Source organism: Xiphias gladius, chromosome 1 (genome assembly GCF_016859285.1).
Source record: "Xiphias gladius isolate SHS-SW01 ecotype Sanya breed wild chromosome 1, ASM1685928v1, whole genome shotgun sequence".
Taxonomy (NCBI): domain Eukaryota; kingdom Metazoa; phylum Chordata; class Actinopteri; order Istiophoriformes; family Xiphiidae; genus Xiphias; species Xiphias gladius.
In genome coordinates, this window is record NC_053400.1 from 29700106 (window position 1) to 29771161 (window position 71056).

General features: G+C 40.8%; 4 protein-coding genes and 1 long non-coding RNA gene across 9 annotated transcripts; 2 read left to right on the plus strand and 3 right to left on the minus strand.

The window, feature by feature from the left end:
• Positions 1-925: 925 nt before the first annotated feature.
• On the plus strand, positions 926-6612 carry LOC120790133 (uncharacterized protein DDB_G0271670-like). The gene is made up of 8 exons (XM_040127457.1): positions 926-962; positions 3824-4450; positions 4641-4742; positions 4941-5042; positions 5542-5637; positions 5811-5861; positions 5957-6035; positions 6128-6612. Exons 1-8 carry the CDS (start codon positions 926-928, stop codon positions 6294-6296), a joined length of 1263 nt encoding a protein of 420 aa, XP_039983391.1. The 3' UTR covers positions 6297-6612.
• Positions 6613-9637: 3025 nt separating this feature from the next.
• On the minus strand, positions 9638-20421 carry LOC120790621 (excitatory amino acid transporter 2-like). Of its 2 annotated transcripts, XM_040128364.1 has the most exons (10): positions 20193-20421; positions 17898-18037; positions 16841-16993; positions 15196-15446; positions 14991-15099; positions 14252-14378; positions 13808-14041; positions 12835-13029; positions 12493-12627; positions 10367-10616 (listed from the first exon to the last, which is right to left on the minus strand). In XM_040128364.1, the coding sequence occupies exons 2-10, from the start codon at positions 18025-18027 to the stop codon at positions 10367-10369; spliced, it is 1584 nt and encodes a 527-aa protein (XP_039984298.1). In that variant the 5' UTR covers positions 18028-18037; positions 20193-20421. The 2 variants fall into 2 exon arrangements, with proteins under 2 accessions (XP_039984289.1, XP_039984298.1); XM_040128355.1 differs by having other exon boundaries at positions 9638-10616; positions 14991-15446.
• Positions 20422-20546: 125 nt separating this feature from the next.
• On the plus strand, positions 20547-28762 carry LOC120794464. The gene is made up of 3 exons (XR_005708123.1): positions 20547-20612; positions 21374-21449; positions 28325-28762. It is a non-coding gene; the product is annotated as an uncharacterized LOC120794464 (long non-coding RNA).
• Positions 28763-30190: 1428 nt separating this feature from the next.
• si:ch211-102l7.3 lies at positions 30191-44500 on the minus strand. Of its 3 annotated transcripts, XM_040132613.1 has the most exons (13): positions 44391-44500; positions 43389-43496; positions 42669-42808; positions 38840-39010; positions 38465-38590; positions 37145-37259; positions 36247-36464; positions 34917-35114; positions 34602-34796; positions 34079-34145; positions 33148-33416; positions 32058-32398; positions 30191-31366 (listed from the first exon to the last, which is right to left on the minus strand). In XM_040132613.1, the coding sequence occupies exons 3-13, from the start codon at positions 42670-42672 to the stop codon at positions 30794-30796; spliced, it is 2277 nt and encodes a 758-aa protein (XP_039988547.1). In that variant the 5' UTR covers positions 42673-42808; positions 43389-43496; positions 44391-44500; the 3' UTR covers positions 30191-30793. The 3 variants fall into 3 exon arrangements, with proteins under 3 accessions (XP_039988547.1, XP_039988556.1, XP_039988539.1); XM_040132622.1 differs by lacking the exon at positions 42669-42808; XM_040132605.1 differs by lacking the exons at positions 42669-42808; positions 43389-43496; positions 44391-44500 and adding an exon at positions 40034-40388.
• slc35c1 (solute carrier family 35 member C1) lies at positions 43593-47928 on the minus strand. 2 transcript variants are annotated; one of them, XM_040132644.1, is made up of 3 exons: positions 47694-47928; positions 46549-47060; positions 43593-45184 (listed from the first exon to the last, which is right to left on the minus strand). In XM_040132644.1, exons 2-3 carry the CDS (start codon positions 47027-47029, stop codon positions 44604-44606), a joined length of 1062 nt encoding a protein of 353 aa, XP_039988578.1. In that variant the 5' UTR covers positions 47030-47060; positions 47694-47928; the 3' UTR covers positions 43593-44603. The 2 variants fall into 2 exon arrangements, with proteins under 2 accessions (XP_039988578.1, XP_039988568.1); XM_040132634.1 differs by lacking the exon at positions 47694-47928 and having other exon boundaries at positions 46549-47208.
• Between the last annotated feature and the right edge of the window lie 23128 nt (positions 47929-71056).

The following is a 71056-nucleotide window of genomic DNA, read 5'->3' on the forward strand; positions in this document are numbered from 1 at the left end:
ATCCATTCATACATTGAATATACACGAATACAGAGAAAATACCATGTCATGTTTTAGATTTTGAAAATCTGGTGATACTAATTATTATCCTCTTAAAATTTTCCTCACGTGTAAGGCATTTGGCCAGCAGTGCTTGTTTTCAGACCATGTTTTGGGAATTCAGGCCATTTCACTTTTCAGGATTTAAATGCATTTGAATTTTCGAAGAAAAAAAACCTCACAACAGCCGGGCCCAAATGGTTTATATCAAGGCTAGCTTTTGAAAAATGCGCCACCAAAGCGAAATACTGCTCTGATGCCAAATATCTCAAAATATAAAGCAACAGCTCAGTCATTACTGAATCCCCCTCATGTTAGTTAAAAGCCACTGAAGTTTGCAGGATGATGAAACTCGTAGCCAGTTAGCCCTCAGAGTTACCTCTCAGCCTTTTCCCCAGACTACTGATGTTATTCCACTGCACCAAAATCCTGACGACAATTTCCAGGAAAAAAAATCAACCCGTTTTGTTATAACCCAGCTGATCAAAGGGCAATGTACTCTAAGGGATAATGATAATTTTAATATTTGGCCGTTAAATCGTTTTACTGAAAAATATCTATCTTTTCATCAAAAATGACATTGACGTCACATTTGGCCTCATAGAATTTAACTTCTCCCACGGTATGATGTATAGACCCTCGTCTGTTACCCAGACATTCACAAGACAACCACACTGAGGATAATTTGATTTCTGAGTCACTAGCAGTGTCTAGCCGGTGCAAGCTGGCTGTTGCACGCTTTGTGGAGGCAAGATTCGTGTTTGAGCCTTCAGGTTAACCCTGTTACACATGTTAGCTAATATACTGCAAAATTTGAACCTTCACTAGGTGTGGAGTGCAAGTCTGGACAAGCGCTCACCCACACGCGCTGAGTAATCCATGACGAATGTCGCAAAGTCATGAACGTGCCAGGAAGCCTGAGGGTGAGCGCTGCAGTGACGCATCAATTTCCGTCAGATGCCAGTGTATCACAACAGTCACTATAAACAGCACACATCGCCTGCGGGAAGATGATACTGAGCCGTGTTTCTCTCCGGTTGAGTCTAAAATTGCGCACTGTAATTTTGAAACGAGACAAAAAAGGAAGATTTTTGTTTTGTTCAAATCCCTGGCTGTTGGGAGAATAATAAAGAAGGACTAATGAGAAAGGGTGTGTTGTTTTATGTGTCTCCAAAGCGAGACATTGTTTCTGTTGTCTCTGACTGAGATCTTGAAATGTTTCCAAGGCATTTTCCGGATCGTTATCAAACAGATTTCCCATTTCCGTGAATGCCGTTTCACACAGTGTGAAGAGTTCTTTCACTTTTTTTTGTCCATAATTAAACTGCTGGTTGAACATCATTACCTAACATTGTGGTGATCATTGATGGTCTGTTGCATTTGTTTATCTGTTTTGTATGTTTCTGACCTGCCTTTCCTGATCTGCATACCTGTGATCTAAACGTTCTTTCCCACAAAGACAGGAGTGGTTAACTTTATTGATTATTTTCATCTCAGCACTTTTTAATTGTATGTCGGGACCAGGCAATGGCATTCTTGCGTTTAACTTTCTTTCAAATAAATCCACCCATCTGGGGTAAAATGCCAAAAATCGCCCATAAATCTCTCTTTGTGTGCATGGTATCAGCTCATGAGTACATTGGCAGGAAAGGAAAAAGTTTCCTGACCATGTCAGTCGCTCTTCAGGTCCTTTACACCTTTTTCTTTTGATTTGACATTCTTCGATAAGAAAATTGAAAAGAATATTCTTTTATATAAACATTCTTGTACATTATTCCACTCCTTATATAATCTTATTATTACTAGTTTTCTGCTTGGTTTGTTTCTTGTTACTGCTCCTTTTTCCTCTTAGTCTGTTCTTATGTCCTTATGTATTTTCACCCTAGTACTGATTGTTGTGTCAGGTCAGATACATCTGTATATGTATTTATAAATATTCCCTCTAATATACACTTGCCAATAAAATCCAAAGATGCTTACAACATGTAGATTTTTTCTTGCCATGAACCAGTTACAGATTGGCCTATTAGACATCAAATGTTTTAATATAGTTACTTTAAGTTCAAACCCAACCGTACACCTTCCACTGTTTTTATTGGTTTAAGTTTGGTCCCTTACAAACATAAAGGGTCTAAATCTAAGAGAAAATGTTGAAGTAACACATACAAGAAATTTTTACTTTTTTCGGTGCTTCTTGTGATTCTTCTTGGTGCTTCTTCTTGTGTTTGTACTGGTTGTTTTTTGTTAATATGGCGCAGCCAAGCAAACATACGAGAGCGGTGAACAAAAGATTTACAGACTCCTCTGCTGTATTTGTTGTGTTCTATGTAACTGAAGAAAATTCCCAAGGAAATAGATTTTTTTATATGTACATCTTTTTTGCCTGAAGAAGGGGGTGGGGGGGTGAGAAAGTGTGTAAGGAACAGGGTGTGTTCACAGGTGTGCCAGCCCTCTTTTGTATGTTTGTGTTTAGCCAGCAATTGTTGTAATGATGCAACACCCACCTGCTGCTGCGTATAAAAGGCAAAGGCATGATTCATCTGCTTCAAATCATCGGTTCAGTTTGCCAAATACTTCCGACTCACTAAAGATCAACTTCAGTCCCTGGCTACATCACCGCTTTCTGGTATGAAGATGAAGAATCATCTTGTGGGGGTTATTCTTGGACTTCTTGCTGTTGTCCACCCAACACCTGTTAATAGTAAGTTAAAGTCATTTTTATTATTTTATCTGTTTTTACAGTGTAGCTCTTTTAAACACTTAAACCAACACTTTCTTTTTTCTGTGTATCTGGTTGATTTTATTAGCCATGTGATTTTGTCTTTGAGAATTGAACTGTAAAATGAAGGTCAAATCCAGGTGGATATTGATGGTCAATGAAATTCTTTAGCAAAATGACATTCTTCTATATAAATTCTTCTATACAGACCTATGAAATTTCAATAATTCCCATGGGGTCCTTTTTCTTACCCCGTTAGTTAGCACTTTCCAATCCCTTTTTTGACTACTGAGATTTCCCAAAGCAACAGATTATAGCTTATTATGGTCAGTGGTGGAAGAAGTACTCAAATCATTTACCAAAGTAAATGTATCCATACCGTAATGTATTTTCATTTTACAAATAAAAGTCAAAAATTTAATATAAAACTTCAGTAAAAGTACAGAAATATTATCAGCAAAATGTAGTCATTCTCCAGAAGAGTTCTGAATATGAATTTCTATTCATTTTTTGATTATCCAAAAATCTTTGTTTTTTTTAAATACACAACATGCTTTGAAATATAAAAACCTAATCACTATTAAATTATGATCACACAGGCAGTTAAAAATAAATTTAAATGAGCAAAACACAATGAATATTCCCATTCATAATATGATAATGTTAATTGCGTAGTTTGTCCTCTTGCTTCCTCCTCTTTTATGGCACAAAACCCTGTCAATGGCTTCCTTCCAACTAACTAAGAGAAAGAACAGTCATGGTTTAAACTCACTTTTGACGTAGTTCAAAAAGTTGCTCATAATAAAACTGTTGCTTTGATGAGGCTGCCTCTCTTTTGTTAATCAGTCATAGACAATTAGTCATCCAGGTTAACCATTACTGAATCTCACCACACCTCATCAAAGAATACCAAAACACAAGTTTATACAAGAATTTTGGGCGAAGCATGTAGTCTCTTTGTAATGAATCAGACAAAACTTGGTAACTTTCCTTTCCGCTCATGTCAGGGCTGGTAGGTAAACACTTGAGGTGATCTGTGGGTTTTTCCATTTCTCTTTGTCTTAGCCGTGACCCAGATCCCTACCAAAGCTGAGGATGAAGTTCTCAGAGAGGCCGTGACGGACGGGTTCCTCGTCAATGACTTTCTTCTCCCTTCACTCTTATCTGAATCACCCAAAATAAAAACAACCGTTCAGCAGCTGTCCCCTGACTCCGAACCGGAGTCAGCTACAGGGGAGGCCCCGACGTCCGTGTTCTTCCAGAACACAGGTGACCCCTATGCAACCACAACTCAGAATGTTTCCCATGCTCAGAGCTCTTCCACAGTGTCGTCAAAGGACAGCGATGACACCAGTTCAGATTCATCTACCACCCAAAACCCTCAGTCTGGCTTTACCTCTTCATCAGAGCCAAAAGAAGCCCAGTCAAGCGTCACCCCAGATCACGTCTCGGTCTCTCAAACCTCTGACCCTGCCGTGTCCAGCTTTGACCTCCTGAGCACTCTGAGTTCCGATTTAGAGTCTGAAAATGTAGAGGTGCTAGGTCAGTACCCTGCTACGAGCTTTAGTGTGACCTCCAGCTCCAACACAGAAAGCAGCACTTCATCATTAACCTTCACGCCTTCTCGTATCAGCCACAAGGCTCCACGACTGTTTGAAGAAAGTGATGCATCACAATTGACATCAACCGAAGGTAAGACAGAGGAGCTTTCAGTTTCAACTACTACTGAAAAGGCAAAACAAGTTGTTCAAGTATCCATCAATCCCATGCCTTAATGGCAAATATCCTATACTCCCAATAGTTATTCCTGCAATCACTATTATATTGTCTGTATGGTTTACCTATGAAGATTTTAAGCCTGTGTTGTTGTGTTCCTCCACAGAGACTAGCACTTCATCATCAACCTCCACGCCTGCTCTTATCAGCCACAAGGCTCCACGACTGTTTGAGGAAACCGAGGGGTCAGGATCAACATCAACAGAAGGTCAGTCAGAGGAGCTTTCAGTGTCAACCACTACTGAAGGTGCAAAACAGGAAACAAGTTGTTCAAGTATCCATTCACCGCAATCATTAATGGCACATATCAAATACCCCCAATAGTTATTCCTGCAATCACTATTATATTGTCTGTATGGTTTGCCTATGGAGATTTTAAGCCTGTGTTTGTTATGTCCCTCCACAGAAACTAGCACTTCATCATCAACCTCCACGCCTGCTCTTGTCAGATACAAGGCTCCACGACTGTTTGAGGAAACCGAGGGGTCAGGATCAACATCAACAGAAGGTAAGTCAGAGGAGCTTTCACTGTCAACCACTACTGAAAGTGCAAAACAGCAAAACATGTTGTTCAAATATCCATTGACCCCATTAGTTAATGACAAATATACTCTACCCCCAATAGTTATTCCTGCAATCACTATTATATTTTCTTTATTTTTTTCCTATGAAGATTTTAAGCCTTTGTTGTTATGTCCCTCCACAGAAACTAGCACCTCATCATCAACATCCACGCCTGCTCTTATCAGCCACAAGGCTCCACGACTGTTTGAGGAAACCGAGGGGTCAAGATCAACATCAACAGAAGGTAAGTCAGAGGAGCTTTCACTGTCAACCACTACTGAAAGTGCAAAACAGCAAAACATGTTGTTCAAGTATCCATTCACCGCAATCTTTAATGGCAAATATCCAATACCACCAATAGTTATTCCTGCAATCACTATTATATTGTCTGTATGGTTTGCCTATGACGATTTTAAGCCTGTGTTTGTTATGTCCCTCCACAGAAACCAGCACTTCATCATCAACCTCCATGCCTGCTCTTATCAGACACATAGCTCCACGAATATTCGTAGAAAATGCTGGAAAAGCTTTACGAGAAGGTAAGTCAGAGGAGCTTTCAGTGTCAACCACTACTGATAAGGCAAAACAGGAAAACAAGTTGTACAAGTATCCATTCCCCGCAATCATTAATGGCAAATATCCAATACTAGTTCCGCCTGCAATCACTATCATATTTTCTTTCCTTTCATTTTCCTTCAACCACAAAATGTAGAAGAAACTTTCAATCCTGAATCGCAGCCGAACAAAGGACACAGTACACCAGGTCAGTTCATAAAATTTTTTTAAAAATTAGCCAGCATGATTAAATTTTGACTAAGACAGTCCATCTTATTAACTCTTACTCTCCAATATCTCCAGGTTGGATCATCATCCTTGCTTTTGTTGTTGGTGTCGCGGCACTGGTAATGGTCTGCGTTGCCGTCGCTACCAGAAAAAAGTGAGACTTAAAAACTGGGAAAAAAGAACAATAATTCTGACTATAACTTTTCTGAGCACAGAATTAATTTCTTACTGTTACTTATTGTGCAGGTGGAATGGACCACAACAGGTATCCCAGGTAGAGACCAAAACTGTCTCCCCAGACCAGCAGAGGGAGCAAGAGATGGAAACATTCCTACACAATGACAAGCCCAAGGAGAACGGAAAGGCAGCAGAGTACACAGTCATCCCTCTGGATGAGTTTCCAGAGAACTATTGATCACACTGAGGTTCAGAGACAGACCCTCTGGAGGCTTGATACTCATCACAGAAACACAAGACTGTGTTTGGAGCAGATGAGTTTGATCAGAGGAACGTAACTGCCAGGGCTGTTGAGCAAAACGTTTCTGTGGACTGTCACAGCTCTGAGCCCATTCTGAACAAGACTCATGGTCCGTTTTTTTACCTGCTGACTTTCAAAAACTCTTACCACACCTTCACTTTGCAGGTACTGCAATACTTTGGTTTATGTATTTATTTCCGTATCAGCTCTGTCATTAACTGGAAAATACAAACTGGTTGGGTGAGATGCACAAATGCCATTTATGTGTTTTATTTCCTGGTTTGTCATTGTAAATAATGAATAAGTTTTTTTTTGTTTTTTTTTAACTCGGACCCAAGAAAAGTTCAGTCCAGTCTTTTTTTCAGTGTCTTTGTTTTAATATAATTTAGATCTGGTTGTAATGATGTTATTGACGACTGTGCTGTGGATTGTAACTTATATTAAGCCACTCTATTCCCAACATTCAAGATGGAAGCTCTGAGTATTGAACAGTGCTCAGCCCACTAACTCATTAGCTTCTCTTGACAACCTACACAGCACTTCAGCTGTTGTAAAATGCATTTATTGAATGTTCATATGCTGTATCACATCCGCACTTCTGTGATAAATAAACACAGCGGCAGCTCATCAATAAACATTTATTTGTTTCCATTAATTTTTACAGACAAGTATTAAAACATTTACACATTTTCAGTCCAGTTGTCTGACAAATATTTTTGTGATCTTTTATAGTTTATGTAGTATAAGCGCATTCAATCCTGCATGCAATTAGTCAGTCATAGTCAAAAGAAGTTCTGCAATACAATGAAGGTCAGACACAAGAAAAATGTTGAATACATTCTTGGACCAAAATGTGCATAGAATCAAAAAGGAAGATAGAAAATATACCCTAAGTGTTATTATCTAAAGATTGTACCAATTCACATGTTCATAGGAAACACTTACCACACTAGGCCAGATGACTCAGAACATATTCTTATTCAGCTCAAAGACCAATAACAAATGAAATTGATGGAAAAATGATGTAACGAAATAATACATAATGGGTTTCGACATAAATCATGGTAGGCTAATAATTCCTGAGGAAGACTCTCTTCCATTTTAGAGGAAGGTGGTGCTTGAGCCAAACACTGGATGCCTTGCTGAGGTCCTACAACATGCAGACATACTGTAGCTGCCGACACCAATATTCTCACACACACAAAAACCTGTCTCAGTGTGCTCATAACCCTTCAATAACCAAATCTGCAATGAATCAATAACAACATAAACTCATTAAAACAAGTGAAAAATATTGGACTCTCTTCCCTGACAACCATTTGGCGCTCAGTAGTGTCTCTTAAAAACAGATAAATTGAATGTATTGTTTGTAAATAAATCACCCTAAGTTCACAACCTACTGAGACACCTAGTGGCCCATTAAATGAAAATGATCAATGTACTAACATTGTTACATACATATATAGCTATAGTCTTTATAGAAACTTTTAGCATAGCAAAAAACAATTCTGATAGATGACAAAAATGTCAAATTCTATACATTTGATTTATACACTTTATCTAAAGAGAGTATATACACAAAGTGCAAGGAGGCACTTTAAATATGAACACATAAGCTGTCGCTTATATGAAAAGAGAAATAACTAAATTAGTTTTCACCTAGTTTTGAACAGAGTTGTTACACGGACTTAAACTCAAAACATGTACATATTCAGCTAACATCCAATGACCTTGTTGTTACGGCTTCAGATTTACGTGAGTACTGGAGGCAGAATTTAGTGTGCACTTGCTAAACAGACGTGACCTTAGCTAATTAACTGTACGTGTAATCACAAGCTTGTTATTCCCATCTAAATCTGCTTTGTAAAAACTAAAATCTGCATACTCTAAGGAAAGTCTTGTGTGGAAGGCCCAGCCGTCCTCACTCAGAGTTAAAGTAAAGCTGGAAGGTGGAGCTGTTTCATTTCCTCTGCTAAAATGTGAGTCCGGATATTCTATTGAAATGAATAGTAGTAACTTTTGTCCAGAAAATCATACTGACTGCACTCTGCAGTTGACATCTTCAAGGCAAGGTTGTCATATAGCAAAGAAATAAACAGTTTGAAATAAAACACAGAGCAATGCACTGGCCCGCTGAGAGTTTGAGAGACATCACCCCCTTTTCTTTCCTTGTTAATCTTCCTCTCTTTCTCTCAGAAAACACGCATGAACATACAGGCATACTTTTTGACTAGAAACAGAAAACGCAGTGCTTCACTCATGAAGAACATATATACAAAAAAATAATAAATAAATAAATAACTGGGAGGGCACCCTTCGCGTCATCTACTGTCTGCTTTGCGGCTCTCTGCAACATATCCTGTGCTGTTTGTTACTGCATTTAGAGGCCACAACCTCTCCTCTTATGGTCTAAGTCCTAAGCTCTTGCTTCTAAGGCTTGACCATGTGTGCGACACCCGGGTGTAATCCCATAAATCAAACAGTCAAAGGTAACGCAGTATTTAACCATCTTGCACTTACATCATAACGCCACATGGAGCACTGTTTCATTCCATTCGTGCTCTGTTTTCTTAAAGCTTGTAGCATCACCAAGTAAGGCCCTGAGTGTGGTCAACTGAGTGTTTTATTCTTCTGAGCAAAGTGCATGATATGCACCAGTTCATCGCAGTTTGTGTCCAGTTAGTGCAAATGCGAGACCGAATATAAGTTGATGAGTCGTCTGTAGTTTGCTCCAGTAGACGAAAAAAAAAAAAAAAAAAAGACTGGCCGACTGTTTGTTCTTGCAGTAGGCTACAGTTGACTCTGCTAATGTTCACTTTTTTTTCTTCATTTTGTATGTGATTTTTTTTTGGTTTGATGTTTTTTATGGTTGTGTCGGCAGAAAGTAAGAGTTGGTGGAACTCAGGGTAAGGCGCAGCAGCATCTGAATCTGCTTTACTCGCATTTCCATGGTTCCTCCTCAACAAGAGAGAACTCTGCAGTCTTGCCATTTTTGCCCATGGTGACCTGTAAGCAATTATCGAGAACATCTAACTACTGGGGCCAAGGCACCATCATTTAAAAAACCGTCAATGGTTGGAGGCAGAGAAGCCATTGTTTCATTACATTCAGGCCACTGACCTTGGGGCTGAGTTAAGTTTGAGTCCCCAACATAGAAAAACATGTCCTCTCTTGCAGTGATACAATGGTATAGTAATGCTGTTTACATGTCATTGTGCATTGTTATTGACAGAATTATATGAGAACATGGATGAGTCGTTTACCAGAGTTGGCCATGTATTTTATGAATTCTCTGCCAAACCGAATTACAATACTGATCAGTTATCAAAATGATCACAATGCAACTATAGCATAAGACAAATCAGACAAAAAGTTGCATTATACAGGCAATGGAATATCAACAAAAATTTTACGTGTGGAATTCTTTGAAATTCTGTTTGATCAGAAAACTAGCTACAATATAGATAGGAAAGGATCTGAGCTTGGCATTTCATGAATTTATGCATCACTTTGGATGAAACACGGTGAAACAGCAGTCTTTATGCATACCACTAGCTACAAAAACTCTTTGAAAAGATGGCCAATGATTGAAAACTGTAACTTGGTCAGGGCTGCCACAAATACATGTCCAATTAAGTAGACAAAAGAAAAAGAAAAAAAAAAAAAACAGTCTCTTAATGAAATCAAGACATACCACAACAAAATACAAATCAAATATAATCGTGTACAAGACAAAGCTTTCTGTATGATTGATGCTTAGAAATAAACACTTTCATTTGGATTTTATAAGGGAAAAACAGAGTTTTTGAAGAGGATAAAAAAAACAAATGTATAACATTAAAAAAAGAACAAACTTTGCTTTTCATGAACCTGGTATCACAAAAACTGCTTTTTCATATGACATTTACTATACACACAGTCACAAATACACCAATATAGGAAGTCACATAGAGAAAAAACACAAACACAAAAAAGACAAACACATAGACAGAGCTGGGGAGGATTCTCTACATACAAGTCTCTATGTCCGTTAACGTGAAATGTACCTTGCAGTCGTCTATCAAGATTGAGTTGTGGTGAGTGTATACATTCTGGTTGCTGTTATTTTCAAAGAAGGATTGTGTCTTTGCCATCTCAAAGTCATCCATCCGGGTCTGTTGGGCGTCGAATGAGTCAAGCTCATCTTTAGAAAGGTGGTAAACAATACCTGCTCCATAGGAGTCCCCAACCACGTTGACTGAGGTGCGGAAACGATCCCTGTATGTTGAAGAAGAGAGTCATGGGAAAGATACGGGAAAATAATCAGCAAAAGCAGCAAAAGAACAAGGAAAAACATCTTTTTTTTTCTTTTAATTTCTTTAAAATTTTGAGTCGAGGGATGGCATTGTTGGTGGTCGGTCCACCACTTTGGCCCAGACTGAAATCAATCAAGAACTATTGGATGGATCGCCATGAGATTCTGTACAGACATTCATGATCTGCAGACGATGAATCCTAATGATTTTGGCGTTTTGTGTGCAATGTCTCGACAACTATTGCATGGATTGCCAAGAATTCAAATGCCGGCGGTGATCCCTCAACTTTTCATCTACTACCGCCATCAGGTCAAAATTGCAATTTGTCCAATACTTTGGCTTACGACCAAATGCATGCCAAGCTAATGACACTCCCATCAGCCTGAGCTGTGCTTTGTGTTTAGTGCTAAGAATAAAATGTTAGCATGCAGACATCCTCAAGTATTATGGTGAACATGGTAAACATTATACCTGATAAACATCACCATCTTAGCAATGTCACTGTGAACATTGTAGCGTGCATTTAGCTGAAAGCACTAATGTGCCTAAGTACAGCCTCACAGAGCTACTAGCAAGGCTTTATATCATTAGTCTTGTCTTTCATTTTAAGTTACTGTTAGATACTTTAGGCACAAAAAGCAAAAACACAAAAAGAAATCTCACAAAAAGACAAGGATTGCTATGGCCGGCATGTGTAGGTTATTGAAGGTTTATTAATTTGTAAAAATTAATAAAAGGGTTTCCACTTGTTTGTATAAATTACCCACAGTCCCACTCAGCCTGAGGGTCACCATGATATCTGTAATTACGCGTGTGCGTAGGTGGGACGGCTTATTCCCAGCTGAGTAACGTTAACATCATATTAAGCAGTACCAATAGAGAGGAAAGTACCAGAGCCCCTTTTCCTTTTACAAAAGGATCATGAAGTTATATGTTTTCTGAGTCCACGCAAAGATGTCACTGAGTGGGCATAATGAGAACAGCAATTGATTGTCTTCAGAAAACGTATCAAAGCCTGACAGCCAAAGTTGTAGGGGTTTTGTAAACCCCCACAATATATGGTAGACACAAGAAGAACATGCTCACTGCTCGCTCTGTAACGAGAAACGCAGCGAAAACCTGTTTGTTCAAATTTAAGTCAAGCATCTGTTTCGAAGCTACTTTGGCCACTGGTAGGTTTAGCTCTACACTGAACAAATTCTGTGTGTGTGTGTGTGTGTGTGTGTGTGTGTGTGTGTGTGTGTGTGTGTGTGTGTGTGTGTGCGTGTGTGTGTGTGTGTGTGCGCGCGTGTACGTGTGCTGCTCCGGAAAGAAGTGCAAAAAAATATCTACCGAGAGGTGTCAGGACATGGACGGAGAAAGAAAGATAGAAGGAAACTTAAGTACATATACTGGATGTGTATATATGTAAATATGTTGAAGAAGGTGTTGGGTCGATTTTTAATTCCATTTACAGTGAAGGAAAAGTGAGATTTTTTGGTCAGACTTGACTGGATTGCTGGAAAAATTTGACAAAATACGGTGGGCAGAGTTATGCTCTGAAGCTTCCATGGATAACGGTAATTCAGTTTTAAACCCACTGTGCATAAAATGTTTCTCATTTTCTCAGCTTTCTCAGATTTGTTGAGATGACGACACATTCTAAAAGAAAAAAAGCAACTTGTGATTTTGTTAGATTGTGATCAACAACTTCTGTGGAATTTGGGAGGGGGAGTCCTTATTATGCGACGCTGATATATTAAGATATAATCTTGCATTGGTTACTTTAACAAATCTGCCGTTGAGAAACCAAAATCAGTTGCCCTTGTGTTGATGTTTCGTGCTGATGTTGAACTCACAGCAGCCAGTCGACCGCGACCAGGAGGCTGATGTCCTGCGTGGGCAGCCCCACCGCCGTGAGTATCAGAAGCATGGTCACAAGTCCAGCACTGGGGATGCTGGCTGCTCCAACGCTGGCCAGGGTGGCTGTCATGCTAAACAGGAGACAACAGGTTCAACTCTCAGCAGGACAAACCAGTTTTATTCACCATTATTCATAAGGAAAATAGAATTTGAGATAAGGTTATTCATTATTTTGCTGAGGCACATTTATAATGCCGTTGAGCAGAATGTCGCTGATTTCCCGCCAAACTATTATCTCGCAAATGTGTTGTGATGTCTCTCTGTAGACGCATGCTCACCTGACGGTAACAATTTGGCCCCAGTCAAGCTCAATCCCATTCATCTGAGCGATGAAGATGGCAGCCACAGCCTCATAAAGCGCCGTGCCGTCCATGTTGATGGTGGCTCCCACCGGGAGGACAAATCGCGTTACTCTCTTGTCGATGCCCAGGTTGTCCTCTAAGCATCTGAACGTGACAGGCAGGGTACCGGCACTGTGGCAAATGAAAAGAGGAAGACATGCTTTACTATGATAGTCACAGACAGCACGCACTGATGCTCAGTCGGCAAACTCTGCATTCAATTTGCCACTAAAAAACTTGCTGCAATAAAGAACTCTACCACAAATTCTCAACTGTCTATTCAGAATTAATTTGACTGGAGCACTATGTCAATGTTGAAATAGTTTTTAAACCCAATTACACTATTCTTCCATTCATACTGGAAAAAATCCACCCTGAACTATGGTATTTTATTCATTATTAATTTGTGTCATAAAATACACTTACACAGGCCCTGGCTTTCATGGGTTTAAGTTCACCAAGGAGACAAAAACATATCGCTGTTGTAATTTACTTTAAGTGTGAATCTCATCGGGACAACATCGGTTGTGACTCAGCGGGTGTTTTGTTTGTTTTTTCTGATAATTAGTAAGTGTTTTACTCGTAGATGGCAGAGCACTGAGCAGGCGGGAACTTGGAAGACCTGAGCTCACCTCAGGAGGGGAAAGAGTGTATCTCATGTCAATAATAAAACATTGAGTAAGGGAAAGATATCTCACGTGGAGGCAAAGGGAGACGGCGTTGCTGGCAAGACTACTTCACAGTTACCACTTGAAATAAGAGTTATAGTTGTTATTTAAAATATGGCCATAGAGTATTCATAAAAACATGCAGTGCATTGGAGAGGAAACCTGCATTAGAGGCGCCATCAGTGTAGGAGAGTCTGAGTCCTAGAATATAAAGCAGGAGCGAAGGCAGAAATATGTCATACCTGGACGCCGTTCCAAGTGCTGTCACCCAAGCCTGGAATATACCCATGAAGAACTTGAAGGGGTTTTCTTTTACGACCACAAAATATATCAGCGGAAGGAAGATGCCTCCATGGATGATGAGGCCCACTATCACAGTGATCATGTACATCCCCAGCTGCCTCGCAACCACCTCCAAATCAGCAATGGAGATGATCTTTCCACAGATGAGGCAGGCAATACCAACAGGGGAGTACCTGCAGATAGAGGTCAGAAACAGGATATGCTTGTGATTAGGATCTAATAGAAACACATGCACACATACATATTATGTATATATCTATCTATGTATCTATGTTTATATATATATATATATATATATATATATATATATATATATACATATATATACTGGGTTTGGCAGTTTTACTGAGTGTGGATAAATGGCTGTGGTAGATGGCACTTACCACATGATTGCGCTAACAAGCTTCATAACAATCTCATTCAGGACGTTGAAAAACTCCAACATCAGCTTGGCCTTTTCTCCCATTTTCCCCATAATAACTCCAAAAGCGACAAAGAATCCGATCAAACCTGCAGGGCACAGAGCGCAGTAATGGTAATTAGTGTAAACCCATCTTATAGAAAATCAATATCCTCTACTAATCATTCATTGAAAGCGATATGTACATTTCTTCACGTCAGGTGTTTGCAATACTACGAAAAAGATAATAATCTGAAAATGTATTACTCACTATCATTCAATGTTGCATCTGCCACAGCTGTTTTGTTTTTGGCTGTTTTTTTTTGTTTTGTTTGGGGTTATTTTTGTCTATTAGCAGTAGATCTTAAAAATGAGACAGCAGAATCAGCTTTGGTGGGAAGTAGAACCATTAGTCAGCTGATTCGTTTTTGGCATGGATACGGTAAATTTCATAATCTATAGCAATATGTGGTATCTGGAAAATCATCCTATGAATTACTGAGCTTGCTTGACTTCACAACATCTGGCACATGTGTATCCCATGACTGTCTATAACTACATATATTTTGACACAGATCTGGGTCCAGATTGCAAAAGATTTTCTGTTATTCAATCTGAATGTGCAACACTGGTGGAGGTATGTGTTACTTCAGTGTTTTTCTTCAACAACTGCTATTTCTTTTCAGCTGTGCAGTGGGTGTGTTTTCAAACTCTTCACTTACCCAGGACATTCATCCCACTCTTGAACTGAAGTGACCTTTTCACTGTGAATTGTGGGGGTGCCTTGGTCCTGTTAGTGGGCACTGGTACTTTGGTGGTCACTGTTTGGATCTGGACAAGAGGCAAAGAAAACAACAAACAGCTGGAGCGACTGACATATGAATTAGACTTTATTTGGTGGGTGAAAACTCTCTGTGAGACTCCTACCTGCTGGAAGCAGGCCTGCACCAAGTTTTCCGGGAAAAGATTTCGGATGAGGTCAAAGAAAGCGTCTACGCTGGAAACCTCGTCGTTCTTCTTTCCCTGCCCGAGATTAGCCCTCAGCTTGGGGTTCCCGGGATGGATGAGCAGCACCAGGATCACTCCCAGGACGGCTGCAATCACCGTTGTCGACATGTAGTACACCATGGCCCTGGTCCCTAAGCGGCCGCTGGATTTGGCATCCAAACCGGCTAGTCCTGTTGGCATAGTATGTTTTACAGGAAAATTTAAAAAGTGTCCAACATCAAAAAGATAAAACCCAGAATTACTAAAATATACAGCTTGCCGTTGGATGGATCATACTGTAAGGTTTCATATGTTTTCTGTCTTTAATAGACAGCGATAAGGTTACTCTGATTAGAACATCACAATTAAGCCGATCAGCTTCCCTCACCAAACAGATCCCACTTTCCCTCCAGACCAGCTTCCAGTATTTGAAACAGCGCACCTCGTTTAGATAAGCAGTGCCGGTGTTGTGATTTCCACCGCTCACTGAGGACATATTGTGCAAATATATTGGGAAAACAAATTCTCTGCCCGACGATTTCATATCCGTAGCTTCCAAAGCGAGATGACTCGGGGAGAAAACTGCTGCTAGAGTACATGTAAACATAACATGTCTACACCCGCACTTTAACAGCACGATTCTACCTAGCTGGACAATGAGTCTTTTGAATTCAGGCTTTATTTATTCAGTGTGACAGCGAGTGAATGTAACACTGTTTCTCTCCAGACTTGTGGAGGGGACTAGATGTCTTCACCTCCCGAGCAGCGCGTGCTGCATAACAGCAGCCTTCAACAAATACACTGTGTACGGAGGGTAACTGAGTCTGTCAAGGAAGTCTTGTTGGAAGTTGTGTGCGCTCTGAGACGCAGTATTGTAAATGTGCCTGCACTACTCTACTATATACAAAATGACCAATGCTACATGTGCAGGTGATCATCATCGCCATCGTCATATCAGCTGAATAGCTGAACTCCGCCAGTAAATGATTTGGTATTTTCCCAGGTTATAATGTTATTGTATGCATAAATAAGGTTTAGGCGTGGCAGCTAAAACTGGCATTAAATCAAGTGTGTTAAAACAGGTCTAAAGTGATCTATATACACATGAATGCAAGGAACGCAGCTGAACAGTGCAATAAAAAGAAAAGGAAAAAAAAACGTGTTTTTCCTATTTACCAGTGAAGGATTAACATATACTTGCATAGATGTATATTTCAGAGGAAATGTGGCCAACACAACCAGCATACAGGTAAACTAACACACCTATGTCTATATAGCGTATATCATTAGAGTTTGTTGTCCTGTAGTTTTGTTTTTAACTAGTGTGAGGTGTGTGTTTTCACTAAAAATAATGAAAGTGTGGAAAAGTCAGTAAGATACACCTGACAAAAAAAAACGGTTTGTGTGCCTCCTCTCCTTCACACAGTGTTTTGTTTTTAAACATATATACATTAACCCCCCCGCCTACTCTCTGGTCTCTCCTTTTTCAACTCAACTCAGCTAGCACCACGTGAACTCGTTTCAGGACACTTGCCAGCGCACTCAGCGGAAACGTTTGCCGCAGCTTCTCTACCTCCTCACCCACCTGTGACCAGACTGGAAACAATGAGAGGCAAAATAAGCATCTTCAGCATCCTCATTAGGATCTCCCCTGGGAAGGCGATGATCATAATAACATCGGGAGGGAGGGGAGATATGTGCCGCAGCAGCATTCCAGCGATGGAACCCAGAAACACACCTGAGCCGGGGAGAAAACACAAGTCAAACACAAAGCCAGGTGACCCCGAGCGCTGAGATACAAACTGTGAACACTTAATGTGTCTGAATGAAAATACATCAACACCTGTGCGATTAATAAAATCGAATCTCCTTCTCATTAGAATCTTAGTTAACATCACGACCTGTCGTCCGAGAGAAACGGTGCCATGTTACCTGTAGATACCGTGATAATTATGTACGTGTGTGATGAATAAAACTTTTAAACCTATGTTTTACCGCACAGCAGCTAATAAAACAATGACACCAACAAAATATAACTTCGATTAAACTTTAACTTTTATACGTCAACATATGGAGGACAGAGAAATAGTTGAAAACGATGAAAGAATAATACTGAAGACAACACCTTTTCTTTGTTAGGTTTGCCCTTGGTACATACACTTCAGTGTATTACAGTGTATTTTAAATCCAATATAGAAAGAACATCAGGAAACACCTTGTCTTTTGAATGCTTGATATTCTAACATCTAGAAAGAAGCTGTGAGCCGTTTTCATATTTAAATGGTATGTAGTAAAATGTTTTTACTTCACGTGAGGGAACGCAGTGGCTCAGTGGTTGGCGCTGTTGGCTCTCAGCAAGAAAGTGCTGGATCGGAAAGACCGGGGCCTTTCTGAGTGGGGTTTGTGCGTTTTCCTCTTGTGTGGGTGGATTTTCTCCATGCAGACATGCAGGTAAGGTAAATTGCCCATAAATGTAAATGTGTTTGTCGGCCCTAAGCGTGTTGGTGCAGTGATGGACCAACAACCTAGCCAGAGTGTACCCTGCCTTTTGTGTAATGCATGCTGGGAAAGGCTCTGACCCCCCCCCGAGGCCCTGCACAGGATAAGTAGGGAGTAGAAAAGCACTGGGACTATCAACTTACCGAGGATTGTGAGAGTGAGAACCATGTTCCTCATGATCTTGTCACAGAAACCGCCACATGCACTCTCAGGAGTGTCCACTACGGGCTCCAGATGGCTCTCGTCCATCCTGACCTCCACTTGCTTCTGCATGTTGTTGGCACTGAAAGTAGTGAAGAAGAGAGACAAAAAGGGCCGTTAATTACTGATGGGGTTTTAATGAATTTTGTTACGACATCTTTTTTTGGGTTTTACATCACTGAGCAGCATGTTTGCTTTAGCTATTAAAAAAACATCCTTACTTGCAACTAAGAGAACACACAAACATGGCTGAAGGAGGTTCGAAAACGGAGGTGGGGGGTACACTATGATTGAGAGTGCAGCTGGAGCTATACTTTCCATTGGAAGGATTCCATTATTACTGAGTATGAAACAAATGGTAAGCTTTATGCAAAGCTGCCTGGTGCTTAAACAACCTTCATAATTCACAGATGTAAATCGGTAGGCCGTAGGTGGATGGAGGCCACAAAGACAGCATTCTGCCCACCAGTGACCTGGGTTTATTTCCCAGCGGTGGCACTTCCAGCTCGGCTGTGCTTTCCGGCATACATAATTGCCGATGTTTACTGTTAGGAGGCCAGTGAGGGATCATGTTTTTGTCACTGTGACATTAACTTCTAGTGGTTGGTCAGGGCGCCGGCACAGGTAATGGTGGGATCTATTTGAATAGACAGATCGCCAGCTGTTACTCATATCCTCCCCTCCGCTACTGCTGCTACTGCTTCTGCCGAATGTCCACGCGCGTTAATTTATGATAATTTGAGATATTCTGGTTTATGTGCAGAAACAAAGATGTGAGCATGGAAACCTCGATGCAAAGTTGAATAAGGAGATGCATGATGGGGACATTTTGAAAAGTTATATACCGAACATGCACGTATGTGTGTTATGTGGTCAGTGATTTGGCCTTCAGTTTTGAACACATAATGTGTTATAAAGGTGTCTCCAGAACTTGGGAATTTTTGTCACGTGTAGATACTGGATGTTAATGGCAGATCGCCATCTCATCCATTCCAGTAGGCACCTCTTCATCTTTCTAGCGTCATTTCACTGTAGCAACAAGTGTCTCAGGTTTGTTGTGGTCTGGCGTAAAGCCTCTTTGACTTAAAGATCAGCTCTCCCCTGTGCAGCCTTTAAATCCTCTGTAGAGCACAGACGTGCACAGTTATGTAACAGTGATTGTCCGTGTCATTTGGACACTCTTGACCTTCATGACTTGAACACCTGGAATATTAATGCTGGTAGCGAACACAACAGAAAGGTTGTGGATTCAGAGAAAAGTTTCCTCCGGAAAAGAATACTTTGCTTCAGAGAACAATTCCCAGCCGAAAGTGGGGACGACGCTTTAATTTTGAGTGGTATGGAGATATAACTAATCTCTTCTCTCCGCATTCGGTAACATGTTTGATAATTCAATGTTTGAATTACCATCTGAACAAGACATGCACGGGGGACAGGGTAAATATATGGTGAGGGCAGAACAACTGCCAAGTCAATCACGCCTGTCTGATACACTGTGCCCCGGCATTAATGACACTTAAGCCTTTTAAAGAGGATATAATTAGTACCTCCAGCACACAAGTGATTGAGTTATGTAACACAAAAGGGGCTTCCCAGGAAAAGTCAAGGTGTCACCTCCACCTGCATGCCGACTGTTATGCAGGGGATTACTCATTTAAATACCAAACTTCGGTGTTCAGACCAAATTTCTCTTCGTTTTTCCACGGCTGGGTACAACAGAGGCACTGAAACAAATCAGTTTGAGACCAAAAAATCCCCAGGAGAAAGCAATATTAGTTATGTAGGCAGTTTAGTTTCAAACCAAAAGGAGATGTCTGAAAAAGGTAATGGTTGTCTTTCCCAGTGCAAGCTGGTAATTTCATACCAAATCCATTAAAAGCTGCAAAAGATATATATATATATGTCTATATACAAGATGTCTGGTCGTGGGGCTGATGCAAAAGGGTCAAAGGCCAGAACAGGATGGAGTGTGTGCACCGTGTTTAAGGAGCAACGACAAAAAAAAATAAAAATACTTTATCTACGAACGCAGGATTTGGTCTACCCTTACATCAGTTATGGTCTGGCCATAATGTACAACAGCTATTATTGCATCACTGTTGCATCATCCAGGTTTCAAGGTAAAGCTGCACAGGAGCAGCTGAACATTGTTCGGATGGGACCTCTTCAAGGTCACGTTTTTAAGAGTGTGCCATAAATTGCGACCGCACCACTATTGCGCTACTCGCAGGGCTTACCTGTTGTTTTGTAAATTGCTTGGGATTGAAATTAGACTTGTGGAGAGCTACTACGCAGCCAGCGGAACAGGTGAAAAAATGAACAGAGTCATGACTCGTGCATTGGTAAATCCAGTCAGAACTTCCAAAAAGTCTTCTGCTCCTCCAGTCCTTTAGAAATCTGCAGATCACTTCTTTCTGAGTGTTCAGGGTATATCCACGATCACAGATGCCTGCTCATTCAGCTGCAGGGAAGCGTGCAAGGGTAAACTGATCAACCTGGAGGTGTGACAGGAGTCTCCCAGACGGGAAGGGCGGAGCCAACCCGCTAAGATTAGAGGGGGAGTGAAAATCCTTTTCGCTTTCTTATTTATCTTTTTCTTTTGGTCTTTTCTTATTTATTCATTCATTTTGCTAAGTTTGGTCTTGTTTACTTCTCTGGTAAGGGCCAAAACGCGCAGGGTTTGCAGAGCTTTTATTTCGTACAGCCCTTTTTTTAAAAAGTTGCCAGGAGTATTGAAACACCTCGACTTTACACCGAGAAGCACAGGTGATAATGATCAGTGGTGGCGGCCCATTATTCATTTCTAACACACAGCGGTGTCATTATGAGATTTCTGGTGCCACCAAGGGTGGGTGCCGCACACTGCCATTGCTGAGAAATTTTATGAATTCAGTGACACGTACGGGGAGAAAATGTAGCCTTAAGAGCAAGATCATCCTGAAGAGAAAGAGAACCGGTTTTCCCAGTCATTAATTTGTGGCCTGTTTCTTATATCCACCTCGTGGGGAATAGAAAATAGCTGACAGCTAATATTTGCGCAATCCGTAAATGAACGACATCTTCGAAACCTGACCTGGGTTTGTGCCCACTAAGTGATTTATTTTTAACCTTAAATGGGTTGCAGTTAGATTTATCTGCATGCTTCATTATTATGTGAACCAGTTACGAGACAGGTGCAAATTCAGGGGTTGATGTGAGGCTTTCAGTGAATGTTAAGCCCGAAGTTCACTTTAGGCAATAACTTCCAAATTAAGTAGCCAGAAGCCTAGAGGAGAACAAATTTAGCGGAATAAAAGTTGATTATGAGCGTGAAATGGGAAAACTGATTGCAGATGTTTCCTCGACATTAATTATGGCTTATATTATAAGAAATTGAGTATCTGATTTTATTTGCTTCTTATTTCTTACTGGTTTTAAGCCACAGCTTAAACCAACATTGGATTACTTGAGAGGACTTGAGGATTTGGATCAAGGCAAACAAAAAGCAAATCAAGGTAAATATAAACTTTTCATGGTTTTTATAAATTGTACATGGTTTTTTTTTGGTTTTCCCTAATAATATATGAATGTTTGTTGTTCTCCTCTCCCTGCACAACTTCTTGTTACTCTTTCCCAGTCATGCGGCAGAAACTTAGCAGAGCCAAGTTCAGGAACGATTTTTAGGCCTTGATTTGAGGTACTTGCAGGGCCGCAGCTTTTTAGTGCTCTCTAGTCACTGATTCGCCTCAGTGCAAACATATATTCTCTTCCTGGAAGTGACCGTTGCTTCTTTTGGTCTCTCAGACATGGCCATTGCACACGCAGTCGTTTTCGATGGGGTTGCCATGGAGGCATTTATTCTTCAATGTTATGTCGGGGTGACCGACTTTATGTGGGCAAGATGATTACCACGCTGTCTAGGATGCCGCCGGAGCCATTGGAACATTCTGACAGTCGTCATGCACCTATTTGATCTTTTATTACAGGTCAGACATGATGCTTTGCAGACTCTTTACGGTGGCATGTGACTGCTTTATCTGTTGACTTGGGAATCAAGTAATTGGTTGGCCAGAATAAAAGGTGAACTGAATGCCTGCTGTCCGACTGCACATTGAGCGACTATTAAAAGACCATGTATCTGCTGTGGGGAAATAGGACCATTATCCCCGCAGTTTGAAGAGTTACTGGGTATCGGTTTGTTGAATAGGTGACACTTTATATCCGTAAAGTGTGTGTGAAGATTCCCATTACTGAGCTGCTCTCAGAGCTTCAACTGGCAGAGGAGAGACAATCTAACCGCACATGGCAAAGCATTTGTCCACGCAATTCCACACCCTGCTCCGCCTTTTCTCCCCTCAGCACCAAGCCAGCCTCATGCTCCAACACCTGACAACACACACCACGCTTAGACAGCAGGTGTCTATAATTAACTAATCTGTCCTGAGCCATGCCTAATCCAGCACACATACACATTGAGATGGATCAGACACACTCACAAAACAAGTCTACAGCTGTGATATCTTGGAACACACTTCCACAAATCATAAAACGAAGGTCTCGTCCTTTGGGTGCCGTGATTACACGATGATATTGAAAGTTGATTACTTTGCGGTAATAAAATAATTTAGAAGTTTAGTTGGTAAACCGAAAAAATTTCAGCAATGTTGATCTGTGATTCGAGGTGTGAGATTTTCTGTGCGAACCTTTCCCTCATGCTTGAGGCGGCAATGTCTGACTACAAAGTCCCAAACACTACAAATCCTGCCCGTGAGTTTGACTATGGAGCCCAAAAACTGACAAAATACAGTAAAAGGTTATCAGACAAGTAAAAAAATCCAACCAAAGCCAAAACGAAAAACAACAGCAACAAAAAAAACAAAACTATCATTGTTGGTTTTAATTTAAGTGATTAAATGGAAGTGTAAAAAAATACATAGTTTTATACTTTTCCTTTAATATCCAATAACTTGGTACAAAAAGCTTTTCTTTTCCTTACCGCTAAGGTAAAGGAAATGATACATACAGTATATATATATATACATATATATATATATATATATTGTATGTAAATATCATTCATGAATTCATGAATTCAGCCGACCTTTGTTCCTGGCTGGTAGCACCACTACTCAAACCTTTCTCCTTGACCTGATATCAACCTACAGCCATGCATTTAAAGATGGGCATGAACAGACCAACGCCCAAGACCAACGTGCAACATGCATGTCTAATTGGTTTTGTGTTTTTACTCTAGTTTGTCCTGTTGGACAGGACAAAACAGGACATGCATAATATGTATAAAGATGGAGATCAACAAAATGTAACACCAGGATCGGCTGTTGTTGTCACTGTCATTGTTAGTAAATTGCAAAATTGTGGGCTAGAAAATTTAATTTCTAGCCCACAAAATTTGTGAGTCGGCACTTAAGAAAAAAAAGACAAAATACATATGGAGTAAGACGTCGAGTGACAAAATAAAACACTTTAAAAAACAATACAACCTTAAAATTCAATGGCCCTACAGAAAGTTGACCACACTCCTTTTGTTGAGTCTCTTAGAGGTTTTAGTGAAACACGTTGGTTGTTTTCGGGGACATAGTTTGCAGATTATTAGTGGTAGCAAAAATCGCAGTTCTATTAAAGGATCGGTTCACATTCAAGTGAATCTTAACAACGATACACGCATGCCCATATGTACAATGACAGGATTTTTGGTTGCTGTAAATGTTCTCGCTCCCCATACTAGAGATTCCCTCTCGTGATTTTGATGGGGGATAAAATCCACAGTCCTTGTTCTGTCTACAAATGCTTTATAAAGTTTAGTCAAACTTAATAGGAGGCTTCAGCAGTCTGGGTTAGACAAAACAAGTGGGTATATTCCGGGCTAATGGTCTTTTTAGTGTGAAATTCCCTCTTTGTGCTTACAACGGCAGTGTTTCCTTGCCGAATTGCAGCGGGGGGATAGTAACATAACTGGAGGGGATTGTGTACTACCCAGATTTGGAGGATATCCACTTGCTGACTGCGGAAGCCTCATTTAGAACACCTTTTTATACCAAACAAGGACTGAGGGATTTGTCCTCCATCACTTCCTGTACATTGACATTGCTAGAATGGATCTTTTTGTCTATTTTCGATTAAGGTTTCTCTCTGCAAGTGCAGCCTTTTTGGTGTTTTGCCATTGTGTTGGCAGAGTTTTTAAAACTTTCCGCTTCTCTCATTTTGTAATTTTGCTTTGCCATCGATGCATCAGCAAGTCAGGTGGCGACTATCTGACTTCCGAGCTCAGCGTAGAGATCTGACAATCTCAGATTTTATACTGAGAAGTTAAGTTTTCAGGGAGACATAGGGCAGCTCCCAGAAGTACACAGAGGATTGATAGTTTGCGTGTTGTGCGCTGGCCTCTGTCCCCTTGGTCTTGTCCCACACGTTAACTGCTGATAACGTGTCAGCCAAGCTTTGAAATTTATAGAGAATTTATGTGAGGCGGGAACCACGTGGCAAGTTGATGCAACAGGGCCCAAAACGACGTGGTACCGTCTTGGCTGTGCCAAATTGGAGCCAACTATAATTTCACCAAAGGCTCGAAGTTCTGTGAATGAGGATTCCCGGCAGGACGATAATCTTGAACTACAGTACACTGAGTCTGTGTGCGGCCTATATAAGGATCGAGGAGGAGCAAGGAGTGTTTGCACGGCTTTTCCTGCCGCACTCCCCGGACCTCAACCTCACTGAATGCTCTTGGAAAGGAAAAAGGAAAGACGTGCTTTTAATGATCAGCCAGTCAAACAGTGTGGGTTCTCACTTTCCCGCAAAGACTTTTACCGATCGATGACAGGCAGAGGGCAGGTCAGGGATAGAGGCGCATTCCACTGTGGTAAAGAGAGAATTTCCACTAAATACCAACATTTTTTGTCCTATATCAGAGAAAATAATTTCATCTGAAATGTGTATTAGCTTTTGGGAAAGAATATGCATAAAGGTATTTTGGTAGGTGGCTCATACTTTTAGATCAGACTGTAAATGAAAATGTCAGTAAGAATAAAAATAGCAAAAGGGTTCATTAGTCTTTTTTTTTAAATTTGAATTTTTTTACAAAGATGTAAAACGCACATGCAAAAATGCAACACAGTGGAAGCACATGTCAGGGTAGACTATACACAGTGAGTGCTGTGCTGTCACTAGCTAATGGCAGCCCCGTATCGCATCGCAGAGGCAGGGGTCGCAGTCATGATGCACTGCTGATGATCCTGTCTCAGTGACGACTTTACTGACGGCTGTCTCGTAGGAGCAGCGTTTCACCCGAGCCGGAGCTCAGCACCAGCTCCTGATTGTGAGAGCTAAATGCTCGTACATACGCAGAAGATGCACAATCAAAACATTTCAGGTCAGACGAGCAGCCCTTGATTGCTCCGCCATCGCGCCCTCCACTCGAGAGGGAAGCTGAGAAGTTGAGAAGGAAACGCCGTCTCTACTCAGAGGAGGGCAAATTGAAGCTAAATTTTGCAGTCAGGGTGATATGCTCATCTGCTGTCTCATCAGGAGTCAGGGGGGAAGATCATCATCAGCTTCAATCTCTGCGCATTCAAAAGCGCTGTCCAGAAAGCGTTTCGCCTAGCTCAGCCGCAAGTGGTGAGAAACAGCTACCACTGGCCCAGAAAAGAAAAACACTCAATTACACGTAGCCGCCAATGATGTGTTGGTTTTACCCCAGGTTTTGTATTCTTTTGTTTGCTGTTCAGAGTGTATAAATGTTCGTAAAGCTGGCAACTTCACACTGAGGGCAGGACTTCTGAGATGCTGCACGCTATCACCAGGCCCAGCTCTTGAGGGCCCTGCCTTTAAACCGTGGCGTCTCATTGTCTATGTCTATACTTGTTCCACAAGTTCCACAAGCACAAAATACAAGTATGAATAAGTCGACTTTGGCTTTGTGACAAGGCAACTTCGACGGAGCGAGGCTAGCTGTTTCCTCCTGTTTCTGGTCTTTGTGTTAATCTAAACTAAACGCGCTTAAAAGAGTACTCATGGTGGAGCGCACCTTTAAATGTTTTTCAAGTGCACGGAGAAAATACGTCGTTAAATGGCATGCGTATAATTACAGAGAGACAGTGTTCTGTATTCATCAACGTATGATTTAATTTCTGATTGTTCCCGTATCATAAAAAGGCCTCAGATCCACAGAGAATCCGAAAAAGCAGGTGGATCAGAGAGACGCAGGATCTCATTTAATGGGTACCTGCTTTATGAGCCAAATTTTGATGAGACATAATTAAATCTCTTTATAGTCCCAATACGACCCGTTTCTAACTCTGCATAGTTTACGTAATCTTTACATAAGCGACCGTCACTTACTTCACAGTTGAAGTCCATTAAAAAGAAACTTGGAGTTAGTGATGGCATTCGGAAATCTTGTAGCATGACACATGTCAAGGTCCCTCCCGGCGCCTTTCAGCCTCTCACTGCTTCCTTTGCCTACTGAGAGTAATTGTTCGTTTAGAAGTTAATGATTTGCCTCATGCCTGAGGCCGTGAATAGGCAAATGGAAGAGGTGGAATTTTAAATAAGTGAAAAAGCATTTCAAATCTGCAAAAACAGGAGAGGAGTCCCTGATTTAACTGTACCGTCTAATTAACCCTTCTGTGAATAAAATCACAGGGAAAATGTTTCTCGATCAAAGTCATGTCTTTCTGTGACTTTTTCTTTTTTTTTTTTTTTCAATCTCAAGTCTGTAGACTTCTCTCACTTGCCTGTGTCCCCCCAAGTGAAAAAATATCATACATATTATGATCTACAAACATATTTTGAGGCTGTGAAGACGCACGGTTTTGCTTCTATGGGACGTAATTAGTCATCAGAGTGTGATGACACCGCTAACGACGGCAGAGCTTGACCTACAGAGGGAAATGTGTCGAGGTGTTGAAAGGAGGTGTTAACACGTGCAGAAAAACTGAAGTGAAGGGAAATTATGATAATTGTTCATGATGGAGTTCATTTAATTACACGGGAGAACATTTCATCATTATTTGATGAAATGTTTTCCTATGAAAACATGGATTTCATTGCTGAATAGAAACACAAGTCCAATAAACAAAACAAAACCTTTGAATCCTAACGGCGTACAGTCGTATTTTCAGTCAAACGAAATCACGTCAAAATATTAATGAAACTGTTCTTGACATCTCATGTAGCTGAAACAGATTTTTTTTTTTCCTGAACTTCCTCCGTGTTTTTCATTTAAAGGATTTGTTGGATTTTTCTGGGGCGCTGGGTGCTTCTCCAGCTGCCTCTGCAATTTGAAATTTGTTGATGTATTTTTGATGTATTTATGATCCGAGCAATAAGACATAATGATCATGTACAAATGCTGTGTAGGAGAGACTCAAAAGGAATTACTACAGCATGTCATTTCAGTGATTGAACCTGGAAATTTTTCCCCAGGGCCTCCAGTTTGCCTGCTGATTAGACACTTGAAAATTTCTTTGATGCACAAGTGGATAAGAGGGGCCCTTATCCTTGAAAGATATTTATATATTTATCGATACAAAAGCATAGAACACATTGTGCTTACTGAAAAATAAGATTTAATTTGGTAATCAACCACTTTGGCATATAATCTCTATCTAGTGTGTCTGTGAATTACCTTGACTTTAAACATATACGAGAGTGTTATTCCCTTGATGGACAAGTCTGGAACTGTGAGGGTGCAAAATATGCAAAATAAAAAAAAAAAGGAAGGCAGGAAGGAAGAAGGAGGGAAACATTTTTACACGCACACTATTATGTGATTGTTTTTTGTAAGTTGTACATTATTGTTAATGGATGCCCTCCTTCTCTGGCTGAGACTATTTTTTCTATTTGGACTATTTCAGGGGAGTAGGTGCGTGATCGGAAAAGAAAATTATATATACATACGAGGAGAAGAGTGATGACAGGAAACACACTGTTCACTATGTTCTCTGCAGACTCTTTAAGTTTTTTAACCCTTCTGTAAGAGTGCAGTGTATGAGATGTGCAAAGTGCATTGTTTAATTTATTCTATTTCGAAAGAAGATGTGATTAGGTCTGTAGTCACGCTCCCTAACAAGAGGCACGGGGGGAAAAAAAGGAACTGTCTGATGTGCAACCCATCTAGTTAACTTTACTTGGGATTCACACTCTAATCCTTCTGGCTATTCTTTTGAACTCCATCCTCTCGCAGCCTTGTCGCGAGTCGGGGAGTGCAGTGGGAGCGAAATCTCAGAGAGCGCCGTATCTCTAATGATGCACATGCGGCCCAAGGCCGGCAGTTTTGCATTGCTTTAAGAAAACTGTCACTTCCATTAAATGCATGAGTTGACTCGTCCCTGTCCCGAGATGCAAAGTCATTAATCCTCTAATTCACTAACAGGTGTGTTTTGTGGCATTTTGGGGCGATGTGAGGGACCAGCCCAGCTTATTTCAAGACTCTGCGCACTGATGGATTCTTGCGCATTTTGCCAGTGTCCTGAGTTGACCTACAATGAGCCATTAACTCAGGAGTCGGAGGGGGACTACAACCAAGCGCAGCACCCACCCTTACATCCGGCTGTGCTTCGAAGTGGGTCACAGCACTAGTACCATTCCAACGGTTCCTCCCTAGTAGCTACAGTATATGTCTGACCTAGCAACCGGCAAGAGGATGATCAACATCCCGAGTGACACTGGAGAAGATGAAGACGGGGGTCACACTGAGGGAAATCACTTGTGTAGCCGGCAAAATTGTTTTCCTTCACATTGTAAATGACTTATGTTTACCTGTTTGCCAGTTATATGCTTGCTACATGTTCTCATAAGGAAAGGATAGTCTAATTATCCACCTCTAGCATCCTTAAATTAAGAAAAAAAAAAAAAAAAAAAATGCTCACCTGTGGAAGTCTATTCTTCAAATTTGCTGTCCTGACTGTAAGAAAATGGTAATTTCCTTCAAGTGTGCACAAAATTAAAGCAGTGGAGGTGAAGATTTGAGGAGTTTTTGGAGCCAACTCATACAGGTATCGCAGCCGGGTTCTCCTCCTGTCCGACTCTAAGGTATAGAAATCCTCGCACCTCCCCCCCTCTGCAGCCTAAACCAATGCCCTGCACACGCACCGTGTGCCCACTAATGCACAGACAGAGGGTTGGGGATTTGAGATGAGAGGTCAGTACCTCCTCTCAGGCGTGGGCGGGGTGTTCTCTCAGTTAAAGAGTAATAGATTAGCGGAGTTTCGCCCCGTTTTTAGCAGCGTGACATCATGCGGTAAGAAGGAGACCTCTGCTAGTACAAATCATTAAGGCCCAAGCCCATTAAGTCACCTCAAGTGCATAAAATTTACAACAGTTTTAAACACCTGTGTAGTTGAAGCGCGTGTTTACTGATTGGTTGTTTCTTTCGTTGGTGTTTGGGATGTGCAGCAGAGTCACCGATGTGTTTACAGGTACAGTCTATTGCATTTTTCAAGTCTCGGCTCCTGCATTCGATGGGTCATTTTGTTTATACATGAAGGAATCGGTAAATCTTGGGTTGCCGGTGATCATTCGCTTTATTCTGTCTATTCACTGTCACTGCAAGTTGCGGAGAACGACAACCGAACTACTCACTGTTTAATTGGCCGGGCTTAGAAGGTGTCCTGCACAAAGCTGCGGCGAACGCAGCGGGTGTCTGCGTCTCAGGAGTAAGAGCTAAGTTTAGCAAATCCTCTCAGTGTGTTTCTCAATGACAGCACATGTTGGACAGTCTGCAGTGACTCTCACGAACCCGTAACCTCACATGCGAGCAGGCTGCGGACACACAGGTACCGTACATATTTACTGTGACAAATGAACATGCCGTCCGCACATGGTGTACTGCCGCGCACGTGCACAAGCGCATAGCGTGGAAATCCATGCAAATGAGGCAAGTGATCTCTCATTGCATTCTAAATGACGGGCAACTAAAGTAGGTATACTTTTAATTTGGATTTTGAAAATGTGCAAGCAGACTGAATAATAAAAGTTCTAATATCAACTTTGCAGAAAATAAACATATGCATATTTACGCACAATATGCTCCTCACTATGTGCAGATAACGACTTATCCTTTTGGAAATTTTTTATCTCCAGGATAGTCAGAGGTCAGAGGCCCGGAGCCGAAAGAGATTCAGTGCCCAAGGACACGTCAGCAGGATGGAGAGTTGGAACTACAGGACGGAGACAGAAACTCAGCTCTTTATAGTTTTGAAACCAGCTTTTGAATATATCTTAGTTATTAGTTAGTTAGTACAGTGACAAGGACCAAAAACTTGGCAAAGAAATCAGCAAAAACAGGACCTAACAGAATAAAGCAAAAGTAATAATAATAAAAAAAACCTAGAGATTTTAGTCTTTCCGGTCAAAATAGCATCAACTTGAGATTCTAATGTTCTATCTGGGTGGAGAGCTGTAATGAGATACTAATAATCAAAGAGTCAAAATGGCATCTGGAAGATTTCTTTATTTTATTATTTTTTTTAAATCTTCATCTACGAAATGTTATTGTGAACAATATACCACAGAAACATAAGGTAAGATATCATGAGAAAGTGGGTGTGATTCTTAATCGGCTCACACTGGCTTGTTTCAAGCGGAGGTGATAACATGCGCACATGAGAGAGACGAGCGGAGTGACTGGAAGGAAGAGTGGTAACGCAGGCTCACCTCACATGATGCTGACACAGACAGGAGGTTAAAAACCGTGTTCTCCTCTCCCGTCTGCTCCATCGCCACCGTTTCCACCAACTCTGAGACTTACAAAACTGGAAAAATAAATGACTTCTACTTTATTTCAGATTTAACTTGCTCAAAATTAGCTTTACATAAAATATTGAGAAAAAAAAAAAAAAATCTAATTCATGTTTTCCTCTATCCAATCTCGAAAGCTGCCTATTCGTGTCTGGACTGTGTAAGTCTGTTGGTGGCAGTTATTTTCCCCATAGTCGAAGCTCTCTAAACCAAGCAGCTGCCAGCCTGTGCTGGAGGCCCCCTGAGTCTCCTTGTGACCCGACATGACAGCACTTGTGGATGAAAGCACAGCTGGTACGGTCGTGAGGCCTGGAATAACCCTGGGACACGGGCTTTCAGGACTGGACGGTTTCCTAATGATACACAGTGTATTGTCGCTGATCACCGAGGCGCGTGTTCCTCCTTGAGCAAATTCTCTTTCGCACTGAGATACATCCCTCAGCTCGACAAGTTTCGTCTGGCTCGAGGCGGTGTAGCGGCTCAGGTGCCTTTGATTGTTTGGTAAAATCCACCTTGCAGTGTAAGCCTCCTGCGCTGTCACCTCTCCTCCTTGCATTTTGGGTAGACACACTGGCAACACACGCTCGCTGATCTTGGCCTTGTCTTTTAGCTTGAGCACGGCCACGTTGGAGTCCGGTGCAGAGTAAAAGTTTGGATGGACTAAAATATCCGAAACCTGTTGAGGAAGAGAGAGAGAAAAAATGAAAATGGATAGAAAATTGGAAGTTAGAACACCTGGGAAAATCTGATTGCAGGGAGAGTAAGAGCACATTTTGCTGCTTTTGGAATATCTGTTGAGCTCAGATAATGTGCGTCAAGATGCACAAATATTTCAAATCCAAATCATATATAATTGTATCCCAGTAAAGCTCTAAGTGAACATCCAAATGCCGAACCATTTCTTCCTGTACCATATACAAACAAAAACCTATTCAGAAGATACATGTATTTAATCAAGATTCCTTGCTTAATACTTTATCATCGAATCTGCTGTTTGGTAGATTTTGCAGTAATGGGAGACTTATACACATAAGACCTGAAAAAGACCTGACCCTTTCTAAGACCGGAAAATCCATTTTTTTAAAAAGTACAAACCGTGTAAGACCATTATAAGCACGGCTTTGGTAATTTGTGGGTCCAAAAATGTTTAGGCTTCAAGGTTAAAAGTGGGATAAATGTGGTTTAAGCTTCTTCGAGATATTTATGCAATCGGCGTTTTACCACCATTTAAATGATTATTTCAACTGTCAGTTAGGACCTTAAACATTGAAATAAAGTCATCTCAGTTAATTGAAAGCAATAGTATAAAACATAAACAGATTTTCACTCAAAAGTAGGCGTTTTCTGACTAGTCGACTGTGCTGTACCCTGAGGTGGTGCTGGCTTTTCAACCGATCCCTGGATGTCTGGTGCTTCTTGCCTATGACGACCTTCACATGCGCCGGGTGAAGGGGCTGCTGCTTGTCCTTGTCCACCACACACTGAGCGGCCACCAGGAGGCTACGCTGGGTGAGCAGGGCCCCGCTGCAGGCCAGGTACCAGAATGTAGACTCCTCTGAGGCCTCCTGCTGGTCGGACGTGGTCCTCCCACGTGACCTTCGGGTGCTGGCAGTGTGCTCAGGAGGTGAGCGGATATAGATGGCCGCATGCCATGGCCACTGAGTGTCTGAGAGGTTGCGAAGACTGAAAGTGTCAAATTTGCCACAAGCTGCGGGAAGGTAACAGTCAAAGAACAGAAAGAGTGTGTCAGAAACTGTAATTAATGAGTCCACCAAACTTAGCAGACCAATATTAAGGTTGGTGTAAAGTGTCCCACCTAAGCAGGTGCAACAAAACTAATAAGATGGGGAGAAAGATGTTCATCAAATACAGTCTCCAGATGAAAAGACAGTCCTGAGACTAATAAGGAAAAATAAGTGAAAACACCGGTGAGGGGGGGACAATCTGTGTGTAGGACATTTAAAGGATGAGAAGATTATCTTTGGACGGAGTAAAGCTAACTGCTTCCCCCTGTTTCCTGCCTTTATGCTAAGCTAAGCTAGCTGAGAGCTGGCTCTGGCTTCATATTGACCACGCAGAGGTGAGAGCGGCCTAGATCTTCTCATCGCACACTCTCGCCGAGAAAGAGACTAAACGTATTTCCTGAAATGACGAACTGTTACTTTGAATTGGGCCTACGTAACTTTCGCTGAACAGCGGCCACTTTGGCCACAAGTGGAAATACAGTGGAATTGTTGTATATGATAGTAATTTCAAAAAGAATCCCCAATTAGAAAAGAGCCATAAATTTGACAAGTCAGGCTTTTTAGCTGCAAAACCAAAAGTGTTTTGAATTTAGCAAGTGTGTTTTACTGCTTATGAATTCACCTTTTCATCTATTTTATGCAATATAGTCTCACTTTAAAGTATACTCAGGTTTCACTTCACAAGCTGTGTCTCGACAGCTGCTTCTCTCACCTGGCGAGCAGGAAACGTGACGCCCACTCCACCTGCCAGTCTTTAGACAGGTGCGCCGGGGGCTTCCTGTGTGGCGGTAGAGAGGCGAGGCACACTTGTACTCGATGCTCGTGTAGACGGAGTGAAAGCCACGAGGAAGCTCCTCCAAAGGGGAGTCGTCTCTTTCCACATTGGACTGTCCGTCGAATGTAAGTGGAATAAAGCCGGCTGACAAGAAATCGTGCTTGCCGTACCTGGATAAGAGCTGGAGCCCCTGGTTTGGACTCTCCCTGTGGGAAAGAGATGCGATTTGTCTCGGTAGCTCCTTCTCTGAACTTAACTAACTTAATGTAGGAATCCTGTCACCAATTTGACATCAACATCAACAGCAAAATTAAGCATTTCAAACGTTAGCCATGCATACTTAAAGGTGGTGGAACAAAAACATCTCAACACGAGATGGAGAGAACTCCATCTGTAATTTCCCGTAAGTGGACCGTGTGAAAAACTACTATTTCCAGGGTCAGTAACGAACCTCAGACTCTACTTAAAATGTGCACTGCCTGTTTTTATCTTAGCGCCCAATTAAACTTCATTAGAGAATTGTTTGTTGCAATTTTAGCAATGTTGGGCATTTGTAAAAAAAAAAAAAAAAAAAGTTTAAAAATATCATTATCTATTATAATTGCATAAAGGTTGCTACAGAATGTAATCTGCTCGGTTTAGAAGACAAATTTAGGGATATTAATTGCTTCCACACTCACCCATTATTAATTTTGCATATGCCTGACTAAATACAGGTAGGGGACAGGTAGTCTCTGATCTTCATAGCCACCACGTGTAGAATTTGTAAGTTTGTGAGAGTCTAAAATAACATGAAAATCCTACACACACTGGCTTGAAATGTGCTAAAATTATGCAAATACACATAGCAGGGTGTCATGAAGCGTACCTTGATAATAGATGTGGCTTCACAACACTCTGTTGCACGAGTTCAGACACTTTGGGTTCTCGACAGGCTGTGAGGGCAAATCGAGCAGGTGAATGTTAGTGCATAAGAATCGCTTTGTGAGCTTCCACTGTCGAACGGCTCGGCTTCAGTAACATGAGTAATTGTGACCAGAGGGATAAGTTATTCAGCGTAAACAAGAACGATTCCAAGCAGAAAATATCAGGGACAAACATTCTTCATAAATAAAAATTCAAAACCATTTACTGATCCATCTTGACAAATAGATTTGTTTACTATACACTCATCATAGTGCTCGAATTGCTAAATAGTTCCTTTTTTCTTGTAATATTTCCACGATATGTAAATTTCCAGGTAAATTATTGTTTTATATAAACAAATAGGCCTTACTGTACATGTCAACATTTTGTGGCATCCTCACATAGTAATGAAGTGGAAAACTACGCTACTCTGTGTGTGTGTTACAGTGTGTTTCCAGCCCTAATGTGTTTTTGAAAACGACTACCTCTCACACACGTTGGTGGCCTGCTACTCCAGGATCCATTAGAGAGGCAGGTACTCTGGTGCTTTCCACTCAAAATGTAGGAGTTTTTACAGAAAAACTCAATCGTCTCTGCAGCCGCTGCTGTGTTAAGGGCAGGTCTGTGGTAGCCATTGAGCAATTTGGATAGAGGGGCACACTGGACTCTGCTTGTTTGGCCTGTATGAGTACATTTGGGAGAGAAGAGAGGAAAAAAAATCATAAACAAACGCATTATGTCGCATTTACGCTGTATAAACATGAGAAATGAAGACCAGCAGCGACTTGGTGAAAAAGTACCTTCTACACATATAGGAACTGCGCCACTCCACGTGCCATTAGGTAGACAGGTCCTCTGCTGGGAGCCGGTAAGTATGAACGGTGGACGGCACTGGTAGTTTACAGATACAAGTGCCTCCCTGAGGCCATATATAGGCAGCAGATATCCATTCTCCAGTCTCCCAGGAGGCGGACACGCTGGTTTCCTAATGGCCGAAACTGTCGAGAAATTTTCTGACTATGATAAATGAAAGATAAACCTACACTGAATAAACAGCTAATGAAAAACTGAATACAATTGTTATAATTTTACAGTTAATTGAATTCACTCCATTGGTATAAAACTGTTGATAGAGTTTGAAAATCCTCTCATCCTGCAGTTCTTTGTTGCTACTCTAGGTTGAGGGGCTGCTTTCATGGCCAAGAACTGAGTTGACTTTTGACAAATTAAACTCCGCTCTTTATAAGTCGTGGCTTACCATGATAACTAACTTTCTAAAACTCATTCACAACATTGCAGAGCAGACTAACGACCTTGACTAAAAATCTTGGAAATTTTCTTATTTGAGTTCAATCAAAAGATGGCCTCCACTTTCCCTAACACAGAATTGACTATATGCCACAAAAATAAAAACAAAAAATCCCTTCCATTTGACTTATTGATCTAATCTTTACACACTCGTGCTGTACCACTATGATATACTTAGGGTTAGCCATCAAGAGAGAATGTGAACGAAGAAAAAGTCTGGACAAATGGGATGCAAGTTAGATGCATGATTTGCTTCGAGAGAAGGCAAACGGTGGAGAGCGAAAATGATAAATCTGTGTCAAGGACTGGCCGTCTCACATCGCCGCCCTGTGTAGGAGGCTGCACGCACACAGAGGAATGAAATAAAAAGATCCAGGAGAGCGTGCAAACCGAGAGCGGTGCTGCACTATGCATTGAAGAACAGCGGAGTATCATCTGTATCCTGTATTCGTGATATCTGAAGTAGATACCTACAGTATATCATGAATAAGAATACATCAGACTTTTTCATTATTATTCTGTGTATGTGGACTCCACAGAGGAAACCAGCTTTACAAAGCGATCATCAGCTGGCTCTTCTATAGCGTGTGGACAAACTAAGAGGAACTCTCTACAGTACATTATAATGCAATACAATCCATCAATACCGCTATGGACTCAGGCAGAGCAAAACACACATCATTAGCTTTTAAATGGAAGTATTTCTTTTGAGGCAGTTTTATGAGATTGCACTATACTGTTAAGCGTTTCTGTCATTTTGTCCATCCCGTGTCCATACTTTATGTATGCAACATTCACATTACTAAGAATGATTATACCTGCCTGAACTCTCCTGAAAAGTAAGAACAAATCCATCAAAGTTGTTGTAGCCGTCTGAGGTGAAAAGAATGTGCAAGCGATTCCCAGAGCTTGTTACTGGAGGTGGCAGCTGATCCCCACAAAACCGGCCAATCACAGGGGAGCTCAGATCGTCGCCGTCACGCACCTCGACGTAGTCATAACGACAGTTGTGGTCAGGCTCCAAGCTGAGCAGTGAAAACCTGCAGCATAACCATAGAGAAGATACGTTTAATTGATTTTTCAATCCAATTTAAAAGACTGAACAGCAGTCTTCTTGGTGCTGAACTGTATAAACAATAAGTCCAATTATGTGGGATCATGCAGGTGGTATTTTCACTCTGCTCTGACCTCGACATCATTTGACAGACTAATAGTGAGTTGATCCCCCGTAGAGCCGGTTACTCATTGAGGAAGAGTGGTTCCCTATGGAGCGGATTCCCACAATTTACTCATGACACTAATTCTGTTTACATGGTTTGGTGATACCATGTCACAGAGAGTTTTTGTTTGCACTCAAACATAAAAACCGGGTGATTTCACTACCGAGTATATCTTCAAACAGAAAAGAGATTCTGATCAGTGAAACAATTCTATGTACAACTTGCGTATTTGCTGCGTCTGTCAAAAAATGCTGGTAATATTTGCCCCGACTTGAGCCTATGTCAGTCCCAGCCCTAAAGTATTCTCAGCTCCAGCCCTCTCATTAATCCAAACACAGGCACTAAAATCTCTAGACTGCTTGTCTCCCTATTGCATCACCTGAGGCTCAGCAGTGCTTTCAGTAACATTTTGGACTTGTCGGATAAACATTGACCAGATCTTTGTTGTTTGGGAAACTGATGTCTCCTCAGTGCTAAAAAGACCTGGAAAGGTGACCTACCTGAGCTCGATGCTACTGTCCCTCTGCACCTGCACTGTCCATTCACATTTGGCGTTTGTTGGGTAACTCTCCAGGGCTATGTGACCCTGAGCCCGCTGGATGATGCCTCCACATGCTACTCCCCACAAGAGAACTGTAATTACTTTCACTTAATGAACATTCCTATCAAATATGTGTTTATCACAGTGGAACCGAATATTTTTATTGTGGGCCGCAGCATGGGTACTGTGACACGCTGTGTAAGAGGGCAGATAATATCCAAAAAAAAAATGAGGAGACGATGGCATCCAACCAGCCACTTCAAAAACCATGATTATTAACACCATGCTGGCATTCATGCTGGTATGTGTGTTCTTCAGAGGAACAGACAAGCAAAACAAGATACTGAAAATTCTCCAAATTGATTTCTTTCAGTCCTCACTACTAAAAGGGACCAGGGTGAGAGTTGAAATGAGGGTTTGGTTTGGTATTTATTGGTGGAAGGTTTAGGCTTCTGGAATATTTCAGAATTGATAAAAGTTATTTCTTTAGCAAAGCATTAGTGAAACCATACAGCGCATTTGATTTAAATTATTTGGGAGCTGCTGCAGCACTATACTGACAATTACATTTTCAAAAGAAAAAACAGGAATCCTTTTCAGAATTTTAATATTTTTAGACAAGATACTAGATTCTACAACTAGATACTAACAGTTGACTGTAGCTGTAGCTCAGCTGAAACCAAGAAAAAAAGCGTTGTCGCCACCAAGTGACCTTACAGTGTATTACAAATGCAGATGTGGCAGTCTGAATTCGTGGACCACAGAATTGATAATGATTACACCCCCAGAATTAATGTGTATATCTGTGTATAGCTCTGTATTTCCCCATAGATATTAAAGAGATTTAATCTTAGTTGATGGGTTATGTTTTCTTAACTTGCAATAAACTTATTACTAAAAAAGATCCCTAGCAATGTTTACAAATGCCGGAAAAGTAAAAAAAAAATTGTAAAGCTCTAGAATACATGAAGAAATGTTAAGCTGTCGCATTTCGTCAGTCTACAAGAGCTCTGCCAGTCAGTCTCGAATGACTCAGTTGTCAGTGGTTGCATTTATTTCATATGGTGACTAGCCGGATACCACTTTACTGGCAAGTGTAATCTAACAAGAATATCTCATGCACTGTAGCGTGCAGCTCTTCAGTCCTTCTAAACGGCGTATTTCTCAAATGTGTTCACCATGTGTTCCATGCATTCGCTTGTCAGTAGTGAGATTCAGAATATTTGGCCCTGTTCTTTGGCAAGATAAGGCCTTACAGCAACACTGTAGTCCAACTCACTTTTACAGTCCCCTCCACTCCAGCCCTGACGGCACTCTGTACAATACTTTCCATTGACGAAGAAGTCATCATTGGCTCGCCATGTTCCGTTGTGGCAGGTTTTACAGTTCTCAAACAGACTGCAGCCTTGCAAAGACAGAGGCAGAAAGAGGCTTAACTTGTACCGAACATTTGTTGATTCAAGCACTCAGCGTCTGGTAGATGTTTCCTGGGAAAAATTGAATCTAACGAACAGGAAGTTACTTATTTACGTCTGGAGCGGCAGCTGCTTGGGGGAAGGTAGCATGAGGAGTGAGAGCAGAACAGGAGACAAAATAAGCACCTTGCAGATTATTCCGGATACAACAATTTGCATAAGCAACAATGAGAATGTACCTGGGTGAATGATACAAGGGTCACACTGATCCAGAGCATTGCGGCAGCAGGGTACAGTGTAACCTACGCTCGACCCTCTCGAGGGACACCGGCACTGGATCAGGTGGTACTCACAACATGGGCGACACATGACGCTCCACTCAGAACTCGGGCAGTTGTCCCCAGACAGAGCTGTGGAACCAACACAAAAAGACCCTCGGATCAAACTTAATAACCACCTAAGGAAACCCCTTTCTTCTGACACCTTAGATTTTGATAGTCAAAATGAAATGTAATGAGTTAAAGATGCAGAACTGCACTAAGATATTTGTCTCTATATAAAAATAAAAAACGTACAAATGATTTGGTCCCACTAGATATTTCTGTCTCTACATGAACAGGGCAGTGGTATTTCCTATAATCTGATGATCCAGATCAGACTTCCCTGTACAACACAGGTACAACATTTCACGATGACTGAACAAATGGCTGAGGTGTGAAATTTTATCTTGGCAGGTGATTTCGTGGCAGATGATGCCGTCAAGCTCGAGCAGGACTGCATACTGTTTGTGAATCAAATCTTAGTTCTAAAGCCGCCGTGGTAGACCTTGTGGACTTTGTGACCCACAGCGCTGCACCATATTGGGCAGCTTGGGATGCAGAGACTGTTTCAAACATGTCCCAAAAAATCCCACTAAAGATGCAAGCTTTTTTTCCAAAACCCTATTTTCAACTACTAAATATGTTATTGAACATATGCATTATGCTACTGTTCTCCCAAGACTTACAACGGAGCAGTGTAAAATGGACTCAAGATAAAGCTCAGAGGGGGCTACAGCCAACTGTCATCATCACAGACTTAATTTTGCCAATCGATAGTTATGGATTTCTGTGCTAAATGAAATGTAAAAGCTTCCCAGATATTGAACCCTCACTAATATGTCCAATATCTACATTAATTGGCGAGTGGAAAGGCTGCACACAGGCTCTAGCAGGAGAACTTGTGTGTTACTCACAGAGTCTGTAGCATGAATTGAGACCTGTCTTAGCAGGAGAAGTGACTAATCGTCATGAAATAACTCCAAGGTTAGTCAGCAGTTAAGCAAACAGGTTTATTTTTTGTGAAAAATTAGCAGAAATTTCCCAAAAAGGAGGATACAATATTGTGTACAGTTAGAACAACATTCAAAACTGCAATAAATGCATTTGACTTACCATGTGGCCAAGCCGTTACAAAGAAACAGAGATTTAAGAGGAGGTGGTAGAGCACGGGATCCAGAAGAGTTTGCATGGGCACTTTCCTTGAGAGGAAAGTGAGCATGTTGGCTGCCAAACTCACAGCAATAAACTTCCAAAAGAGTTCCAAGACAGCGGCACTAGCTTAGTGTTATCTAAAGATCTTCCTGTCCTCTCAAAATATGACGTAGCTAATGGAGGATGAATTCTGCCATCTCATCGTAATGGACAGAGATCCTTAACCCATTCCTTCCATGATGTTTTCATTTGTGAAAGCGTGTATTTGCTTTGAGATTGTTCAGCTCAAATCACCGCCGGGTCTGTGGCTAGTTGCTGTTTCTCTCGCTCCCGTTGTGAGCTCAGAATGAGTGCTGCGTGCTGAATAGTAACAGGGCAAAAATACTTGCTGGCAAAGGAAGAGGAAAGTGCATTTGAGGGAAATAAAGACATGCTAATGAGAAAAACAGCGATGAAGTCCACAAAAAAAAAAAAAAAATCCATCTGTCAGTTTACTGAGAGAGGTTTCAAGGAAAGAACAAATTAGATATTGAAAAGCTTTCTTCTTTCCAAATACTTCGAAAGTCATGAAAAACACAAATCTGCACATACATCAAGCGAAATGTGTTTTCTGATGCCTCGTGCCAGGATGAAAGATAACAGATGTTCTCTCTAATGACCCTATGAAATGTTTATGATGTCAGGCTCTATTGATTTGCCAGGGGCAATGAGGCTGATAGGACCGTCACAGCCGTTTCATGACCACCGTTGTTTTTCCATTACCTAAGCTGTTACCAAGGAGTTTCCATGTTTTCGTATGTTTTCATCTTCTCGATTACAGCAGCTTGTAAACGGACAGAGAGTGATAACCCTACATGACTTTAACAGTTGCTCGCTGTTTATAAAGACTATTATTTGCTTTTCTGTGATATCTGATACTAACGCTTGGTTGCAAGAGCTGACTGAGAGACTGGGATTTTTGGCTTGTTAATTACTGTTAAATTGTTCACAGCAAATTTGCTCTGTTCTTTTTTGTTTTATCATTGTTGGTGTACACATATATCAATAGTGGTCTACATGATGTAGTCATGATACGTCTTACATATCTTATCATCAGTGTCCGGTGAAAACCATCAATCTCCAAATCTGGTGATTTTGAATTGGAAATTTCGAAAACATGAAGGATTAAGTGTGCCTTCATGAGTTAAGAACTTTTTTTGGATTATCTTTTATTAGCTCAAGAAAAGCTGGTGCTTTGGAGATACAGGTTTTTTTTTTTTTACAGAACAGTGATGACATATCCTATTTTTTTTTGCTGACGCACCCCAGGACCCGATCAATAACCAAAGACTTCACTCTCTTTTGAGGCGGCATTTAAAGATTTGACGACTAGAGGGCATTCAATCTCCATAATAAGCTGACGGTGATGTAGCCTTGACATCATAAAACCCTGTCATGATGTTAAGGCAAACATATCAGCAAAGAATTGCATGTTTACACATCTAGCAGACACGGAACAACACAAAGTTTAATATTAAAAAATGGGAAAATTACAGATGTGTCAGAGAATAGGAACTCTGTAATTAGTGCCAAGGGTGCTCATACAAAGTACAGACTTACAGTAATACGTGTATTTAAAGCTGCTATAATCAGTATTTTCATGTCAACGGTGGATCAAATGACTGTGTACTGTGAAAGAGGTCTGACTCTTCAGTTCCCCCCAGCTGTACACAGCTTTTTAGTGTCTTCAGCTCATTTTTTGTTTTGTTTTACAGCTTGCAACCTTACTCCTTTGGTTCAGTCTCATTGATCTCAGTGTCTCGGGTAAACCCATTGTATTCTACCTGCCAAGCACCAAATGACAGGCGGAGGAGTTGGTGGAGACCAAAGCAGAGCTAAAAGGAGAGTGACTATTGGACTTTGATTCAAGAAGCCAGAAACACGACCGAAAATGAACATTAATGCTGCTCCTTATAACAGTTTGCGAACATGTTTGATGCAATTGATGGACCATGTTCGCGAACTGTTAGTTAACATGTTCGATCAAATTGATCACTTGTGCCCTATCAAATTTATAGTGACATAATGTCCGGGTGGTGTTTACACCCTGCTATGTTACCCTCAACTGTCCAAAAAAAAAAAAAAAAATTCATGCAGGGTTAAGATGCATTTAATAATAAGGCTGAGGATATTAAACCACATAAAACAATATAACGGGTTATATTGCATGGTGAGAATGTGTTTCTACACACAGCAACAAAAAATTGTCGCCATGGTTAACTGAAAATGCCCCAGTAGTAATTAAGTGTCCCATCAACCGAGTGACAACCGCATTTTGACCAGCACTTTGAGCTGACACATAAAGAACCATGAGGGACTACTTTTGATACTTGCAGCCTTTTAACTGTCAATCTTTACTGAAGATTTTGCCTCCTCCTCTCATGTTGAACCTGACCCAACCAGACATGAGAGAGAGAGAAAGATGAAGGGAGGGGGATTATGTATTCCACATTATGACACAGTCATAAAACTTTCATTCGTGTCACAAGGCCAAACTCACTGTTGAAATGAGTTCTTGACATCAGAGACCAGCGTTTTTTTTGGTTCATGTAATTACCCATGGTGCTCGGTCAACTATTTTTAGCCTCCCAGTTGCTCAGAGGAAATCTTCCACTTGGAGCCCACAGACTCTCATCCAACCCTGCTCCAACATCCGCTGACCTTCCTCAACTCCATCCAGTGTTGACAGTAACCAAGCTACACACAAGGACAATAGGGACACATATAGGGGACCTCTCACTGAAATTCATCTTATCACCTTAAATGAGGCCAAAGAAGTAGCAAGAACAAAGACAGAGAGATATTAAGCTTTTACATTTCCAGTATGCGGAAATTAAACTAACATTTGAGATGACAATGAAAATGACCAAGTAGAGACAGAAATACGTGAATTTAAGAAGAAAGTTCTGTCATAATATTTAAATTTGATTCAGATGTTTGACGTTTTGTCATTTCTTATGGTGTGGCTTTTAGTCAGAAATATCTGGTATATTTTGGTCATTTCACTTATCAGTTAAAAAGGAACAACACATCTCTATGTCACACAATTGAAAGTCCTCAGTGGGTTGCAGTCTCACACATTAAAAGGGAAAGTTTCATACCCTATTTTCTTATTTAAACACTAGTATTTGCAGTTTGTTGGTAGATACCACAAGTTATAGCCATCCTCAACAACGTACTCTGTTCCCGGTGCTTGTTCTATATATTTATTTCAGCAGGTCTAAGGATAGTCACCTTCCTTGAGTCTCTAAAGAGTGATTGTCAAAAATCCACTAACCGTGTTCTCATGGAGTCGTCCTTTGTTCTTTCGGCCTTCATATCAAACATCAATTTCAGGAGGAGGGAGTTGCTAAAATGTTCTCATATGCTCCCTCATCAGACATCTCTGCAAAAGAACACATTTAAAACCTATAATGTCATTATCTAATAGTAAAACCATTCATTACAATCTGCCCTTACAATAAGAAAACATAACAACAGCTGAATTGTATATTGTCTTTAATATTTTCTTTTAAATAAGCCCCTCGACACTGTTTTTATTAAACTGAAATATTGCAATGATTTAAAGACATTCTGTAAAGCTGGTTTTGAAAACAGATAATATTTTACCCAAACATTCTCAGGCCTTCAGACTTGCCATAAAACACGAGTTAAGAGTGAATGACAAGCGCAAACAAAGGATTCTCAGCTGTGAAGCATTTGTACATTGCTGTGACATGTAAATATACCGGCACCTGTAAGTCCTGTTTGAGTCATAAGAACACCACGTGAAATGTGAGACCTAGGGGTCTCTTTCAGACTGTCCCACTTTTGTTTTGAAAATGCGCACATTTTCCATAGACCTAATGTCACTGCCTGTATTTACAAAGTTTGACTCAGTCCAGAAATATAGTGTACTGTAGCAAATAGTGCACAAGTTTGTTGCTGCAACAGTTCAAAATGCTGACGTACTGTTTTCTTTGGAGGTAAAAGGACTATCTCATGTTAGTCCCACTGACAAGAAGATTCTGATTATCTTGTCTGTCGTATCCTGTATACATTACAGGATATTACAGATATCCTGTTGTCTTGGCTTTGTTTGAGATAACAATTAAGTTCTTAAGGCTACCCTTAAAGCATTGACATGATAGTGACATATTTTCATAAAAAAATGCCGGCAATTTGCGTGTTTGACATCCTCTCTAAAAAATAAAAAATATCACAATCAGAATTAAACAGTAGGTATAGAAAAGTTTCTATTTCAATGATGCCAACACCCTCAAACTGGGTAAATACGTACCTTATGCCCGCCCTGTGAATAAAAACTTGATTTTTTCCTTCAGTTGTAGACTAGATCATTAAAAGACATCACATTTTCCAGCCATGTCAATTAAAAATTATTGTAAAAGGCCTCAAATGAATATGAAGCTTTAAATATAATAGGTTACATGATTTCACATTGTCACACCACAGGGATAAAAGCTGAAGGTTTCTCAGCCTCTGCTTTGAATGATTATACTCCCATGTTGCCTCTCTCCCTTGGAAGCAGTTTTTCCTTGGCTGACTCCTGAGTGTCTTTGCAGGGAGTCTTCTTCATTTCTAGACTTTTGACCCAAGTGTAGGCTGACGAGCCACCAAGAACCATCATGTTACTGGTCCACCACAGCAGGCTTTTACTGGAAGAGTTGTAAACCACTGCAATAACAGTCTGGGCGCAGGCTTTTGCTGTCCCTGAGACATTGTGTGTCAGTGGACTGGTATACTTGATCTGGAGACCTGTGACGTAGCCGATGGCGAAACCAAACACTCCACCGAGTGTCATTATACCCCAAAACCCGAGGTCAGTGAGGTGGCTGAAGCTGGCGAGACGACCGAACTCTCCAAACACAAGAATGAGCGGTAGGAAGAGGGCGCAGGCATTGATGTTGTTGTAGTAGGACAGTTTCCAGATGTTTCCATCCACTGCTGGCATCACCTTCTTGGTGTAGATGGCATTGAGGGAGACACAAGCGCTGGCCAGTACCCCAAAAAAGACCCCTGACATGGAGAGGGACCCTGCCATGCCTTCCTGGTCCACACCCAGCCAGAATCCACCTGAGAAGCAACAACACATATGGGACTGTGATGTCAAAGTAAAGCATTTTTAACACTGGGGAAGCCAAGCTGCTGTCAGCTGAGCTTCAGCATGGCAGTATCTCAGTGGTCTTACCAATATTTTTAAAGTCATGCAAGTGAATAAATGTCACATTTTTTGGATTTATATACTTTCCAGGCAAGAATTGAAATATTGATTAAAACTAGGGCTGCAAAAATGATCATTTTTGCTTACAAAGAATTTTTTTAAATTTGTGAGCTAAATGCCCACTCACACTTTCCCAGGGCCACAGTCATATCCTGAAAAATCGCTGTTTTCTTTAAGGATCAAAAGTCCAAAACCGTTTCTCTTATATAACTGCAAACTGAATATTTAAGAAATTGAAACCAGTGAAAGTTGGCCATGTCTGCCTGATAAATGACTAATAAATGTTATCGGCTGGCAGATCTTTTCAGCACTAATTATCGTGACGTTTCAACATACATACATCAGCTTTCTCAAATATTCTAGAGTGGAATGCTGTTAAAAATTGAAATTACATTATAATGAATATATTAGGAACAAATTTTTCCTCTCTATTTACAAATGAATCCTAATTCCAGAACATATAAAATGAAAATTTGGAAAAGTATATAAATGGATAATGGATTATAGTTTGTTTTTCCTAATATGACTCTGCAGAAATTAACTTAATAAGGAGTCAATAACTGAAATTTACACACACTTTTGTGGGGTTTGGTCCATTAACCCCATTTAAGGAAAGTCTTAATGCTACATCATACAATGATAGCTCAGACAATACAGAATGCTTCCAACTTAGTTGCAATGGTTTGTGAAAGGCCCTGTCTGGTTTCCACCTAACGACATCTCCGTGCACAAAGCCAGGTCCATTAAGAAACTGTTCTGAGTTTGGTGTGGAAGAGCCCTGACCTCCACCCCATGTAACACCAACTGCCAGCCAGGCCTTATCATCCAACGTCAACGTTGGACTTCATTACTGCTCTTGAGGCTGATCAAATCCTGTAGCCAACGTCAAACAACAGGAGGAAAAGATTCATAGTAAATGATCCGGATCTGCCCCAGAGTACAATGGGTTATCCCTGGCCCATGAACCCATCCATCCTCCAAGTTCGGTGCAAATGGGTTCGGTATGTTTTGCATAAACCTGCTGACAAACCAACGAGCAAAAGCAGACACACAACCTCCTCGTCGGAGGGAACAAGCAAACAGACAGAAAAAACAGTCATTGTGACACGCACAAAAGTGCAGATTGTATTTTTGCAAAGTCTAACAAATCATCTGCTATTTATTTAATATAGAAAATGCTGCGTTAAACTGAATGATGGGGGGGGGGGTAACCTACCTAGTATGATCCCACAGCACAGTAAGGCTTGGAAAGACGTGGTTTGTTTCAGGACAACATACGATAACAGCACGTTGAAAACGGTGCTGAGTGACCGGCCGACTGTGTAGAAAGCCACCCCGACGTATTTCAGGCACATGTTGTTGAAGGTGATCATGCCAATGAACACAATGGACAGCGGCAGGACCTCCCGCGACGTCTTCACGTCGAATCTGAACGACGGGAAGTCGATGCGCCCCGGGCACAATTTGGACAGCAGCTGCATGAGCCAGCACAGCCCAACCGTCACCACACACTGGTAAAAAGTGACAAACAGCGGCGCGTCCAAGTCCCGGTTGTCCAGCAGGTAGTTGTTAAGGAACACCATTGTTATCGACACGAACCAGTACAGCGCTACCACAGCCGCTATCCTGACAGCTCGGAGTGCGAAAGTCTCTCCGTGTCCGTCCTGGTCCATGGATTCCGAGCCGGCCAGTGCCATCCTCAAGATAGTGAACCGCTTCAGCGGCGTCCTGTTCATGACGGCAGAGAAAGAACAGCGAGCCGGGTGAAAAGTGGAGCATTTACATGAGCTAAAAATGTAGCTACAGAGCGGCGATGCTAACTATACGATACAAACATGACTTCGGTTTTCCGCCAACGGCAACAACAGAATGACTTCCGGTCAGATTTCTTCAGATTAAAACCTGAAAAATGCAACCTCTCACCATTTGCAACAGGTTCGAGGGAAACGGCTGTTCTATATGTGTATTTCTGCAAGTCTGTTTCTATACCAAAAATGACCATGTCAATACTCGTTAAACACGAATGCACCAGTAAAGTCAAAACTGCCGTTGTTATGTACTGTTTCATTTCCAGACTTTTATCTTGAAGGTAGACGCCCAAACCAGAGTTCTCCTTAAACGTCACTCTACTTCCTGGCGTGAACCACTTTTTTTTTTTCTTTCTTTTTTTTTTTTTTTTAAATTTAAAGAGACACGGTCCTTGAATAGTGACCGGTTTTAGTCCATATTATTCCCGATTCTTTCAGAAGAACGATGTGGTCACCTGCCAAAAAGTGTGTTACATATTTTTTTCTTGATTGTTATATGATTTGGCAAAACGGTTTAGATTGAATGATTGGTTAAAAAAGAAGGTCCTCATACCTTAAGTTGCCGGAGATGGTCCTGTATTAGAGGAGTCTGGCACGGAGGAACGACGTCTACAAGGAAGTGTCTTGTCTTTTCACGGCTTGTCCTACTCCTCCCATGGGGCAACAGCACAGGTAGAACCTGGCATGGTTAGAATTTCCTGGTGTGCGCCGTTCACCAGAAATGGCAAACGGAGTGCGCCGTCGGTCGTTTATCAGTGACCAACCTATCCCGTGCATTTGCCAGGACGCACGTGATAGATGTGAAGATTAAAATAAAAATAAAATAGTTACAGATAGATGTAAATACGTTACATCTACCCGGGGGAACCCGAGGGTCTCAGACCGCACTCTGGCTCATCAAAGATGGGATCGAGTCTTCCGGGTCTCCCTTTGCTCTAAACCTGACTGGAAAAATCCAGAGACGAATTTTTGATACAGACAGGCAGCCAAAGAAAAGCCAAGAAAAGGAGAACAATGCCATGTCCTACCCCAAACAACAGATGTTTGAACAGGAAAACCAATGAACAACAGAAGTGATGACAAGAATCAGGAACCGTGACAGGTTGTTTATGAAGTTTGAAAACAGGAGTCACTGCCTGAAGTGGGTTATCATGCAGGTTTTTCAAGGCTAGAACACTTTGAACGCACTAGATTGGTTTTCAAAATTAAAACCAATGTAGTCTATTACTTCCATTTATTTTGATCAGTTATTTTAGCCAACTATTTGCTCATACAGGCCCATTTTACATTTCGGTTATTTGTGTCTAGATGTGTTTTCTTCCAGTTGTCACACAAATGTTGTGTGTTTGCATGGAGGTAGAGTGTTTTGATTTTGGAATAGAATAATTCCAATCCCTGCAATAACTATGTGCCCCTTAAATTTTACCCCCTAAATACATTTCTTTGTTTAAAAAAAAAAAAAAAAAAAATTCTCATTGACTGACCTTCAACTTTATGGTTTTATTTTAAATAAGGGGGACAGAGTTATTTGCTGCAGTGAACAATAGCATATACAATTAGGCATAATTAAAGTTTTATTTCTAAATTTCTAAAATTAAAACAAATGATACAATTTACACCCAGGCGTAAACCTCAGTGTTAACTTACAGGGTTGTTTAATTGACTGTGTATTTTTTAGGCATGGAGCGTGGTGCTTCAGAGGCGCCACTAACTTCCTGCTGCGCCCTCCGGCTGTAATTAACCAATCATCTGCAATGAGATGTGCACTAATAACCCCAATGCCATGTTACTTTTCAAGATGGTGTCCAGCTAAAATAGTAAAAGTTATACCTATAATATTTTCAATAGTAACAACAACCTCAATGGCAACAACAGCTATAATTATTATCATTGAAAACAGATTCCTCATTGTTTTCACTGTCGCTTGTAATTTTTTCAATTCCCAGACTATATAATGTACATGGGAGGCAACTGGCATTTATGGTTCTGTGATACATGACTACTGTACTACAGCCTCAAGACAGTAGGTGGCAGAAAATAATCATGAATGTTGATTATGTGGCCTGCTGCAGGATTATCAAGTCAGACCGGCACATAGCTTGTGCAAACACATGATGCAGCTCCATAGCGATGATTAGTAGGATTTGGTTTTAAATCATAGTGAAATGAAGCAACATATATAGTGGGAAATAGTACGCAACAAAGACTGCACTGTAATCACCCCAAACAACCCTACAACAACACTTTCCTGTATATGACAGGAGGGTGTCGTAATTAATTCATACACCAGTCTTTTCTCATTTAGACTAATGGATTGGCCTTTTGACTTGCCTCAGAACAGCAACCATTGATCATCTACAACATGGTCACGGATTTAAATCCAATCTTTAATCTCTAATGCTAGTCCTCGGATCTATTCAATGACTACTATCTGTGAAGCTTTCTATATACTGTATTTATATATGCTCTTGTATGATTTTTTTTTACCTGACAGTGAAGACGGACAGGAAATGTGGTGAGAGAGGTGGATGACATGCGATTTAAAAAAAAAAAATTAAAAAAAAGTTCCTTAGCCGATTCAAAACGGGGATGTGATAAATAGCATTTTAGATCAGTAATCTCCAAGGACACCCAGGTTTACAATAGATCTCAAGATACTTTTAATTACCCTGAAGGCTCTGCATCACATTTTTTCCTTACTATTATACAAGTGGCTGTTGAGCTTTTACACTGCTGCAGAATTACTTAGATGGTCTTTTATTCCCTTGGCATTATACTACAGAACCACCTCCACCCATCTATGATATCAGCTGCATCTGCCGACTGCCTTAAACACTTCCTAAAAACACATCTTTATAGGTTGTACTTTCCGTGCTGGCTTTTGTACTTTCTCTAATTAGCTGAGTGATTGCTTTGCATTTCATTTTTTTGCATAAAAACATCTATTTTCACTTGTAGTTTTTCACGTGTTTTCTAAATGTAGGCCTACGCTCTTGATAACAGTGTGTTTTAATAAAAGGAATGGTAAGGAAAGTTGCACTTGCACTTCACTCTCCTGTCCAGACCTTTAGTCAAAACCCTGTGACTTCCTGCTGTCGGTTGCGAGCTTGCTTAGTTGATGGAAAATCGCTGTAAGTGAGCCTTACCACAATAACAAAGCAAGTCACTTTGCTGCTGTACCACTGTTTGCCACTGAGCTGGTAAGCTATGCCCATGGACTCATGTGTGCTCTCAGCGAGGATACAAAACTTCATTTTCCTCCAAGAACACAGAGGTGGTATTTGTGCAGCCTGACTCAGCCAATACAACACATCCAACAGGGGCTGTTTGAACCCGCATTTTGCTCCAGAGGAGAAATGCCGCGCTGGAGGCGAGTTTACTTTTCACAAGACGTCTGCCTCCCTGACCCCTGCCAGCCGGAGAGATTTCCACACTTTATTAGCAAGCACAAAAATGGATGCAAGGTGCCGCAGGTGGTGTTTTGGATCATGAACGCTCTGGAGCATCTACACTGTGCGTTAGCACAGTTGGGTGACAAATTTAAAGAAAAAAACTGAGTAAATGAGTGGAGAAACATTAGTAATGCCGTCAATTCCACGCAGGTGCACGGCATGGTACAATAAGCAGTTGACATCCAGCCATGCTCTGTGGCATGTATGAAAATGCCGAGCAGGCCCAGATGATTCTGATTCTGAATCAAGATGGCAGGAGGAAAAGATTTCAGTGACTGAAGGAGGGTTCATCGTTGGGGCAAGGTTGGCAGGAGCTTCAGTCACAAGGACTGCTCAACTGGCTAGTGTTTCAATAGGAACAGTGACTAAAGGGACATCTGCATTTAGATCTATTGGAAAGACGTCAGTAAATACGGGTCGGAAATTGTGGTCGACAGCGCACATTTGATGCTCGTGCATTAGTGTGATATGTAAGGAAGGGCAGAAGAGCAACACTTCCTCAGGTGACTGAGAGTGTCGATGCAGGACGTGATCAGACTGTGTCAGTAGAGGCACTGGTCTATAGATGTGGAAAAAAGCGATATGGTCAGATGAGTCCTCCTTCACCATATTCTCGACAAGGGGGCCAGTGCACGTTTGGCGTACACCAAGAGGATGGTACGGGCCTGAATGCTTGACCTATATTTCCTTCCACCTCCTAAATTTGTTATAAAGACCACTGGATACACACCCATCAAAAAGACAGAACTGCCTTCACATGCTATACTTGAGACTGAATACTATAAACTTCTAAAACGTTAAAGTGTGTGCTTTAACTTTGGTGAGTCTTTACAAATTGTATGTGTATATATGTATATATGTATATATATAAAAATATAAAACATGCAACTTTGTCAGATGTTTGGGATATTAAACAACATGGCTGTCATAATAATGAGACTCACTATGAAGCTTTTCTCACTGTAGATACAGTATTTCACATACCCTCCAGGTGGCACCTTTTCCACAGTAAGTGATCTACGATACTTCCCTTTATTCTTCCAAATAATGAACATTTATTGCTTTACACTCCTCTGTGTTATGATCGATGGTTGAAAGAGATATGTGGCTTTTTTTTTGTATTACATTGAACTAATTTTGCATATTGGCATCACAGAACCAAATGGCACCTTTATAAGACATAAGACTTATTATTATTTTTTAAACATAGTCGATTTGGTATAAAGCTACTGTTGTAAATCTATCAGCCTGTTGTGATGCTACTGTTTGGCAGCTCAAATCAACCAGAGGAAAGTGCCACTGTTACTGAACAGCAAGTGAAACACCACCACACATACACTGAATCCTACACGTAAGCATCAAGAGCATAATTACAGACTTTTTCTCTCAACCCTTCTGTTAAATGTTAAGGGTCTCATTCAACAAACATTTGTGAAGGATGATGGCCACTTGATAATCCAAAGGACAAAAATGCCCTCATCTAAATACCTCTTCATTGCATTTTGCTCTAGTGTCACAGCAAAAGGCATCATTCATGTGCATGCCAACACTCTGTAGAAAGTAGACACTGTTTAAAACCAGAAAAGTCTGGAAGCCATGATGAGCAATGAAACAAGCGCAGGCACATGTCCATGCAAAAACAGGAGGAGTTTCATTTGAAAAAATTATAATGGAACAGAAACAAGAAAAACAAAACTCCAGGAATGTTCAATAAAATAACTTAAAGATGAGGTAAACCTAACAAACCAATCACACAGCCTGACAGCAAGCTGCTAGCTTTTCTCCTACTACAGCCCAGTGACTGGCATTTGTACCTTCTCAACATCACCTAAACTGGAACATACCATCTGTTCAAGAAAGCGCAGGGGTGAGCTAATCAGGTGCAAACATGCCAAGATCACACGATTAAAAAAAAAAAAAAAGATATTTAAGATACTTGTTGTTTTAACATATGCACATGTGACTACCAAAATGACACCGACTTCAATAGAACGTCATCTGCTGTAGAACAGCCCCTCCCTCCGCCACTTAACAGAGCCTGGTCTTCATAACAAGCAACCCTGGTAATTTTGACATTTGAATAGATCACCTCTCTTTTTTTACTAGGCCGACTGGTTTTGTTATCAGCATCAATGGCCATAGCCGCTCTTATGGGGGTACTTTTTATTTTTATTTTTGAAGAATATTGCAAATTCCTCACATCTAGTGGATGTTTATAGTTGTGTTCTAGGGTCATTGTTGTTCTCTGCAATCATATTGGAAAAATTAGCTCTTCTTGCAAAGCATATTGGATAGTTTAAAGATATCCATTGTTCCTTTTAAATATTGCGAAGGGACATCCAGACCAGTTTTCCTCCACTTTCTCTCTGCTGCTCTTCAATATCCCTTTCACTCACAAACAGAATCTGTCATCCATGGCGACATTTTATCAGATGATTTCTTTTTTTCCCTGAAGGGCACTGCCGTATTTAAAATATTAGTCAGGGCATCAAAGAATACGCAGAAGCGATCAGAGAACGTGAAGTTGATCACAGAAACATTAGCAACGCATAATCCCTAATCCATAATCCTCGAGTGTATTCCCAAAACAGTGGGTGGACCATGCAACCGTTCTCAAGTAAGGTTTGAAATTCAAGTGCCAAGGAGTCACGGTGTGTTAGATCATTAACATGTATGTTAAAATCGCCAGTGTTGACAATCTTGTCGTGGCTCAGTGTGATAGAGGATAAAAACTAGGAGAAATCAGATTAAGAAACATGGATTGGCTTTGGGAGGACTGTAAATAACAGCACAGAGGACAGGATCTGTGCTAATACTTTCATATTAAAGAGGACATAGTTCCAGAGCTTGCCAGAGCAAGCTGGCTGTAGGCATTTGGCTTCAACCATGTTAGTTAAAAACATAAAAAAGAGATCTCTGGGAGTGATCATTAAAGATAAAAGTCTATTGGTGAATGATCTCACATTAAAAAGGCACATCTTAAATAATGTAGCCAGGTGGAGTGAGGCCAGGATAGTCGATTTTATGGTAAACAGCTGCGGAGCGACTGTAGTTAAATTCCTAACACTGACAACTTTTGTTTTGCATTTTGGACCTGATATCCCGGAGGATAATAATGTGATAACGTAATAATAGTGATCAGCCTTTGCATGAGAGCAGGGTCAGGTCAGTGTTCCAGGAAAAGACACGGGAGCCGTTATAATTCGGGTGGAGACCATCACGTTTAAAAAGCTTGGGTCGGTTCAGAAATAAAATAAAATTATCCACACATGGGATGTCCCTAATTGTACAGAATCTTTTCCGGCGAACACGGCTGAATTTTTAATCTCCAAAACAAGGGGGCAGTAGCCGACCAGAAAAAAACACACACTGATTTCCAGATTCTAGCACAGTGTCAATTAAGGCCATGAAGTCAGACTTGAGCTTCTTAGATTGTTTGAATTTCAGATCATTAATTCCAGCATGAACAGTCTCGGACTGTGCCGTTGAAGGTGATGGGCAGCGCGGATGCTAATATCCATAACACAGGCACCTCTGGTGACAGAAAGTTGGTGTTTTGGGGCTCCAACACCCCCAGGCAGATTTTGGATGTTGGTGTCTGGTGTCTCCCTCACAGTTGTGTGGTTTCACCTGGCCGCTGCTGCCGTCACTCTGATTTTCTTTTTGTGGCGAGCAGAAAACGATGACGCATCATTAGTGACCCCACTATCATTAAATTAAGCCCTTGTGACTGCAGCTTCAGTAACACTGCATGGCTAACCCAACGCCACTGTTGGGCTGCTCTATAGCATAATGTTCATAATGAATCTTCCAGCAAGTAGGGTGAGTAGATATAGGGCCGGTGAGGGTGAGCTGTGTGGTACAGTCCACGGAGCAGCTTAATTTCAAACACACATAATCCTTCCTTGTGGACCAGAGTCAGTTTCCCAGCTATACTGTTTTTACTACTTTGATCTCCCTGTGGTTGTAACGAGTTGTGTTTCCCCGCTGTGTAGAAACAAGAAAGAGCACGGGTCCTCCTCAAGAATGTTTTCCTTACGTTTGGAGTGTTACAGTTGGCTTGAAAGGAAATAAAACAAGTTGATGGACAAGACAAAATGGAAAAATGCAGTTGTGCTTCTGTGTCCTGAATTTCATTTATTATAAATAACATCTCCTGAACAGTACAACTTGTGCCTACATTTATATATCCCCATGGGTTGAAGTAGGATCTACTAATGTTGTACTGATTTTATACTAAACAACTACCTGAATGACCAGATCCATGTTTTATCTTTGAAAAACAAACTAAGGTTAAAAGACAGTCAGATTTGACTGCCACAAATCTCAGCACTTTGGTAAAGCAATTGTAATTTTTGTCGTTCACCAACTTATTTTGTACTGAATCAGTACACATCTTTATTTTCTCCTCTAAATCCCAGTAAGGTGGAGAGCTTTATTTCTCAAAGTGCAACCAGAGAAAGTCTTTTGAAGACACAGTTTATGAAGTTTTAAAATCCAAAGACACTGCCTTTCCTACTCTGGATCAAGTTATGAAATGAAGAACAGCATAAAGGTCGACGACATGAACACTGAGTCACATAATGTCGGTATAACGTTAAGAACTATCAAACAATCATTTAATACCAGCAGAACCTTTGTAGTTCTGTAAAACTCCTCTCTTGGTTTTGGTTAGCTAAATCAGCTAGTTAGCTATCAGGCTGTTATAGAGGAGTGCAACTTTCATGTTATGGGAAATAAAACACCCATATCTTTAGTCAGAGGTGACTGATAATGTTTATCCCCAAAATCATATCTATTTATGGCAAAAAAAAAAAAAAAGGACAGCGACCCCAGCCATTCTTCTAATGAGACTATCAAGATTTATAGGGACAAATTTTCCATGCTATATAAATGAGAGAAAATGGGCAAAGCCATTAATTTTTGTTCCATTATATGTTCCTGACTAAATATCAAGGTTGGATTTTTTTCCATTTCTCGCAATATATCAACACATTAATCTAGAAGCTAAAATTTCCTACTGCAATGCTATTGGCAATAATTCCTAATGAGGGGTCATTTTTGGGGTCATTATGGCACATAAAACATCCCAACCTTGTAAAACTTTTACAGCCAAGAAAGGACGACATCCTCCTGAAGAACTAAGACCATAAAACATGAATGAGCTATCCTTTCAGAATGAAATAGAACGATAGAGCTAATAAGAATCCCTTTAACTATTCAGTATAAGCTGCCCATTGTTCTCTTAGCTTAGGCTACATGACATACAGCTGGAGTATTTATGTAGATGTCCTATTTATCAGAGTCGAGACTGACATGTTTGGCTTTGTCCAGTAGGCTGGCAGACACCAGAGCCTTGCCATCAGAGACCAAGGCGGGGCTGACGACCCATCCATCTGTGAGGAGCAACAGTCAGACCGAGGAGCAGCATGATGAAAATGGTGCTGCCATTTTGTTCAGTAAAACTTTCCAGCCATCCATTCTGTCATGTACACCTATTCATTCACGGGGAGGGCAGGTGTCTATTCCAGCGTGTGGTGGGCGGCGGAGAAACACCCCAGGATGCTTTAGGTCATCAGTCAAACAACACAACACAGACTCAGACAGCACAAACACATTTACGCCTGAGGGCAATTTACAGTGGAAGGAAAGCGAAGCAAAGCCGCATGAACAAAGAGTCAACATGGGAGCTCCACACAGAGGCCTCGGTTGGGTTCATCTGAGAGCCTGTATTTCCTTTCTGCTGTTTTTAGTTCTTGTGCTCATTTATAGTTCCATCCTTTCCCTCATCTTTTTTTGCAGTGTTTTTTTTTTTAATTAGCCTATAAAACAAGTGCATTTGCATTTTATGTATAAAATTGTGCTATACAAGTCAACCTGAACGTGAACCTCTGCTGTGCCATAAGGGGACAGAACCAACAACTGAGCCGCCACGCTACAGTAAACCTTGTGTCTAAATTTTCATAACATTTGCATTGTACAATTTCATGCCTAATTTAAAGTCATGTTCGTGAAGAAACACATTTATTAAACGGATGTGCTCCATCGACTCACTATCCACTCATCCTTTGCAGGTTTGCTAGGGTCTACGGCCTATCCCAGCTCAGACTGGGCGAGAGGTGGGGTACATCCTGGACAGGCCGCCAGTCTGATCATATAGACAGACGACCCTTCACACCTACACACTCGGAAAACATGCAATCTCCCCACCTGTACTCCACCAGATCCGACCCAAGGACCCTCATGCTGTAAGGTGACAGTGCTAACCGATTCACTCCAGCGACTATATAAATTAAACACAGAAGTTTAAGTTTAAGGGTGACGCTGTGGTGCAGTGGTTAGCACCACGGTTAGGCCAGGGCCTTTCTGTGTGGAGTTTGCATGTTCTCCCCAAGCCTGCGTGGGATTCCTCCGGGTACTCCAGCTTCCTCCCACAGTCTAAAGACATTCTGGTTAGGCTTATTGGCGACTCTAAATTGCCCGTTGGCGACTTGTTGTTTGTCTCTGTATGTCGGCCCCGTGATAGACTGGCGACCTGTCCAGGGTGTAACCCGCCTCTTGCCAAAAGCTTGGATTCGCCCCGCCAAACCTCAAAAGGACAAGCGGTACAGCCAATGGATGGATGGAGTTTAAGTTTTAAACCTAAAGTTATGAAAAATACTTTTCCTGAATTAGTCATTGTAGTACAAACTTTCCTCCCAGCTTTTGAAAGTGAGCACAGTTGAGCTTGCATTTATGCAGTGATACAACGTGATATTTTTAAATTGTATCCAGTAATTGACAGATGTTATCTAACTGGACTGAAAATATGTTGATTTTGTGGAAAATATGAATCTCTTGTCGATATGTGAATTAGGAGCCAGTTTATATTCATGTTGGTGACAACTGAGCAGAGAGGAAATGCTTTCTTTCTTCAAACATTCGTGAGTCTAGCCTCATAATATAACCGAGAAAAAAACCCCAAAATCAACGAAGTAGTTTTAATTCGCTCAACACATTTCTGGTTGAGCTAATAATTTCTCGTGAATTAAGTTAAACTAGTTCATGCCGTGGAATTGAACACGGCACATAATGCTCGTGTGAGTGCACAAAGGTCACCAGGCAGACTACCTCGCTGCCTGACTCACTGGCTACAACACTGCTAATGAAGCCAAAGTGGTTGTGTACAACACGCTTGTGTTTCCACTCCCCTGCACTGCTGCCCACAGGCTTGGTTAATTATCTCCTTTGTTTAAAATGGGTCTCACACCAGCCTTGAATGTGCTGTTAGTGGGGTGAATGAGCAGTTTGTGACTGATCAATAATAAGAGTCCTGTGTGGCAGTAAAGAAAAAAACATCACACGGTCTCTCTTCTTGTGTGTTTTTCTCATAGACAATTATCCCTCCTGCTGTTTATCTTGTCTGTTGTTTTTCCTTTCGTCACTTTCCTGCTTTCCTGTGAGTAACTCCTTTTCTTTAAACCAATGAAAAAGGTCGATAACCAATGAGGTTATCCACTGCGTAAAACACTTAAATTATTTACTTGACATTGGCGATGTCCTGTTTTTTTCTTCATTGTTTCTAAGGAACTGAAGGGCGTCATCTGTGATTTCTTCAGCTGTTTATTTTCTGGTTTGAAGTGCTGGGTGGCTATTATTAGTGTTGACTCTCACAACCACATACATGGCTCTTGAGGAGAGAGTGAGTGGCGGGTAAAGAGTGAACCATGTATGTTAAAGGTTTGGTTGCAGCACTATTGTAATTCCATACAACATTGCCTGGTAATTTGATTGCTACAATGGTGGTACAGTAGTAACCATGCCACAGTAGCACAGTAGTAAAAAGTTGTGGATAAATTAGCCCATGCAAAGCTACCAAGTCTTACTAGGAAAACAAAGGTACACCTTAAACTTAAAATGTAAATATGATTTTACAGTTGTTACGGGAAAATGCAAACAACTGGCTCCAATTGCTTTTTTAGTTGGCGAGGAATCCCAACATAAAACACAAAGCCATCTTGAAATGTACCATAAAAAACAACAAGAACATTTCCATAGTGCAGTGAAAGTACCAAATGTAAAACAGTAGCAAACACAATATCTCAGCTATGCAATAAAGTAGATTTCTGTTTTACTGCCTTGCTGATTTCAGCCTCCTCCAAAGCCGGGTGTCTCGAGAGCAAGTAAAACATTGGCTGTACTAACCAAAAAAATTGCGTTACACTTAATCATGAGTAACAGGTTGCTGAACACACCCTTGCAATATTCTCACCGTCGAGAGCTTGTATGTAGACACGTTTTAAAGCTCGAATCCTTTATGTTATGCACACTGAAACCACAGCAAAGATGGCGGAGCAATCACTGTGCCATTTTGAAAGACGTTTCACCGGATGCAGTTCACATTTGTTTGAGGGAACAAAACATAGACATGGAAGTATGTTACCGTGTGAACTTTATATGTATGTATGTGTGTTAACTGACTGTATTCATTATACCACACCGGTACAAACCACAGCCTCAAAATTCTTGTCTTAGGGGCGTACCAGCAGAGATTTTATGGGTCTTATGGTTTGCGGTAAGTGCTGTGGTAATGCCCCTATGTCAACTGAAGACTCTGGCTAGATCATCTGAAGAAGCTGGTGGGATGTACTTTGCGCCGGCAGCCATCATCAGAACGGGAACAGCAAAACCTAGAGCACATCCAGCTTGCCTGAGCTTTCTCCTGGCCCCAGTTGGTCAAAAAATACCCTGTGATTGAATGATTTTTGACCAGAGGTGGGCGAAAGACTCGAAAACACAGCCAGTTAATGCTACTGCAAAACAACTCAAATGTAAATGCCATCTTAATGTCACTTGAAAGAAGTGTTAAATAAACCTACGGATCAGCTTTGCCTTACAAGGTCTTTTTTCCTAAATGGATGAAGCTCTAAATCATTAAGGTTTTATTTAGAGGCCTCCGGCATCTTTGTGATAACAGCTGTTGGAACTTTGTCAATGACAGCCATTTATTTCTTAAGGTCTCAGAAAAATAAATCCTGACTGAAAAAGAAAACGTTTAATGGATTCGTGTGTACTCAACATCAGTTTTAGGGTAATAGCCCCCTCAACAGGGGCATAATCCTGCATGGATTTAATTCATACACAATAGACTATGAGAAAAAAGTTAATTCAAATTAATCAGGTAATATTTTAATACAAAATAGCAATGACTTCACCCTCAAAAGAATAATTATTTTGCAAGACAAGGGATGTTAAATGATTCATAGCTTAAATTATAAATCATAATGTACTTAATTCCGTGTTGGCAGTCATTCAGAGGGTGTTCATCACCATTTTAGAGGCTCCTCTGATGCAGTTTTTAGGCATTAAATACTTGGTCAACTTTTGACTTTTCATCTAGTGCATCAACCCAACCCCTTAAAATCACCAGGGAAAGTAACTCATCAGTGTGAGAAGACAAATGATTAAATAAGTGGGACAGGCATGTGTGTGTGTGTGTGTGTGTGTGTGTGTGTGTGTGCGTGTGTGTGAGTGTGTATGTAGTAGAGTGTGATGGGGCGGTGGGGGCGGGCTGGTAAAAAGAAGCTGTATCCTCCATTCTCTCATGGCCCAGGCGGCGGTTATGCTGACATAGTGAAATATTGATGTGGAATAAAGTCCCATCTAATTAGAGTGGCTGAATTAATCAGGAAGTGTTTAATTAGCAGAGTTTTCTTTTCAGTCGAGGGGAGGTTTTGATCTGAGCCATATGGTTGCTCCCTCCGATGCGCCATGGTTCAAAGGCTTTTAAATCTGAACTTTTGTTAGAAGCTTCAATGAAAAGGAGCTTTTTGGTGACAGAGGGCAAATTGTGCTATAGACCCAGGTAGTGTGGGATGTAACAAGGAAAACTGACATATACTGATTTGTGGAAAAATGGAATTCAGTTACTGCTACTGGGAATATTTTCCGTGTCTCCTCGTGCATTTGGCCATGAAAAAATTCACCCTCTATCACCTATTTGATTTGTTTTACAGTCATTCATGTAAACCGCAGTAGGTTAATCCACTCCGCAGTGGCTTAAATTTCTGATTTACTCACAGGTCATCTAATATAGAAAAACAAGAGTATAAAGCCACGCTAGCGGCTCCGTGTGGCTTAAACAAACTGAACAAACTGCTAACAGCGAACCCTCCGTTACGCTCATACATGCTGAGGTTCAGCAGGTATGATGTACAGGTGAGGCTCATGGGAATATCGTTAAGTTTGCAGATGTTTGGTCATAAACCAGGCATTGAATAACTCCAGAACAAATTCAAAAATTGGACCTGTAGATGAAATAGTTAAGAGATCACCAGAATGATTACCATTCATCCTGAGGGGGAACATATACCACATTTGCATATGTACCACATTTCACGGGTATCCATCCAACAGCTGTCAAGACGTTTTACTTAAAAGCACAAATGTAAACCCCATGGTGACGCTAGATGAAAAGCCTGAGGGATCACTAAAGTCACATGAATACATCATCTGGGAACTAGGAATTCCAGAATAAACTATAGGTGTCGTTCTGTAACCAGTTCGTCAAAGCATTTTTGCCCGTATAAAGCACCTGTTGCCGCTCACAGTGCACGAACCGTAATGCATTTTTACAGCAACATGTAGAAAGAAATGGAAGCAGCTTTCTGTAGCTATGCACCCAAGATTTGGAACATGCTCCCACCACCTATTAGCAGCTCAAAACTTATTTTTATGGTCTTGCTTTTTTATGTAATTCAACCTTTATTCGATATTTCTTTTTTACTGCTTTATGGTTTTATTTATTAAAACTGCTTTTACGACTATCAGTTCTTTTTATTACCATTATCTTTTTTTATCTCTCTGCGATATTTTGTCTTTTCTTTAAATCTTTTTAGGATTTTAATTGTTTTATTGGCTTTTATTGCTTTAAATTGTCGTTAACCTGTCTTTTTGTTGTAATATCTTTTCTTGTAATCCACTTTGAGCTACATTTTATGTTATGGAAGGTGCTATATAATTAAAGTTTATCATCATTAAATTTTTATAACTGAAGTTAGAGAGGTATAATTTCTGTAGTCAGTTATCACCATTACAGATGATTGTATGAAGGCACAATTGAATTTACTAACAAATGAGGAAACGTGGTAGAGTTTGGGGGATTTTTATAGTGGGATAAAATGTAAATAAGAACACTTATGAATTTAAATATACTCACCTATGTTCAGCAAAATAAACGTAAAAGAGAAGGAAAGGTTAACTGCACACCCAGCATGACACGGCATTTAAAATTACCTTGCGCAAATCTGTGAAATACATCATCGTGTCAAGCAACACTCTTTGAAAACAGCAGCTATTTGTAAATCATATGGCACATTAATATTACACAAATGTGTGTGTATCCCTTAATATGCAAACTCATAAAGTATCATTGGGCGTTTGTGGATTTGATTGATGAGATGGTCAAAAAACGATCTGCCCCGCTGACATCAAGCACATCAGTGATGAGTGGGATGACGGAAATAAAGATGGCAGAGCAGTCACTGGTGCGATTTATGACTTTGGGCTTAAGTACTGTTGAAGGTGTAGATGCATGCAGATGACTGTTAGACTCACTGTATCAGTAGATTTATACTGAAATACGTTTTTTTTCCCCTTCCAAGCACAATTTATCTGGTTGCAAAGGTTAATAATATTGTCAGTCCTTCATTTATTCATACCCTGCGATATTTCAGACACCACTGGTGTATTTTTTTAATGGAACCTGTGTAGTTGATTCCCACAGCTGAATTTGACTGACATCTAGCTCTCCTTCTTATATACAGTATTTACGTCTGGAGCTCAACGATCACCGCACTTTCTGACATTTAAGTTTGCAGCTCAGTTTAGTTCTGCTTCAACATTTTTATAGATAAATGATACCTGCCGAGCGAGGAGCACGTGAAGAGGATTACTGATTATTTCCCCACTTTTGTTTCAACAAGGAAAAGGTAAACCAGCCGAGGTGGAGTTGCGCGTCGATCTCCAGTTTGGACACATTATAAAAACAGGATACCGGACTCCCAAATGGTGGCCATATATTCCAAGGAGAGTTGCTCACCCAGCGCATACGCCAAAAAAAGTCTCCTGCTTTACTTACATGTTGAGCATCTCACTGCACATGCCCACGGACTTCACTTGAGATGATTATGATTTAAAAACTCACAGCATAAAGAGTGATAAGTAAAGGCTTACTGGCTGCATTGCATCCAGCTCTCTTCGTGCAACCATGATCTCCAGACAGTTTATGGATCTCAACTCCTGTTTCGTGACTCTGAAGTAATGAAGAACTTGTGGACACTGACACTACTGTTGCAAGTGAGACTTGTTCCATTAATATTCCTTGATTAGACATATTTAAGATAAATTGCTAGCTGTGTATCTCTACCCACCCACACCTCTCAGCTATAATGCTAACATTAGCATTTGTAGCTAACCTGAATATATATATATATATATATATATATATATATATATATGTATATTTATGTATTTATTTATTTTTTGCCAGCATTCAGACTGAAAACTCAAGAGGCTGCGCTGGTGGGGGCGTGTTAGGGGGGGCACACTAGTGAGACAATGATGCATGATCCAGGAAGGTCGGTTTGAGTGATAGATTCATGAGTTTGAAAGCTTATCACACACCGAAACACTGCACAGTGGTTTTATAACGCCGGGCGACGAGATTTTATAATTGTGGAAAATTATTACAGGGACAATCATTCTGTCCTTGGTGTTTCCAGTTGGCAGGTTAACAGCAGCATCAATCACGTTCATCTACCAGCAACGTGTGCTTTCACATATCTGATTGCCAACACTATTGCAAATGATGACAGCACTCGATGGGCAAAAATGTAAATTTTATCCATTTGAAATTAAATTTACGACACAATGAAGTGTGCAAAAAGTGAAGGGGTCGGAATACTTTCTGAAGCCATTGTATTTAATGCAAGCTAACATATAAGCAGCAACAATTTACCTGGGAATGCTTAATTTAAATATGCCAGTTTATGGCAACTGGATAGCTAACATTCACACACCGGCCTCCTGCAGCCGACCCCTGACTTCACTGGAGGGAGACAAATGGTAGAACAATTTCCCTGCGGGGATAAATAATCTATCACACCACTATTATCATACTGGCATCAACCATACACTTCAGGCTTGTAAACTGGTAATGTATGCATATTCTGTTACCTGTTTAGATAACAAGCTGAGAGAGGAGAATTATCACAGCTGCTCAGCTTGCAGGGCAAACACGGCAGTGTTTGTTTGTCTTGGGGATCTATCTGTTTGCAGTGGTGGGTCATCACCCCAGGAGTTCAAAAATGTAAATGGATGACCCTTTTACAAAGATTTCGTAGTTGTGTGTAATTCCAGGCTGAAATTGCCTCAGTTATTCGTGTTGATTGGAAAAGGTTTTAGGCTCTCATATTAAATTTAGTCTGAGGGGTGAGTTAAAATTGGCTTTAGCAGCTAACATACCAGATGATTATGTTTGTTTCCTGTGCTGTATTTGGGAAGTAGATGATTAAAGAGCCTGTTGTTATTTCCTTTGAATATTCAAAAGCCTACAGCAGAGTCAGTAGTCATTTAAATCATTAAAATTGGAAAGATGTGCAAATATTTGCATGATTATAATTTGCTGTTGTATAGCTGGTCAGAGGTCTGCATTCGTTCTTTAGCTGGAGAGCCAGCTGTCATTATCAAGATGCTTAAAGGGGCTAATAGAGCACAAACATCTCGTTAATGTTATGTGGATTCTGGATTAGGCAAAATACCTCAAGAGAGATAGGAAGCTACGACTGTTTTCCCCATCGTTATATGAGTCACTACGGCAGAAATGGGGATACAGAGACCAGCTTTGACACGTCACATAAAAATAACAGTGGGAAACACCGAATTGCTGTCCACACAGTACAACTGTTCTAACCGGGGGTGATGTAAACAGAGTCCGTGTCTCTCAGCGTCACCCCGAGCACAAAGATGTGCACCAGATAAATCAAACACGCCACTCAGCCACCTGCCCCAGACAAAACGGCCAGTTTACTCTGCTCTTTGTTATCACCCGTGAGCACAGTGAGCCGAGGTGCTGGCTCCGATGAACTGCCAGGCATCTCTTTTGTTGCCTTGTGATTTGTGACACTGACGACTGAGCGGGGAGAGCAACATCAAGACTCGTCTTTTGCACAGACAAGAGATTAGTGGATACATCTCCCGTCTCGCCATCTTGTCACAATTACGTCGCTGGATCCTCAGCTGTTGCTCCTGATGTGTGCAGATGCAAGAAATCAAGTGAGGAAATATGGATTTCAACCTAGGTGTGCGAAACCTGGACAAAGGCCCTTCAAGCTTATAGATCAATGTATATGATAAGCATAGTCATATATACAGATTTTATAAATGCAAATACAACAATTTTCTCAATCCATCATTTCTTACAAGTAAATAAAATACAGATACTACTATTTCTGTGCCATGATTAATCATCTGATCTTACACTAATTAAAATGTCACCTTTTTTATTTGCTGTGCTGTGTTATACTGAGAAGGTAAAAACTGTCCTCTCATCTTGGCTCCTCACGTCTGAGTCACACTCTCTGATTCGTAATTAACACCACATAACTGTGTGTCGCTCAAACCGACGGGGGGGGGTTTAACTGCACCGTGGCTGGTACAATATTGATCAATAACAGTATCAGCTCGTCACAGCTGTATCGTGGTCATTCTGTGCTATGAGACAGTGCAAGTCTTCTTATTGTCCTGACAAAGTTTAGGTAGAAAATACAAAGAACCTATCCATTTTGATGGGCTTCCTCAGAAAATCCTCTCTCAGACTTAATGCTAATGATCGGAAACGCGACAGTGAAATAAATCCAGGAGCGGATTCTTGGGTAAGTAACTTGACTAAGGAGCTTCTGTCTTGGACACACTAAAGAGAAATGGTGAGCAGCGATGTAATCAAGCAAGGTCAGTGAAGGGCCATATATTTCTGGAACAGAATGGACTCTGTCACAGGTTTACTAATGGGCTCTTGACTGGGAGTGGAGGGAGTGGGGATTCGGGACTGTAAGACTAATTTCATTTTAACCAGAGCCGGCAGCTCTGTGCACATCATTACAAACCTACAATCAATGTTGTCATATAGAACTGTACTGAATTTTGGATGTCAGGAGGACTGTGCAATTTTCTGATATCACTCAAAATACTGTGTACAATACCATTCTCTTTTCAGTCTGATTGGAGAAGGTGTTAAGTACTTTACATTGTCCAGTAAATGCACAAGCATTTGATTTGCACTGGACCTCCTGTAACCCATTTTATTCAGTCGTTGTAAAAAGGGACCTTAAGTGCACTGCTGGGACACAGTGCAAAAGAAATCGTAAGACAAATTACACCATGCTTCATTATATAAAATAATATATAATGCTGTTGTCACTGATTTAATATGTGAGTCATTCATTGATCTGCCCAACATTAGGCTCTGAGCTTCAGAGGAGAGTCGTGTATGAACTCATAAGTTTGGTGTTTTAATGACTAGCAGCAGCTCCTATGTTTTTTTTCAGTGAAATGCAGTCAGAGAGGCTTGATTTTCAAAATCTGCTGGAATGGTGCATGCAGGTGCCATCAACTACTAAAAAAATACAACTTTCCCTCTTTGGAAAGATGCAATAAGCCAACTAAATTAACATGAGCCTTTTTTTACAATATCCATGCCTGTTTACCGGTGTGTTTTCTCAGGTTTTAGAAGAACCTGCAAAAATGTAAATCTGTTCAGCAACTAATACTCGGGTTTTGGATGTCAGCTTTCCACTTGAGTGCACCAGATCTATTCTTCCATCCTCTCTTAAGAGAGAACATTCATTCACTCATTGTGTGTTATTTAAAATAGATAGCAAGTGTTTGTCACCTGTAGTAAATAAGCTAAAAGGTAAGAGCGATGATAACTCATGAGGAGACTAGGTAGAGAATTGGAGCCTGGTAACAGTGGTTACCAGTGGTTTACTGGTAATATGATCCCTTTTGCATCCAGCTCTACTGAGGGTTTTCCTCAGTAGAGAATTACTTTGGTTAAAATGAACCCAACAAAAACTGCAACTGTAACTTTAATCACTTTCTTCTTTCTTTTCCTGATTGAACGTCCATATAAATACATTTCCTTTTTGTAGATTTCCACAGACATTTTATGTTTTATACTCTCCGGACTAAGTGGTCCTAACTATTTGCAGAATAAATCGCTCGCAGCTATTCCGTGTTTTCATTAGCAGGATTGGTGATAAACTGAACTGTGATGGCTGCAGTTTATGATTTATAATCCGAGGTGAAATGGAGCCAGTCTACTGTACTAGGTTGAGTAGCTTGTGAAATCAGGCTTGATATCACCCAGCGTGTGTCCTGGCATTATATTCAACATGCAGTATGCAAACAAGCAACCGCCGTACTGTGCATATTTTTTATGACACAATCTTGGCAGGCGGAGGCAAAGGACACATCAAAAGATGGCCCTGGCCCAATGCAGTGTTCTTGGAGAAATTCCACCGGAGGCAGAATCAATCTAATGCCAGCTGCAGCTGATCTATGGTCTAGGGAACAAAGTGTTCATGAATAAAACAAAAACAAAACTATAGGATCTTTTTTTTTTTTCAGCTACATTTTAGACTATGAAAATATTAAGCTGTAGACCCTTTACATTAGTACTTGATTTGATTATGCAGTGAAAATGAATTGTAATGACAACTAGAGATCTGTCAAATGTAAAAACCAGATGTCACCAAAACCGTGCATTTGTTTTACTGTTTGCCATCTTCAAATGGTCAGTAAATAGGAAATAACAAAAGTGTTTGCATACAGTATTGAGTCATTGTGTACGTACCCGTTCTCTTATAGCACGTCCCATGACCTAGGTTCATACAATATATAGCAGTCTTTTGGGTTTCAAAAACAATTAAGTCTACCCCTTCATAAAAACACACACTAGGACAGGTAGACACTTTTATTTATTTTTATTTTTATTTATTATTTTTTTTGTTTTTTTTTGGCTTATGCACTGGAAACTGACCACTTATTGCGGGAAGCCCTCACGTCATTACCAATAGAACTTCCGCTGACTAGTGCCTAGATGTTAGTGTATCACAGCACTGGCACTCCTTCCATTAACAACCTGCAATTCATTTTTTTCCTTTTATGATTTATGAATGATCAGGAAGGATTGTCACTACTTTTACTTTTAAAAGACACTCGGAAAGTGAGTTTGGGGAAAACCCCACCTCTGAAATTTAGCGGGTCCCAGAATGAAGTTCTGACCACTGAAGCCCAAAATTAAAGCACATGGTGGAACAGTGTGGGGGCAGCTTATTTCATGGGCTAGCAGCAGACAGTTTCAGGACTTCCTACCGACTGGAGAGCATACCGTGTGTGTGTGTGTGTGTGTGTGTGTGTGTGTGTGTGTGCGCGCGAGGGAGTGAGTGAGAGAGAGAGAGAGAGAGAGAACTTGCGAGTCTGTGGCAGCAAGCTGTTCCTACCCCCTTTTTCCCCACATTTCCATCTGTCACACTCGGCTCGGTTGCCGTGGAGAAAGTATATATCACCCAATAGCAGTTGCAGAGGATTCAACTGTTATCAGGATCACACCTGTCCAACAGAATCCTCTAAGTGGAAACCGACCATGGCCATGTAGCAAAGATCGGCTCAGTAAATTACTTACATTGTTCGTCGGTGCCGTTGTAAATTTATAAGTAAATTTGTTGGGTTAGAGCCTCCATTTTGCATCATTATACAAATGTTCTTTGCTTTTCAGCAGCATACGAAGGGGAACAATTAATCCACCGTGCACCGTTTGCTCTGCTGTATTTATGAGTTGGGTCTACTACAGGTTGCATAAGTTAATACATCCTCCCGCAAATGTATTTCCATAAACTCCTCTGTCCGTTGAAAGAATTCTTTTAGGTAGAATAATTCCAGAGAAAGCTGAATGTGCAGCATTTCCAATCAATCTGTTAAACGAAATGCTTTGTTCATTCAGTGATTGCTTTGCTCAAAATTTGTTGACCTTGCAATTTATGTGTAGCAGTCATTTACTGCCCTTCACTTTCACTTTACTATTTCGTGTCCAATTTTTCATAATTACTTCCCCTCAGCTTGCCTTTACCGGGAACTTTTAAATGGAGGGAGCACAGAGTCGATTTGTCCGCTACTGCTGAATACTACCGGTGAATGTACAGCTGAGAACAGCTGAAAAATGAATCAAGTACAATACGTTTTCAATGCATTACCTTTAGTGACACCATGCACCGGTATACCTGCTGTATACATCACCCATCCTGTTCTAAAAAGGAAATGACTTTCCCGCTGTTAAAGGAACGCGCAGTAAGTATAACAAAAGGATTGAAAGGAAAATGTAAATGAATGGACAAAATATTCATGTATTTTATGGTTTACAGTATGTAAAAGCCCTTGAGAGTCAGGAGGCTGTCAATCTGAGCTGTCAATCTATTACTTCTGCTTTTTTTTCAACAGATATGATGAGGCAATTCATCAGCCTTTTCACAGCTCTCAAAAGTAAAAAGGAAGGAGCAAAGTAGTGAACACAAAAAAAAAAGGAAATAAAAAGTGGCATGTAAGTAGGTCGGCTTTTTTTTTTTTAGCAGGCAATCAGTCTTGGGAGGAAGTTGTGTGGCACTGGGTTGATTTCTGGGCAAATTTTGACGTGTAAAAATGCGGAAAGAAATCCCATGGAGTCTATCCTTTTCTACCCCAATGGGAAATCACGCCGCGGTTTACCTGGCCTCTTTCTTGAATCCACCTTTTCCGTCTTCTCCACAGATCTAACGGTGGTGGTGCTGGCTGTTGGTTTAAGACACTTAGGTTTATGCTGTAGTGAACATTCTGTCACTGTGAGATGAGATCCAAGCTTGTTCTGTCCTGACATGTGACGAGTCCTCAATGTACAGCAGCTTTAAAATGATTTCAAAACAACCCCATCTCCCCCTATAGAAAAAAAGAAAAGACCGTCAGATTATTTAGACTTTCTGTGGCTATATGCTGTCTGGTTTGATCAGCGCTGCCACAAGGCTTTTTATTTTACTTATACTGTAATGTTCAGAAAAACTGGACAAACATGGATTAATCCTCACTCTTGTATCGTAAAAATCTGGCTTTTGTTACAGTTTCTGAAGGAGCAGCACAGCCCCCACTTGAGGTCATGTTGCTTAATATGTGTGTTCTCTCAAGGGGTGCAATGATGCAGACGACTTAGCTTGATTCATAATACAGAGCCCACGGTTCAGTACAATCACAATGCACTTGGCAAAATTGGACTATAAAATACATCTTATATTCCTCCTTAGACATAATGTGCACCAACAGCAGCTTTAGTTTCTTCATTCTGTTTAATTAATGGTTTTTAGATTTCAGTTCAAAGTGCAAAGACCAGACACTTTTAAATGAATACATAAATCACAAGACTAAAGACTAAAAAGGCTAAAAAGGCTAAAAATGATTATAAATTCTGTTACAAGAAAATAAGCAAACAAAAAAAAAACCAAAACGGTAGGTTGGACTAGCATTCTCCAAACAGCTAAGTTGGCCACAAACCCCCCAGTGTCTAAAACAAATGTAATGAAATCTGTCATTCAGCTGGATTTTACAGGACGAAGTGACGTGCATGCGAACAATCAATCAAATCAATGGCAAGATGCCAGTGGAGGCTGTTGGCCATGCGATTTGAGGTCAGAAAATCTCTGCCCAAGCTGAGAGTGAAAGTTTATCGTCGTATATAAAGAGGAAAATCGGGAGGAAAATAACGGAAAATGTGAGTTTCTAGTAAGTCTGGAAATCATTCTGTCTGAACTGTCACACTGAGTGGCTGCTTATTGTCAATCAGGGAACTTGTCAATTGTGGCCACAAAACACCGACTGAAAAACCACTCCATCAGCAAAACTGGGCCAAAAAAAAAAAATCGCTTCTTTTTGCTCCTGAATGCGACTTGATCATCATTTTGGAGTGGAAGAGAACACAGATGCTCGCGCTTTGAACACGTAGCGTATATACATTTTGTTACACATCACGTCCACGCATTTTCTTCTTCAAATGATTCAAGCAGCAAACTAGGCCGCTGCTCAAACATAAGCTTGGTGCGCCTGTCAATGTACCATCAGCGGCCATCTAGATGATTAGAGTCGTCTCGTCAGGATTAAAAACAAGACAGTAATTCCGTTTGTGTGTCTTTTTTTTGTTGGGAAGCCCAACATTGTCTTGGCCAGAACACAGCAATGCTGACGTTGACAAAGTAGGACGTAAAAACACACAAGCAATGCTCCCTACAAATGGCTGACCTGTAGTAATAGGCTGTAACTTGAAACTACGTTTCTCATCTCGGAGTTTTATTCATTGACCGGCAGAAATCTTTTTCGTGCAGGCTAAAAACTCAGACTTTTCCTTCGGTGT

Coding starts and splice junctions, on each gene's coding strand:
- slc35c1 (XM_040132634.1), bottom strand. CDS start 47,068: ATGAACAGGACGCCGCTGAAGCGGTTCACTATCTTGAGGATGGCACTG. Junction 45,185..46,548: donor GTGCTGTGGGATCATACTAG/GTAGGTTACCCC, acceptor GTTGCTTCTCAG/GTGGATTCTGGCTGGGTGTG.
- LOC120790133 (XM_040127457.1), top strand. CDS start 926: ATGTCGCAAAGTCATGAACGTGCCAGGAAGCCTGAGG. Junction 963..3,823: donor ACGTGCCAGGAAGCCTGAGG/GTGAGCGCTGCA, acceptor TCTTTGTCTTAG/CCGTGACCCAGATCCCTACC. Junction 5,862..5,956: donor CAAAGGACACAGTACACCAG/GTCAGTTCATAA, acceptor CAATATCTCCAG/GTTGGATCATCATCCTTGCT.
- LOC120790621 (XM_040128355.1), bottom strand. CDS start 18,027: ATGCAGAAGCAAGTGGAGGTCAGGATGGACGAGAGCCATCTGGAGCCC. Junction 14,042..14,251: donor CTTGTTAGCGCAATCATGTG/GTAAGTGCCATC, acceptor CTCTATCTGCAG/GTACTCCCCTGTTGGTATTG. Junction 10,617..12,492: donor GTCGCGGTCGACTGGCTGCT/GTGAGTTCAACA, acceptor TTCAACATACAG/GGATCGTTTCCGCACCTCAG.
- si:ch211-102l7.3 (XM_040132605.1), bottom strand. CDS start 40,139: ATGCTCACTTTCCTCTCAAGGAAAGTGCCCATGCAAACTCTTCTGGAT. Junction 35,115..36,246: donor TACTTTTCAGGAGAGTTCAG/GCAGGTATAATC, acceptor ATTTCTCGACAG/TTTCGGCCATTAGGAAACCA. Junction 32,399..33,147: donor TCACGTTTCCTGCTCGCCAG/GTGAGAGAAGCA, acceptor ACCTTCCCGCAG/CTTGTGGCAAATTTGACACT.